Here is a 72,089-nt window from a genome sequence, read left to right on the forward strand (position 1 = left end):
GACACCTTTTTCTTCTGTTTTATGATCCTATCTAGAATACCACGTTGTACTTTCTTTTCATATTTCCTTAGTCATGTTTGATCTCCAAGGCATTCTTAGATTTTCTATATTGCTCATGACATTGATAGCTTTTTTAGGGGGTTGGGTGGGGTGGTGGAGTTGAGGTAGCATCCAGCCGTGCTCAGGGCTTCCTCCTGATTCTGTGCTCAGAGATCACTTCTGTCAGAGCTTGGGGGTGGGTACGGTGTATCTGGGATGGAATTTGTGTAGGTATAGTATAAGGCAAGTGCCTGACCTTCTTAATATCTCTCTGGCCCCAACATTGATAGTTTTGAAGAGCATGATCAGAGAGTTTGCAGAACATCCCATAATCCAGGGATAGTTTGCAGAACATGCCCCGTGTCTTATGAGACTTGGGTTACAGACAGAAAGAATTTCACAGGGCAAAATCTCTTTTTCTAGTTATAGTAGAGGGGTTCAGCATTCCACATGACAAATGATAGTGACTTTAGTCATTTGGTTAAGGTGGCATTTTCCAGACTTCACTTTCAATTAACTGGTGTTTCCCTGGTATACTTTACTTTTGGGGAGTGAGTTAATATGTTAGTCCAGAATCGAAAAGGAGGGGAGTAAGTTGTAACTTCTGAAGGGAAGAATGTGTGTGTGTATATATATATGTATATATATGCATTTTATATATAATAGTATGTATATACTAGTAAATGTCAAATATATATACATATATATTATTTGTTGTTTTTTTTAATTGATGGGGGAAGTAAAAGAGATGGGCAGGGGATAACATGGCCAAGAGGCACAGGCCTCAGGCACACTGGTGGTTGAAGAGGTGTGGTATATCTATAGAGTTGAATCACAGAAACACCAAAACTGAAAACACAAGATTTCAACTATAACAACCAAACTTAAAAGTGTTCCTATCAGGGTGGCAGGCTGGTGGTTCAGAGAGAAATTGGGGAGATTGGTGAAGGGAAGTCCATACTGGTGTGGGATTGGTGTTGGAAATCTGTATGTCTGAAACTCAATTATTGAATTTATTTTGGTTTTATTTGAGGGGGGGAGGTTTTGCCACACTTAAGAGTGTGAAGGGCTTACCCCCCTGGCTCTGTGTTTAAGGATCACTCCTGGTGGGGCTTTAGGGGACCACATGGGATGCCAGGACCAAACCTGGATTGGCTGAGTGCAAAGTAAGTGCCCTACCTACATTACTATCACTCTGGCCCCTCAATAATTGAATAACTTTGTAAATCAAACACTGCAATATAATTTTTAAATCAATTATTTAATTAATTAATTATAGTTTGTGGTGCTGGGATCAAATCCAGGTATAGGATCTCATACTAGGCAAGGGCTATGCTGCAGGGTCACGTTCCCAGACCTAGCTACATTAAACTATTTAAGGAAGATTTGTCTAAGAGAAGAGATAGTTATGACCCTTTCCTCTCTGCCCCAATGAGATCCCAAGTCACTGACTCCTGATCAAGCTGCCTAACGGCCATGATCCCAGAGATTCAGAAGCAAATCTTGGAACCCAGTGGCTTTTGGCAAAAATGCGTCACGCCTCCACAGTAGGTCACTGGCCCCAGGCTATACCAAGGGGAAAGGGTGTTGTCTCTCCATCTGCTCCCCCTTGGTGGCTCGGTGGCTGCCATCCTCCAGAGGCCATTGGAATTCAGGTTTGGGTCCTCAGTGACGAGACATGTGGGGCCTCACGGGATGAGGATGAAACTGGCCCTTTCCTCCCCTCCCCAACGAGACCCAGGGTCGCCGCCTATGATCAGCCTCTCTGGCTCCTGAACAAGCTGCTTAACAGCCATGATCCCAAAGACTCAGGAACAAATCTTGGAACCCAGCAGGTTTAGCAGAAATTCCTCCAGATTTAATTGTTAAAATTTTGCAAATCCAAAATCGTGCGGCCACTACTGTGGCCACACACCATCATATGTTATTCATAATCAACAATAGAAAACAAATTGTCTACGGTTACCTTTTTGGCAGATCTGAGTGTTGGGGTAAAATCCCAAATAATAATAGTGGTTCTGGGGTCAAAATATTGAATGTAATCAAAGTAGAGAGAAAGTAATGTGGAAATCATCTGCCCCACAGGCAGGGGGAGGGTGTGGGGTGTGGGGTATACCGGGGTTTTTGGTGGTAGAAAATGGGCACTGGTGAAGGGACAGGTGTTTTGTCATTGTGTGACCGAGACTTAAACCCGAAATATTTGTAACTGCTCTCACGGTGATTCAATAAATAAATTTATAAAAAGGAAAAAAAAATAAGGTGGAGTTCATGCCCAATTCAATCAGCTTAATCAATGGCTGAATAAACAGGAATACTCCTACATTAAAAAAAATAGCTATGAGAGGTTGGAGGAAGTGGGAGTGGAAAAAAGAAGGTATAATAATACTCCATTATACAATTTATGTAGATAATTAAAATTTCTTACTGAACTGCAAAATGAAGGCTTGGGTTAGGAAGAGTTACTTCACCTTAATTGTAAGGATGGGCATTAAAGAGTGGAAGAAGAGTAAACGTTAGAGGAAAAATGAAAGATAATTGATTTTTATCTGTGTGAACACTTTTTTAAAGGTATCAACCACGAAGTGGAGCTAGGAAAGAAGGGGTTGCCATATACCAGTGATATCTTACTTTTCTCTTTGGACATTTTGTTTTAGAAGTATGATTCTCAATTTCAGTCATTGGTTCTAGTCATAAGAATACAACCTTCTAAGAACAGCAGGTCGGGCACTGGGGTTGAACTCCCGCTCCCCATATGGTTCTCCGAGCTTGCCAGCACAGAACAAGGAAGGAGCCTGAGCACTGTTGACTGTGGCCCCAAACAAACAAAAATAACGACAAAAGAATACAACTTCCAAAATTCCCAACAGAACTCAATTCATTAAACTTTAATCAACAAGTTTGTAACACAATCCAAAGTAATTAATCATAGATTATATATTTTTAACATTTTAATGGAATATTTCTATGGATTGAAATGGATCCCAGATGAAAAATCTGTTTCGAATGACACATGTCACTAACATGATAATAATTTCCTTGCTAGTAAATGTCAAATCTAAGTAGATAATATTTCTCTGTTCAGTCTGTACTGAAAATTTAATAAATCTTGTTTTGGCACTTGCAGGGGGCCTTGCAATTGTCCTTGGTGATGTCAGGTTTACAACCCACTGAAGCCACCAAACTTTTACAGTGAGAATATATATCTTGATACATGCAGCTGTTGGTTGGAATAAAAAAAAAAGAAATCCGTCATCTCATTCTCATTTATGTGGCACAGCAATAAGCACAAACAAACTCAATGTGAATGGGTAGGAAGGAACTGACCAAACTAGTCGACACATTTTCACTCAGGATGGCTTTTTCTTGAGGGACACATTGCTTCTTTTCATCAAACTCACCGATTTTCTATTACTTGCTTTTCTAAATCGATCACTTAACTCTTTCAGAAAATAGAATTATATGTATTTAAATTAATTTCTTTAAAATGTCCAAAATGGTGGAGGGCGGGGTGGGTGGTCGGAGGCTGGACACGCGCCGTGGACTCAGTAGCGGGGACGAAATAGTTGTCTAATCGGTGTCAGTCGCTTGGTGGCGGCAGGCATGTTCACCACGTAGCGGACGGGATGGCGGACGATGGTGTTCCCCCCAGTGGCTTGTGGGCCCCTCAAGTTTCTGCCTGAACTGAACTGTGTGTTGTAGACAGGTTCTTGTGGATTTCGAAGAAAATCTAAGGAAAAGAATATTTGAAGTCCATTTCTAAGAAATAAAAAAAGCAATGACGTAATGCCTAGAATTGAAGACAGTTAAACTGGAAATATTGCTGAATTCAGAAAATAAGAAATGAGGGGCAGAGAACAAAAAGCACTCATCTTACAAACACTTTGAAATTTTTAAGGAATGTAATGTCAGCTGCTAAAACCACCTTTGTCACCATAAAGGATGAAGTACTTCAGATTTAAAAGGTCAGTTTACCTACCAGTATTCGAACCCAGGACTTGGCTTTCTCCGTGCAAGCACCCCAGGCATCCTCTAGGACCCTGGGACAAAAGCAGCCCTGAGCCTCTTCCTCTTCGTCCCCAACACTGTGCCAGTCTTCTTCCCCTCCCAGCTAGTATCCACCCCACACACCAGGTTCCCATGGGGGAGTGGCTTATTCCGGCCAGCTGCTGCTCACCATGGCCGCAGGTAATTTTCTCATACCAAGAAATCTATTGTAACATCTCAGTTCCCATACCAACACACCAACATGAAGAAACAACGCAAATCCTCACCATGTGGAAATGATAGAAACAGTCCAGAAGCCTCAGTAGGTACTACTCACCTAAGGAACCTCTCTGAGAAAGAATTCAGACATGAAGTAATGAAGATGTTCAATGAACTCAATGAATCGGTGAGACACATGTCCAGTAAATTGAAGGAGGATTTGAAAGAAATAATGGATCCCACAATCGAGAAAATACAGGAAGAAATGAGAGCAGAAATTGGAAAGATACACACAGAAATGTCACAGATAAAAGATTCCGTAGATGGAATAAAAAACTCAGTCTGTGCCCTCAACAGTAGAATGACTGCAGCTGAAGACAGAATCAGTGAGCTGGAAGATCAGCTGCACCAAGCCAACAGGCAACAACAAACAATGGCAAGGGACCTCAAAATAGTGCTACAGGGAATCAAAGTCCTAGGAGATAATTTCAAGAGGAACAACATTAGAATCATTGGAGTACCAGAAGCTCAGGGAAACAATCCCAATGAAAAAGCCACGGTTAAACAAATCATTGCTGAAAAATTCCCAGAGCTGGACAATGCAGCCATTCAGATTCAAGGAGCCCAAAGGGTGCAAGCTAAAAGAGACCCTAACAAAAATACTCCAAGACATATCATAGTTAGGATGATGGATGCCGCCTACAGAGACACAATACTGCAAGCAGCAAGGTCAAAGAAGGAAGTCACATACAAAGGAGCACCCCTTAGATTCACAGCAGACCTATCAGAGGAAACCCTCCAAGCCCGAAGGCAATGGTGGGATATAGTGAAAAAGCTCACTGAAATGAATGCTTCACCAATAATTCTCTAACTGGCTAAACTCTCACTCAATCTCAAAGAAACGGTACACTATTTTCTAGATAAACAGCAGTTCAGGAATTTCATAGACTCAAAACCAAACCTAAAAGAAGGGCTAAAGGGGCTAGAATAAGATAAGACAAACCCTACAAGCACAACAGACTCTTACAGAAAGATGACACAAAACCCCATAATAATAATCTCTCTCAATGTCAATGGTCTAAATTCACCAATTAAGAGACACAGAGTGGCAAAATGAATTCAGAGACAGAACCCAACGTTCTGCTGCCTACAAGAAACTCATCTCAACAGTCAGAGCAAACACAGACTCAAAGTAAAAGGATGGAAAACTATTCTGCAAGCAAACAGTTCCCTCAAAAAAGCTGGGGTGGCCATACTAGTAGCTGACAACATAGATTTCAGGTTGAAAAATATTAGAAGGAACATTGAAGGCCATTTTTTATTTATCAAAGTGTAAGAACAACAGGAAGAAATCACACTCTTAATTGTATATGCACCTAATGAGGGAACAGCTAAATATTTAAAACAACTGATAACAGATTTTAAGAAGGACATTGCTAGCAATACAACAGTAGCCAGAGACTTCAACATCACCTTATCACCTCTGGATAGATCAATAAGAACAAAACTCAGCAAGGAACTGAGGCTTTGAAAGAAGAAATAAAATATAAAGGACTTATAGATCTATACAGGGCTTTACACCCCCAAAAGAAAGAATAAACATTCTTCTCCAATGCACATGGAACATTTTCCAAAATAGACCATGTGCTAGGACACAATACATATATTTTCAAAGATGTCACGCCACTGGCCAAGCAAGTGAAAACAGAGACAGACAAATGAGACTATCCTAAACTAAGAACCTTCTGCACCTCAAAAGAGACAGTGAAAAAAAATACAAAGGCAGTCTACAGAATGGGAAAGTATATTCACAAATACCCATGCGACAAGGGGTTGATATCAAGGATATAAAAAGCACTGATTAAACTCCACAAGAAGAAAACATCCAATCCCAACAAAAATTGGGGTGACGAAATGAACAGAAACTTTCTCAATGAAGAAATCTGAATGACTAAAAAGCATATGAGAAAATGCTCTACATCATTAATCATCAGGGAGATGCAGATCAAAACAACAATGAGATATTTAACACCACAGAGACTAGCCCATATCCAAAAGAACAAAAGCAACCAGTGTTGGCACGGATGTGACGAGAAAGGGACCCTCCCTCACTGCTGGTGGGAATGCCGACTGGTTCAGCCCTTTTGGAAAACAGTACGGATGATTCTCCAAAAACTAGAAATTGAGCTCCCATTTGACCCAGCAATACCACTCCTGGGAATATATCCAGAGAGGCAAAAAAGTATAGTCGAAGTGACATCTTCACTTGTTTGTTCATTGCAGCACTCTTTACAATAACCAGAATCAGGAAAAAACCTGAATGCCTGAGAACAGATGATTGGTTAAAGAAACTTTGGTACATCTACACAATGGAGTACTATGTAGCTGTTAGAAAGGATGAAGTCATGCAATTTACATACAAGTGGTACTACATGGAAAGTATCATGCTAAGCGAAATGAGTCAGAAAGAGAGGAACAGACCTAGAAACATTCATCTGGGGAACATGAAGTAACAAATTCGGAGACTAACACTCAAGAATAGCCAAAATAAGTACCAGGTGGTTCACTCCATGGCTTGGAGGCCAGCCTCACATGCTAGGGGAAAAGGCAGCTCAGATAGAGAAGAGAGACCAAATAAAGGGTGTTGGGAGAATCCTCCAAGGATGGGAGATGCATGCTGAAAGTAGACTACAGACCAAACATGATTGCCACTCAATGCCCCTTTTGCAAATCACAACACCCAAAAGGAGAGAGAGAACAGAGGGGAATGCCCTGCCACAGAGACAGGGTGGGATGGGTGGATGGGGGGTGGGAGGGATACTGGGATCAGTGGCGGTAGAGAAGGGGCACTGGTGGAGGGATGGGTACTCGATCATTGTATAACTTTAACCCAAGCACAAAAATTTGTAAGTCTACGACTGGCCGACCCGAGCTCTATTCCTTCGCCCCTCTCGGAGAGCCCGGCAAGCTACCGAGAGTATCTCGCCCTCACGGCAGAGCCTGGCAAGCTCCCCGTGACGTATTCGATATGCCAAACACAGTAACAACAAAGTCTCCAATGGAGACGTTACTGGGCCCGCTCGAGCAAATCGATGATCAACGGGAGGGCCTGGAGGGCCTTTACTTACTTTACTTTACAACTGTACCTCATGGTGTTTCACTAATAAAAATTAAAAAAAAAAGAAAAAACAAAACAAAACAAATAAAAATAAATAAAATATCCAAAATGACAGACACTGGCAACCATGTGGTTGTTAAAATTTAAACTTCTTAAAATGAAATCAAATTTAAAATGCAGGGACTAAGTTATTTCAATTGCATTCCAAGTGCTCTAAAGCTAACGTGTTTAGGCGTTACTTTTCAGAGCACTGTAGTCAACATTTCCATCATTGTAAAAAGTGATATTGGACACTTTTCCTAGACTCTAATGTAACTAGTCTTACTTTCATGAATAAGATATCATATAGAAGACACTGATGTGAATATATAAATATGCAAAAATCACCATGACTCTTGACCATTTCCTTGTGAATATCTAGCATTGGACATAAATCCACCAAATTTTAAATTAAATTTATTATTCTGGGTTGGAGAGAAGACTGAAATTATTCAGGGCTCTAGAGCATATGTCTTGAATGTGTCAGGAATTTAGTGAGAACCTGGAAGTGCCCTTGAGCACCACTGCTTATTAGAGAAGACCACCAGTAGTGCTTGAGCACTGCTCCTGGTTCTGTTCACAGTGCTCTGGGGTTTCAAGGTGATGCTCAGAGGATCATGAGGTGCCAGAAATTGGACCTGGGTCTCCCACAAGCAAAGTATACTCTAGCCCTTCGAACTATTTCTCTGGCCTTATCTGGTCTTATCATTGCAAAGCATATCTATATTCTAAAAAATATAAAGGTCTCACTTAAACATACAACAAAGACATTGCCTAAGAGGTTATGTTCCGATTTCATAATTCTTGAAATATTATGTCTTTAAATTTTTTTTATATTAACAAATGAGTTCCAACTTACTGCATAGACCATTGTCACAATCATTAGGGCAGGCAGCACAACGTGGTCCCCTGAGGTAAGGAACATTGATTTTGTCCTTAATATTACCCCTGAAATTTAAAATAAAAAAGGAAACATTTTTAATCATAATGTTTTTACACAATCAAAAATGGATGAAGTTATTTTAAGACTATCATTCGTCCCACACACTTTCTTGAATAAATGTTTTAAGTTGTACAACTGAAAGATTAACATTCTCCCCAAGTGTACTTAAATAACATACAAAGTCAGAGAATAATTCACGTATTCACTCATTTTGTGGGTTCTGATTTAAAGTCTAAAATTTCCCGAATGTATTTCACTATGGCAACGGTCTTCATTTTCCAAGTAGACTTGGTCAGTTTGCTAAGGTGGCACATCCCTGATGCTGATTATGGGCAAAGCATATCCCAATAAGAGTCAGGAGACGTTCCTGAGAATAAAACAAGTGTAGTATGGAAAATATTTTGTGAATTAGTAAATTATAACTTCAAATGTAGAATGTATTAACTTCTATACTTTATTCCAGGGAAAGTAAATTATAGGTAGATTTTTGACTTCCAGATGGAGACAGTGGATTTCAATAGTGTTTGTGTCTGGGAGAGGCAAATATACGTAGGAAAATTTTTTCATGTCTCAGGTGGTGTGTGTATGGGGTTTCTATGTTTACCCAATCTAGGAATATCAGTTAGAAAAAACATTCTGTTAAGACTAATCTCCAGATTAGTTTCACAGAGAAACTTGCCTGCACCTCCTAGATCCTTTCTGTCACTGTTTCCTAATATGCACTGTAGCTCTGTCCTCCCATTGTTCATCGATTTGCTCAAGCGGGCATCAGTAACCTCTCCAATGTGAGACTTGTTACTGTTTTTGGCATGTCGAATACGCCACAGCGCTTTTTCTTGCATGCATCTAACCCGGGTTTAGTCACGGGCATCCCATATAGTCCTGTTAGCACCATCAGGAGTGATCCCTGTGTACAGAGCCTCCTGGCAGAGGGAGGCAAACTCTGGGCACAACCTGGTGTGTCCCCAAAGGAAAAACAAAAAATTCAAATATTAGGGAGCAGAGGACCTTGACAATTTGGTGGTTGGCATGGTGCTGGAACATTGTATATCTGAATATTATTAACAGTAGAGTAGATGACTGTTCCAAATAAGAATTTAAAATTCAAAGGAAGAGGAACATTTGGTCAGTGGGGCTAGGGTTACTACACCTACAAGGCAAGCATTGTGAAAGGCAAGAACCTCACCTGTCTTACTATGTCTCAAGACCAAGAAAAACATTGTGAATCTATCTTCAATATCCATGGTGTGTGTGTGTGTGTGTGTGTGTGTGTGTACACATAAGTGTAACTCAAACATATTCTTTTAGGAAGGGGAGTGTTTCTTATTATAAATTAGGATTCAGTTGGATAATTTCTATATAGAGTATGTGCCTGCCCATGTGATAAATTATGAGAAAAAATGCTTATAATAATATTTCCTGTTTCTGACAAATCGAAAGGTATCTTGATTGGCAAAAGTTTGAAATCTGAGATTTAATCATTTAGTGGTGTTAAGAGGGCATTTTTAGATAAACAGGAGCAGAAACATTTGAAGTAGAAAGGGCTGTAATCATTTAAATGTCATTTCCCATTTGCTCTCTCACTTAGCCTAATCATAAAAACTCACTTTTCAGTGTAAGGTCAAAGTTCCCACCAACAATTCCAGACCTAGGGAAACACACCACATATACCGATTGGATATTGGGAAACCTTGAGTTTTGGGAAAGGCAACGTAAAGGAAAAGCAAATTGTTTTAAATATGAGGTGAAGAAAAGAAGGATCAGAATATTGTATTCGAAATGAAGAAGTGATATTCTTCCTGAGTAGTTGGCCTCAGTTTTGGAAGATATTCAAAGACTTCCATAATTTACTAAATATCACTTTAAAATAATTTTGCTTTGAGATTGCTCCAGGCAGTGCTCAGGGTTATTTTTGATTTTGTTCTCAGGGATCACTCCTGGCAGGGACCAGCGAACCATGTGTGGTGTCAGCGATCAAATCCTCGTTACGGCATGCAAGATGTCATAATGTTTCTCTGCATTATCTATGGAGTTAATCAATATAATTTTATCTGGTTTATCTACTGATATCATAAAAATTGTAAATTGCTAGTAGATTACTGACATAAAACTCCTCAGTATACTTACCCAGGACAGTATTGGCAAACGTAGTAATATTTTTGGTATGCATCTGGACAGTAGGAAACTGCACATCCAACCAGTGAAGATGAGAACCAAACAACCTGCATATCCATAAGAGGAGAGATGAATATTCATAACAAATAAAAAAGTATTAAAAAGTTAGAAAATACACACATCATAAAGAACGACACTAATACATTTTGTTTCTTTATGCTCATGGATGCATTTAGTTTATTATTTAATAAATATCATATGAGAAGTCGTAGATGTCCATTTCAAGCAATAAGTAAAAAATGGTAAAAGTGATCCATTACCTAGTAAATAATATTATTGTAAAATCAAGTCTTTAAAAAAATATTGCCTTTCTATGTACATTATTTAGATTGTAAGAAAAATAGAGCATGTTTCTCTAGCAAGAGTCTGTAGGATTTTGAGAACGAAAACTCTTCTCCCACATTCAACATTGGAAACAGTTTGGAAAAAAAAAATTTCAGGATATTTATAGAGGGTGGTTTAATTTTTTTCCTTACCTGTGTGTAATGTTCAATAATTGCTCCTTTAGTCTTTGCCCCTACACCATATATAAAATTTGAGGACTCATTAAACCAAGCTTGGATTCCACTTGACCATGTAGCTGCATGACTGGACATAAAGAGATTCTCCCCACAAGTACTTGTATCTAAGAGGGAAAAAGATCACCAATGAGGAAAATAATAAAATATTTGTTAACCTTGGTCTGCATATATCTATGTGTCTATATTTCTAGTTCAACATCTATCAACTTTATATCTGTATCTCGGAGACCTTGTTTTACAATGTTCTTATTTTCTCTAACCTTTAAATTTTTTTAAAGAAAAAAATTATATAATTTATATAATTATACAAATACAGACATACATTGTTATTATAAATTGTTATATATTTATACTATATTTGTTCACACTAAGTGAATTCTTTGATAGCTATAAATCAAATAGAAGACTGATCATCTCAACACAAAAGATCTGAAAAAAAGGAAAATTTCAAGTAGTGAGTTGATTTTGCTTTATTATCAACTAACCCTGACTTGACTATTGATCCAGTAAACTCCTTCTTTACAATGTATCCCTATTTTGCTATTTTGTATTATAAACTTGCTAATAGCAGAGACCGCTTCTTGCTACTTATATATGAATAAATATATAGAAGTGATATTTTGCATGAAATTTGAAAGAAAAAAAGCTTGCGTTTAGATGAAAGATCCCTGAGAATAAAATAAGAAACCAGGAGGAGCAATATTGTCAGAGTTTATGGGTCTCGCCTTAATCAGAAAATCGTAACAAATGGGCCAAATTCTCTTCAAAGAATTAGTAAAAGGAGAGAAAGAGAAGAAGCAAAAACAAAACAAACCAAAACCAAAACAAAACAAAAAACAGAGCAGTGAAAAAACAGAACTGGGAAAGAACAAAAAGAAAGGATGTGAAAGGCCCAAAAGAATAAAAAAGTGAAAGAAATTAAGTCATAGGTATGAAAGAGCAGGAACATATCAAAATAGTTTTAAGGCTTAAAGTTTCTATGTAGATGTTAGATAGAAGATCAGCAGTTATGCACTGAGACGCTGATACCTGAGTGTACCAGGACCATTATACTACTCTGGAACAACATGGTCTTCAGAGCACCAATGGGTGTAAACCTGGTGCAGTGCAGAGGGTGCCACGGTGCCCCCCGCACTACGGGCCTGAATAGCACAGCACTGCTAGCCCATGCATTGAACCTTCTAGCCAAGTGGACTGTGGACGGTTGGTCGTAACTCTGGCCCACTGAGTACTACTTGGCAATTCCCTACCCCTTGCGAAAACTAAACATTTATATTTATGTAGTTTTACTTACTACATGCTACTTAGAAAAAGGTATCCTTTTAAAAAATTATTCTTACCTGACTTCTTCAAGAGGAAGAAAGAAATTAAGATTTTATCATTGAGCAGGAAAATTTGAAAATATGCACCAGGATTTAGACTGTCAGAAATAGTGATAGTGTCAGTGTCCTCCTACCAATGTCTTGAAGTCCTCTTTCACCCCCAACCCTTTTGGCAGATAAATTCTCAAGGTCTATTATCATTGGCCATTTGTTATCTCCTTACTACGTGTCTTTATACTCTACACATGAGTGTATTTATTGATTTCCCTCTCACGGCCTTCACTAAGTATGCTGCCCATGCAGTTGGGGATTGCATGGTTTCATCTTTTTTACAGTTAAGCACTATTCCACTGTGTGTATACCATAGTGTCTTCATCTATGGAATAGATGGTAATATTAATACTATATGTGGGTGGTGGCAGGAAGATGCAGGAGATATTTGCAGTGGAAAATACTCACTGGTAGAAAGATGGGTGTTGGAACATTATATAACTGAAACTCAATCACAAAAGCTTTGTAACTACATCTCACGGTGATTCAATTTAAAAAAATACCATTTGTTTTAGTTTTCTACTGAGTATAGGAATCTCTCTTCAGAGCTTATATTAACAAAAAACAGGAAAAATCAACGACAGTCTGCCTTTAAAACATTATTTAGTACTTTTAAATTGGGCTTGTCTATGTCTATGAATTTTTTAATAATTTAGTTATCTAATAATTAACATCATGATATTTTATCTTGTCATTTTGTCTTCCTTGATGGAGAGGATGGATACATTTTGACTTCTGAGTTTGGAGTCAAATTTTGTATCGTATTCATTTTAGGCACCTATAACAGACTAAATGAAATTAAAATTAAAGAGAAAAGAGCAATAGTCAAGTTAATACTGGGCATTTTTAAGTAAAATAAGGAAGTTTGACAAGAATTCAACAAACTTTAAAACACTAAAGAGTTTTCAGACTAGTTTTCAAACACTAGTTTCCAAAACACAAATAAGATATGTGACATTAAGAGGATTAAGAGTCAGAAAATCTAATTATACATTTGATACATAAGACTTCAGTATTGATTATTTTACTCCTGAGAGCCAATTTTGTATTCTTAACACTAGAAGAAGAGGGGTGGGTGCAACGGGACAAGGTGGGGCTCTTTCTTGCATGTGGCTGAACCAGGTCCAATCCCTAGCACTGGATATAGTTCACAGAGCTCTGCCAGAACCAATCCCTGAGTGCAGAGACAGCAGTCAATCCTGAGCATCACTGGTGTGGCTCAAAAAATAACAAAGACAGAACAAATGAGAGAGAGAGAGAGAGAGAGAGAGAGAGAGAGAGAGAGAGAGGATGATGATGAGATGATACAGGGATCTGCTTCACTCGTGAGTTTCTTAGGAGGCAGAACTGTGTGTAAAACCCAACCTGTGTAAGGTGATGCTTCTGAATCCTTTCTCACTAGATATTTTAACTTGAAAGAGTAATATTCCAATCAAAAGTTATTTATAATAGTTTCTTAATGCAACTTCAAAAAATTCCTTTCTTATGTTACTTGTTCATTTATTCCCTGAATGTTTATTCATGTACATACTGAGTTTTCGATATTCGCTTGTACTATGTGACAGAGTGCATTTATCTGCCCATATTTGGGCATTAGTTGCTGCTTCTTCACTCCATTTCTAAAAGGGACAAGGAAAAAAAAGACATGAATTTAATGAATCATAAACAAAGAAGCACAGATTTTAATGTGAACAGTTATGATTAATGTCATTAAGAATTTCAATACATGCATCTACTAATTATTTGGACAAAAATATGTAATAAGATAATATATTTTTTAAGCAATTATAAACATGCTAGAATGTTAATGGACTCTTTAGGACCATGCAGAGATCTTAAATTCTTTTGGTAATACTAGTAAAAAATGTGTTCGGAACTGGAGGTTCTTCGTCCTCTTAGCTATTTCTTCGACGCTCTTGAAGGCAATCCAAGCTGCTATCTTCTTCCTGTACAACTCAGGTGCCAGGTCATTCATTATGTTGACTTCTCGACCTAGGAACACATAACTGTTGCATTTGGAGATGTTCATTCTGTTGAGAGCGAATGGAACGTCAGGAATGAGGTCATTTCTCATATAGTTGTCTTCATGAGATTCAGCTGTAGTCCAACCTTTCCACAATCATGGTCGAAGTTGGCCAGTATTTGTGCCGCTTGGCTAATGTTTGGTGTTATTAGAATGATGTCATCAGCAAAGTGAAGGTGGTTTAGTTGCCAACTGCCTAGCTTCACCCCAATTCCTTCCCATTCCAGTTGCCGCATGATGTTCTTGAGGGTGGCACTGAAGAGTTTCAGTGAAATGGTATCACCCTGCCGAACCCCTCTCTTGATATTAATGATCACTTCCTTGTAGAATGGTGAGATCCTGGTAGTGAATCCGTAATACAGCTCATGGAGGATCCTGATGTATTGACTTTGAATGCCCTGTTTGGCTAGGGTTTCGATGATGGCTTCAGTCTCAACAGAATCAAAGGCCTTCTTTAAATCAAAGAACATTAGACAGAGTGGCATCTTGAACTCCCGAGAAACCTCAATGAGCTTGGTTATTATGTGGATATGGTCGATGTTGCTGAATCCTTTGTGGAACCCGGCTTATTCACATGGTTTTCCTTCATCTAGTGTTCTGCCAGTCTTATTCAGGATGACTCGAGTGAACAGCTTGTAGTCGACAGACAATAAGCAGATCAGGTGATAGTTGCTAATGTTGTGGATGTCTCCCTTCATGTACAGTAGTCCAGTCCTGCTGGTTTTCCATTGGGATGGAATTTTGCATTCAGACAGGTAGCATGTGAAGAGCCGAGCCAGTGTATTGATGAGTACTGATGGCAGGTTCTTCAGTGTTCAGGTCTGACCTTGTCTGGACCAGGTGCTGTTCACTTCTTTATCAACGAAATGGTGTGCGGCATTTCAGAAGGGAGAATGTTGGGAACAACATATTCATCCTGCGGACTTTGGTATGTGGGCAGGTGGACGTGGCTATTGAAGAGATCTGAGTAGAAGTCATGAATAATCTCCATTTCCCTTCTGGAAGATGTGATAGCTCCATCAGGAAGTTGGAGGGCAGTCATCTTGATCTTGTAGTTGGCAAAATACAGGTGGGTGTTCTGAATGCTTTTCCCGGCTTCTGCCACATCTGCCACCACTGCTACTCTTCTCTCTTTGAGGTCTTCCTTGATCGCTTCTCTGTACGGCTTTGCGAGCTCGGACATTCTCTTGTGGTTGCCTGAGGCTTGCACCAAGCCACATTGGCAAATGAGCTGAAGAGTTTTGAAGACAGGCATCTTTTTGTGGCTATCACTGTCTTGGTGTTCTTCACACAATCATGGAGGTACTGAACCAGTGAATCGTATTTCTTGTCAATGTTATCAATGACCGCATCTTCCCATGTTGCCTCAATAGTGCTAAGGAGCTCCCAGTTGGAGGTCGTCCTGGGAGTTCTCTTCTTAAACTTTGCAGCCCTTTCTCCCCACTCCATGAAGTAAAATTTTGCACAAAGGAGACTGTGGTCTGATGCCATTTGGAATTTTGGGACAACAGTGACATTGGTCAGAGAAAACCATCAATTGAATATGATGTGGTCAATTTCATTGTGGAACCGTCCACTCGGAGACTCCCATGTCCAGCATTTAGATTCAACCTCCCAAAGAGGAATTGAAAGAACTATGCTTGTAGTATCACACTTCACTCAAGTGAGAGAAAGAATCAGGAGTTCCGACCTCCGTGGACACTCAAGAATCAGGGACGCTGTCTCGTTTGCCAAGGTGTCAAAAATCAGATGGACTGGACATGTAATTAGATTTGGAGATGACTGCTGAATTAGAGCCATTACCGACTGGATTCCATGGGACATCAAGAGATCACATGGCCGCCCACCTATGAGATGGTCAGACTTCTTCCTCAAGACCCTGATGGATCAATTTGAGGTTCTTCGTGTTCCTAGAACAAGTAGACGCCACTGGGCTACACTAGCACGCAGCAGGGGCAAATGGAGACATTACTGGTACTCGCTCAAGCATATTGATGAGTAAAGAGTAAAGGGATGTCAAGTGATCAAGTGATCAAGTAAATATTGATAAACGGGAAGATTTTGAGATAATATTTCTTATTTTAGTCACCAGACATACTTCATTACCAGTTCACTTGTATTCATACTGAGTATCTTTAAGAACAAGTGATCTTTGTTTTGGGAGCAAAAAAGTAAGCATGTTGTAAGTAATACCATACAGTTTTTTCTATAGGTTCTTCATGATATTAGATTAGAAGCGATAGAGATAGTCATCAGAAAAGCAATGGCTTCTTGTTTGATGCTTGAAAGTTTTAATTCTTCCTATTTAATTCTTCCAAGAGTCTTGTGAATAAGACTAACTCTTCAATCATTATTAAGTGAAATTAAGTAGTTTACCTTGTCTTAAGGAAATTGAGCATTGAGCCTTCACTTGACTGGCATTTCCAAGGTCATGGTAAGGTACCTTAGATTGTGTTTGGATGTATGTATTTGATAAAATTTGCAAATGTAAGACAATTTGGGGGAGTGTTACTCTATTCCTTTACAAAAGTTTTCTTTAAGCTTTAAGTAGATAAAACTTGGATTTTTTTCTTTCTAGCAACAAAAATCATAGGAAAGTCTAGGGTACAAAGTTGAGTCCAGTGGGAGTAGATGTTGATAGCAGGGATGATGTTAATGATATTGTAGATATGGCAGCACAGAAAGCGTCTGGAAAAAGTAGTCTACGTTCTTGGGAATTTATTACAAAATTGTTTTATATCAAAACAAATAGAAAAGGCCCAGTGAAATGTTGTCAGAAATCAATTAATCCAGGTCAGGAAGCATATGCTTAATTCAAAACAAGGGTCTTAAATCAGGGTTCCTTGAGGGTCTTCAGAAGAACCATGGATATTCTGAAATTGTATGCCTCTGTTTTCTGGGAAGAGAAATTCTATCCACAAATATATAAAATTCTGAAAAATTGATATGAAGAGAATCAATTCTGGCAGATTATTCTCCTTTTGTCTCATACCTTTTATAGGTTATTCAATTATTGTGAACGGATATTTAGGTTTTCTGACTGGCTCAATATAAAAACACAACCCAAGTAGCAAGATAGAGTCAGAAATTTGTGAGCCACGATGGTTCCATGAGACACAGTTACCAGCTACCTGCTCTTATCCAGGCTGTTCCATACCACCCACCTCCCTCCTCTTATCCATGCTCATCAATAGCAGTCTTCCATTACTTCCTCTTACCATTTTTAGCATGTTGCTGGCAGTTGGAGAGACTGATCTTCTAAGCGCATTGTGTTTGTCTATAATCTCATTTTGGATGTTTGGTAGACAGGTTGACAATGAATCAAAAGACTCTTCCTAAAGAGATGTAAAATTAGATTAAAGAAACATTTCTAAAAATCATATGCATGACTAATTCATTAAAAAAACATAAAATGAATACTTTTATAAGGCATTCGGTTTTACTCAATACGAGTTAGGCATTATCAATGAATCTGTTCCAAAATAATGGTAATAGAAAAGTTGCAGTACGGTGTTTTGACAGTGGGAAGAAATTTATGATTTGACAAATTAGAAACTAATCTGAGACAAATGCCAATTTCTATGTTCAAGGGAACATTTAATGTGATTTAAAAAACCCCACAAAATGAACAAAGCAATATTAAGACATTCATTCTCAAGCAGGGGACATTAAGTTTAGAGGTCAAGATTCAACGTAGAGTTGAAGACCTGACATGGAGTCTGTATTACGGGGAGAATGGTTAGTCCACTATAGTATGTGATTCTACCTATTGTGGGTAGATTTTTATAAAAGTTCTCTAAAGACAGTTATTCCAGTACCTCCAAGGCAATTGGATGTTGCTAAGTCATCAAATTAATGGCTACTGTTGACTTCTTTTAGTTAGTGTCATAAATATAACCAATAACACATTAAATCAACTCTGATATCTTTGGTTTATCTTTGATGGTCTGTGGGGAAAGAAGGAAGACAGTTGTAGGCCAGGAGGTGTATGAGTTATTTACTTAAGAACTAAGAAATTTGATGGACTAAAATTTACACAAGAGTATGAAGCTGTATATGGGCATGATAAGACTTCAAAGTAGAAGGCAAAATAGACAATATCCCTTGTCGATTTTCTCCTGATATCTTGAAAATGGCTATAATCTCCTCTCCTAATATAGTTGTCTTAAAATTCTTTATGTATTTAAACATACGTTTGACTACATTTTATTGACACTATATATTAGTGCTTTGATTTTTCCTTCCTGTTTGCATATTCTTAAAGACAGGAATACTGCTAATTGGAATTGGATTCAAAATGAGTTCATTAAAAAAAAAAACCAAAATGAGCTCATGTCCAGTCAATGTTTCAAAATTGGAAAGAAGGTATATGTCAAATTTTAGCTGTGGCCAGTTTCTGCATTATATTAAAGCATGAAATAGCATCCCTAGGTATTTCCTGTTGATCCTCAAAAACAAGTTTAAAAGGGTTTCATTTCAGTGCATATCAAAATTTGGTCCCTGCAAAAGGGGAGTAATAGTCTTTATCTTACCCATCTTGTTTTGCAGACCAAGATTTACTGAAGACAATGTCTTTTTTTTTTTTAAAAAAAAAAAACGGCTTTTCTAAAATATTTTATTGGCAATAGGAAAAGTGAGACGACTTGTGAGAATAAAGTGGATCAAATATGGATTCCAATTACCCTTTCATATGTCTACATTTCTGGGTTCAAGACATGATACAATACAGCAGGTACTATGTTGCCTTGTATACAGTTGACCAGGATTCTTTCCTGGCACCCTATATGGCCTCCTGAACACTGCCAGGAGCAAGCCTTGACCACTTCTGGGGGAAATCCCAAAATAAAACAAAATATTGAAATAACTTGTTTATATTGCATAGATAAAATGCCATAAATTATTATAATACCACATGACTATAAAAATGATAAGTGAGATGTGCTAGATAAAATAAAGGGGGGGATTAATTATTTTTGACTGAGTTCAGAAAATGCTTCAGAAAAAAAATGGTCTGAATAGCATTTTGAAAGTTTCTAAATAAATATCAGGATATGGACTAGAGCGGCAATAGAGGATTGAAAACTGCCAGGAGAAGAAATCTGAAGGAAAGAATGAAAATGTGAAAATTGCATAGGAACCTGGTGTGCAATTGAGAATTCTGGAACCTTCTCAGAATGCGGGGCAGGCAGCCGCCCCCAGAAGTGCTGGCAGCTACAGCCACACCCCACAACTGCCACTACGTTGACTCAGCCGTGGTGACTCACCCACTGACCCTGCTCTTTACATTCACTACCCAAATCTTGGAAGAAATGCAATCCAAGTCATTGAACTTCATGGACACAGCTGTTCCTCAGCTGAAAACTCTGGGGCACCCTCAGGAGGGGGCGGACCAAGTTCCTGCCCTACGAAAGCCCTGGCAGCTGCACCCATACGCCACTGCTGCCACCATACCAAGGATCTCTAGCCTAACTCCATGTCTTCACTTAAGAATCTCTATAGATTCATCCTCATTCGACAGATCTTGAAGTTTCTGGACCACACAGCTGCATACGGTACTGAAATTCCAGTCGATATATACCCCCTTAGGTGAGAAAGTCATGTAGAAGCCAATTGAACTCAACAAACAGAAGCAATAACACGAAAGGCTCAAACCGGAATGAATAGCTTAAGAAATCCTCAAAGATTTAACAACCCATGGTGAGACATAATAGTTTTCACAAATTTTCCTTTACTAAAGGATGTCTGATGATTCCTTAAACAATTTGGTCCTAACAAGTAATATAAAACAAATCAGTGTATTCCTGCTGAGGGGGCAGGCTTGGGGGATAGTTGGGAAAATGGGTCCAACGGTAGAGGAAACGTCACTCAGGTGGTGGAACTACTGTTGGACAATCAAAAGACCACAGCAACGGTATTATGAACAACTTTGTAAACCGTGATGTTTAAACAGTGGGAAAAAAATGGCATAGGAGTTGAACGAAGCTAAAGGTGACAAACTGTATCTGATTGAGAATTGGATTATGGTATAATGACTGCACTTCTGAGTGTCAAATGAGGTTAACTGTGTATCTAATTCTCTGGTCTGGTTTGTGTGTCCAAAGTTAAAGGTGGTGTGGAAGCATGTAGCAGTGATCAAAGTGCCTCATTTTCAGAGGTTTCCTCATCACGAGATAGAGCTATCCCCCAATCATTGAATAGAATGGTCGTTTCTGTTTGGGGATCTTTAACATTTAACTAAGTTAAACGTTAAAACATCTAACAAAATTAAAGCAAGTATTAGGAATCATTAGAACACCTTATGCATACCAACTTAACCACAAAAAAAGGACTATGAAATGGAAAATATTTTGCTAAATATCTTAGGTGCATTTTATGCTATTTACTGCCAGGTGGATGGAACCGGAAGGTACCATGCTGAGTGAAGTCAGTCAGGAGAGGTCAGATACAGAAAGAGCTCTCTCCTAGGCGGGATATAGAGAAAAATTGTGGGCATAACAAAGGGTGAAATACAATAGAAGCTAATAGATGATCTACAGAACTGGGCTAACCAAGGGCAGCGTTTTGGAAGGAAGGGAGACGACCCTGAGACAACTGTGAATGGTAGTTGGGACTCTGGTGGGGGGTGTGGTGTTGAACATTGCATGAAATCCGACCATTGACAGTGTCACAAATTGGAGGTTTCAACTATAAATAAAATATTTTTAAAATTTCAAAATAAAATATAGACGTTTCGAAGTCAGGGAAATGGCTTAAAGGAATGAGAGCCCATATTGGGCAACTGGCCCTGTTGAGTATGTGACTATCCTCCACTATTGAAATGGAGGAGTTTCTTCAGTGTTTAAATCCATCAGTGAAGGGGGCCAGAATGAGAGTACAGTGGCTGGGGTGCTTTCCTTGCACGCAGATGGCCCAGGTTCAATCCCCGCCACCCCATGGTCTTCCACGCCCCCCCCCCCCCAGGAGTTATTCCTCAATGCAAATCCAGGACCATCTCACGAGCACTGCTGGATGTGGTCCCCCAAACAAAATAGATAATAAATAAATATCTTGGAGAACATGTCTAGCAATTTTTTAAAAATCCATAAACTAAATTTTATTAAAATATCAGATGTAATTTTAGTCTTTTGGTTGCACTAGAAAAAAGAAGAAAATAAATATGTTGAATTGATATGTGTAAAATATTTTAACTATATTTAAAATATAGTTCAGCAAGAAATGAATGTCAAAATCATTAACAGGTTAGTTTGACCCTTTACTTCACTATGCTTTGACATCTGTTATAGTGGTAGGCAAATCTCAATTTAAAACGACCTTACTTCCAGTGTTCAATGTCCTCATGGACCTAAGGGTTGCTATTGTGCTCAGCATAGACTTAGATGTAATTATGTTCAAATGTTGAGTAACTTCTAAATATTTTGAGATATACTAGCTACCTTACACTTTTGCTTATTTTAGAAAATTTATCTATTAACTTGCTTCTCCCGAGGGATGCCTAATTATTTTGCAAAGGTTTTTAACTTGACCATACCTTTCCATGTGCAGGAAATAAAGGAAACAACACAGCCGTGAAGCACAGTAACACTGGGAACGATGCCATGCTGGAAAAAAAAATGGAATCATGGATAGTCTTGGAATGTTTAGTGTATGAATTGTAAGAGTTTCAAAGAAAAACAAAGCAATATAATGATCTTGGTTATGTATTGTAAGTGAAACTTTATCACATAGTGCCTGTTGAATTATTAGTGCTTAGTTTCCTAAATGAGACGTTAATGTACATAACAAAGAATAATCAGAAATATTTTGAAACTCTTGAAATACATCTATAGATGCTGTAGATATGCTGAAACTCTTGAAATTCACCCATAGAAGCTGAAGATACGCTGTCCAATCCCACATTAGGCCCATGCTGTTACCTAGGAAGCTACTTTCTTTAGTTCCTAGAAAAAGCCTCTTTATATTTGAGTATTAGTAGAAGCTTTTACAATTTCTTGCCATTCTTCCTATTAATGTGCTAATAATGCATCAGTCTTTTTAAAATTTCCTGAAGACCTTCTTAATATTTTATAAATATCCCCATCAATATTCTTCCTAATTACCTATCAGCATGTGCCGAAATAAACTCTTATGAAAATGCCTATAATTCAAAAAATTCTGATTAATTTATACATAAGCTAGTATTATTTTACTATCCCAAAACTTAAGTATTTTCATAGTGGTCATTAAGATACATTTCAAACTATGCTGATAATTTTTTTCTTATTGAATCACCATGAGATACACAGTTACAAAACTGTTCATGGTTGGGTTACAGTCATAAAATGTCCCAACACCCACCCCTCCACCAGTGGACATTTCCCACCACCAATATCCCCGGTTTCCCTCCCATCACCCCACCACCTCCTACCCACCACCTCCTATACCTCCTAGCTTGACTCTACAACAGGCATTCTCTCTCTCTCTCTCTCTCTCTCTCTCTCTCTCTCTCTCTCTCTCTCTCTCTCCCCTCCTTTTGGGCATTATAGTTTGCAATAAAGGTACTGAGAGGTTATCCTGTTTGTTCTTTTACCTACTTGCAGCACACAATTCTTTTTTTTTTTATTAGTGAAACACCATGAGGTACAGTTGTACACTTACAGTCTCTCCTGCTTGGGTTTCAGGTATACAATGATCAAGTACCCGTCCCTCCACCAGCGCCCATTCTCCACCACCAATGATCCTAGTAGCCCTCCCACGCAGCACCCAACTCTTATCCAGAGTGATCATTTCCAACTATCATCGTCATAGCTGTTCCTTTTCTATCCCTCAGCACTTGAGTCTGGCTTCTAACTGTGGACCGATGCTCCTGGCCCTCGTTTCCACTATGCTTGGATATTCATCTCATACCATTTTTCTTTATGTCCCACAAATAAGTGTGATCAAAATACTCTCGGTAGAAGGAGAAATCAAGAGAAATCAAGAAGGGAATAAACAGCATCAAGCTATGGTAAACCCTTGGCCCTTAGATTGCAAATTTAGATTGGAGGGTGGGAAGAAAGAAAAGGTAGACGTAAAGGGAGACAGGATCAGTGGTCGAGGATCTTGGGCATTTTGTGTGTTGTGAGGTGCAGCAATTGTGTACATTAAAACCATTAACTTTAATAATATTGGAGTCATGTTACCTAAACTATAATAGAATGACACACATGTATGTAACAGTATAGGTACTGGCACAATTGTATAGTAATACATCATAATGTATCATAATATATCCAATACATTCAATATTTTCATACTTTAAATCGAATCTGCTTTGTTCAGATCACGCTTTTAGCATTTGTGAAACAGAACGACATAACATGGTGCAAAGTGTGTAGAACTTCTACATTTTAATATATAAGAAATCTATAAAGATACATAAATTATAATCTATACTGATACTCAACTGTAAACCTTTCCAATATATATAACCTTTCCAATAATAAATTAATAAATGACTTCCCTTTTAACTGAATTTACTAGGCAATATCGTTGGGAGTCTTAGCCGATGCTGATTTAAAGATTACTTGAGTGTTTTAACACTCTTCCTCATAAATGTTTTCTGCTTATGAAAAAAAATGTTAAGCTTGTTTCAATGGTCCCAACTGACCTTACAAGGAATCTTCGTAGAATTGCTCTAGGGCTTGAGACCTGTAAGAAGGAAACTTTCCTTTGATCACTCTTCCAAAGAGAATGTGTTCTGCAGACTTTCCCAGCCTTTGTTTTAGTTTGCTGGAGAGCCAAGCTGTATCTCAGAGGATAGTATATACCCTCTCTAAGTTTTCTAAATGACATTTATCCACTGTAGAAAAACAGTACTAACGTTTTTGAAAGCTTCCCTTTAGGATGTAAATAACCAGCTATATGCTGGCATTGGATAGTTTTGTTATCTATTTGTATGTTTATGCAGGGTCACTTCTAATATACTAAAATATATTAAGTTCTGTGTGGAAACCACTTCCTTATTCAAATATACATATAAAACATATAAGGTGGTTACATTTAAATTACTTATACAAGTATAGCTGCCTAACTAGCTTGGCCTTTCCCTATGCTTATATTAATGTTTAAACTAAGGCATTCATACATGTTAATATAAATACAAAACTATCACACCTATAAACATAGTATTTACTTTTACATTTGAAGAAATCCTACTATCATGATTTACAAATGTCATAGTATTTGTATTACTTTTTTTGCTTATTTTAGAATGAAAGTTTGACAAATTATTTAAATGTTATAAGTCTGATAAAAGTGCTTTTGGAAAAATAGTTATATTTTACTCACTTCTCATAAACATTAGCACTGTAACACTGTCCTCCCGTTGTTCATAGATTTGCTCCAGCGGGCACTAGTAACGTCTCAACAAATTGTGAGACTTGTTGTTACTGTTTTTGGCATATCGAGTACGTCACGGGGAGCTTGCCAGGCTTTGCCGTGACGGCGAGATACTCTCGGTTGCTTGCCGGGCAACCTCTATGCATAATTATTTTAAATTCTGTGCATCATATTACAACAAATTAAGATAATGACTCTAGAAAGACTATCAACATAGTTTTGAAAATCTTACATTTCTTTACTCTATATCATCTTATCCCCAATAAAGCATAAGTATATTGACACACAAACATATTTGCCTTAAATTTTGATGCCTTCCCGTGTCTCTTGGAAGCAAAAATGAAGTACCTGCTTTAGCAGTTTCAGCAGTAGTGAGAAGAAATTGGAGAGAGGTTAGAAAGATGAGTGTGCACTGAGAAGTGCATTCATCCTCTCAGAGGGGTGAGAGAGATATATATGCACTGCCACTGTTTCCTGTTTTGGCAAGTTCTGGTTGCGCAAGAAAACCCAGGCCAATAAGGGTGAAACAGGATTTGTCATACGGATGGAGTCCAATTTCATTGCTGTCTGTTTAACTGCGCTTTTGTCATTGTTTTAAGATTATCCACATGGCTTTTCAAAAGGAATTACCTTTCCCAATTTCCTTATTATTTTCTGACACTCATCTGCTACAATTTATCCCATTTGCCAATAATTTGACAAATTAGTCTGATTACAATATGAGTGGTTTCAAGTTTATTTCTCCAAGGGTGAAGTTAAGCTTTTTATTTTTGTGAACTAAAAGATTTTTTTTTTAACTCGAAAGATTTCAATGTTTTCTTAGATGGCACTTCGAAATGTGTTGAATCTTATTGTTTGGGAAAATAATTTCATCTTTTATTTGTAAACGTAAAAGCACAGTGCCTTTCAGAAAAAAATAGTAAAAGATCCACTCACATCTCACTATTTCTAAACTCTTGTTTCTTCTGACATTAATTTTTATCTTTTACTTGTATGTAATTTAATTTATTTTCATTGCATACTTAGTTATTGTTATCTGGCACTACATAAGAATCTGTAAAGATAAAAAGTAGTAGCTACACTGATACTGAATAGTAGTTTATTTTTCTTTCACAAGGATGAATTACTTCTCTTCCTAAACAATATCACTGGAAAGCCTTAGTCAATTCTGATTTAAACGCCATTTGAAAGTTTTAGCAATCAAAGAACATGAAGACTTATATAAATATTCAAGACTTGTTTCCCTATCTCAATAATGAAAGAAATTGGATTAATGAATACATGCATATCAATATTAGTAAATTTATTAATTACTAATTTTTTTCTTTTGGGGTCACACCCTGCAATACACAGGGGTTACTCCTGGCTCTGCACTCAGGAATTATCCCTGGTGATGCTTGGGGGATCATATGGGATGCTGGGGATTGAACCCAGGTCGGTCGCGTACAAGGCAAGTACCCTACCTGCTGTGCTATTGCTCCAGCACCTAATTACTAATTTTAAATGTGATGAACTAAACACCAAATTTTTATAAACTATGATTATGGAAACAAGTATATAGTGCTAAGAACTGAACCAGAGTTTGCCATTTAAAAAGAAAACAATTACTCTGGCCCCAACAAATACTATTTTTCTAATTAGTTAAAAATAGCACATACCTTAAACCGGTAGACATTTTAGGACGCTTTTGTTAGCATATGATCTGCATAGTGGAATATAGAATTAAAAAATATTTATTAATTTTCATGTTAATGGTAAACTCATTGAGTGGTGTGGTAAAAATATACCAATGTCTGACAAAGAAGTATTTGGTTATAACAATAAGTTCAATACATGTTATTTTTAAAGTATTTATAAGAGCATTTAGAATTTAGAATGAATTTTACCACTAAATGTAAAAAAAATTATTATGTGGTTGCCATGTACCTAGTTAATCCATAAAGTGTACTTTACTGAACTTTAACATAAAAATGTGAAGTCTCAATTATCTGAATCAGCCACACAGACAGAATAACCTTCGAATTACTATCAATGGGAGATTGTGTCTTAGTGTGACCATATCTAGAAGCACCCTTAACTTCTCTACTTAATGCTGTTGGATATTTCTAGGAGCTTCAAGCGTAAGGTTTGATGGACATGGGCTAAATCCTGTATCATTTTGTGTTGGGAAATTATTTTTTTTATTTACAGTTTTTACATGTATAAGTGAAAATAACATTATTTCATTTAATTGTGATAAAATGAGGTATATGGAAGTTGCTTGCCATGTAGTAAAAATTTAAAACTTATTAACTTCCTCTAATTTCATGTGCTCCCAACATTTATGTCTCGACAGACCAACATTAATACTTGTAAGCTCTCAGGATCCATGAAAATTTTGCCAAAAAAAAAATTGACTTACAAAAGTATAGGTATTTGTATTAGAAAATACCATAAGAAAAGGTAGAAATTGTATCGGAATAAGTAGTGTCAAATGAAAATATATTTTGATGTATAAAATATGCAATTGGTTTATTTTATCTTTATATTAATAATTATGATGCTTTTTTGCCCATGAGTTACAATACTTTGCTTATCTAATATTAGCAATACTATTATTACGTTAAACTAAGAGAAAAATTTATGAAAACTTTGGATCACAAAATGTACCTATTGTACTGATAGGTCCTCTTTTTCCTTCCAATTGTTTGTTTCTAAGTGTCTTTGCTTCCTCATATCCCAAGATGTTTTTCTCTTACTTTATTTCATTCATCCTGGACATTGTTGGTTCTTAATGACTGTTCCCTCCAAATGTTATTAGTTTATATCATCCAGCTTATCCTTCTTTGTACATTGAAATGTTTCTGCTTTTAGATATGATAGGGAAAAAATCAATATATTATTTTTAACACAAGACATTTTATTGAGATTGAGATCAACTAGACAAAATTGCTTTTATCCACCAAAAAAATGCTACAATATTTTGCTATTTTTTTTTTGACAAACCACATATTTTTTGGTAAGTTTTCCTGGTTTTACTTATAAGTCTTGAGATAGACTTAATTATGGAGACAGTAGGAAAGGAAGACAAAAGACAAATCAGCTGGAACTGGAGAGATAATGCAGAGGTTTAAGTACTTGCTTTAGTAGCTGACCACAGTTACATCCCCAGCACCAGGACTGGATGATCATCCCCTCCCCTGCCACCAGGACTGATTCCTAAGTACACAGACAGGAGTAATCCCTGAGCACCACTGGGTACAGCCCAGAAACAAACAAACAAACAAACAAATAAAAAGGCAAGTTAATTGCCAGTATCCTTTGCCTCTGGTCTCATTTTCACCTTGTTTCTTTAAGTTCCTAAGAATGAAATCTGCACTGAAATTCCTGACAAGTTTGCATATTTCCTTCAGTCTTTTACAGAGTTTGTGGGGAGTTTCTCTGAAGTAACGCTTAGGAGACCTGGAGACACTCCTGGAGATATTGGGCACACCAAGCTGGATACCTTAGTCCATGTCAGGCAGTGCTAGCTGCTTGAGTCCAAAGACGGTTTTTTCAAATCCTAAGATAGAGTAGTTGAAAGTTATTCATAAGCTTCATCATAACATTTAAAATATACTTTCCTATCACACCACCTTAAATATTTTTCTTCAGAGAATTGATTATTCAACACTCAAAAACCTTCTCTATAGATAATAAATGCTACGCCTAAAATGAAGTTAAAAAACATATTTAAAGTGTTGCTAGCAGAGATCATTCAAATGTATAATGTGGTAATTCCAGTGTTATCTCTTGGAAGAACAGTTGAATTCCCAATGCAAGAAACTTTCAGCTATTTATAGGTCATAGGCTTATAAATCATAATATTTGGTGATTTACAAATCGCCTTATTTACACTTGAAAATGTTTTAGTAAGATACCCTGCAGATTTCTGTTTCATATATCAAATATAAGAGAAAACTTGTTCTCAAAATCAGTTATTTTCAATGGTTTCTGAATGGAAGAGGCAGGAAGCTTATTTAACTTAATAAATACACTTATTAAAGCTTATTTAACTTGGTTGTGTCGAGTTTGATGTTTATGTCCACCATTAAAATAAGGGCTAGGGACATACTTAGGGTTAAGACACTTGTTTTGCATGCTGCCAGACCTGGTTTGATTCCCAATAGCACATATGATTCCAAAAGCACAGCCTGGAGTAACCTTTGAACACAGAACCAGTCATAAGAGCTGAACACACCTCAAGTATGTCTCCCAACAAAAAAAAAAAACAAACAAAAATCAGAAAACTAGGCAAAAAATAAGGCCAGATCACGTTTTTTATTAAGATTTATGTTAAACAAAATTGCATTACTTGATCTTTGGTCTAAGTGTTCATTTGGTATGAGTTTTTTTGTTTTCACCCATTTTTATAGTGTCCATTTTCAAAATTTGTCACAGAAAGAATCAATAAGAGCTTCAACAATGTATGCATATATATTAGTGAAACGCTTCATATTTGGCTAATGGTGGACTTCATAAATGGTGAATGAATCTTACTCTATTTTTCCTCTTGATTTTCCGACAACTCAGCTTGCTGAGTGTTTGTCAGGATTCAATACTTCGCTTTTGTACCATGTCAGCAAGTTGCTCCTTCAAGGTGTTAAATTTGAGCTTTCCCATAGCAAAAGGTACCAGAGACAAGCTCGTGAGAGTGTCGATATACTTTCTCAGACTACATTTTCCAGTTTGTACAAAACTGCATTACTATTGAAACACGTTCTTTATGGAACTCTTCAGGATTGCTTTGCAGGTTACTTTGTAGAATTTTCCAGGGAATTTTATTTGAACATCGAGTTTGATAACTAGATTTGTAGCTTCCTCAAGCCCAAATTCATGATAGGGCTGAAAAGACGGTATAATGGCAAGGCTCTGCCTTGCGTGCAGTTTACTGGTGACTGGTCCCTTTTACCACAAATGGTCCTGAAGCACCATCACAAGTGATCTCTGAGTGCAAAGTCAGGAGTAAGCTCAGCCCCACCAGGTGTGTCTCCCAACAAAAATAAACCTAAACACAAAAGACATGAAATTTGAGATAAAACTCAGCATTTTCCATCACTTCATTTAGAGAACATGGCATTACTTCTGTTTTTTTCCTTCTGTTTTGGTTCTTACTCAATATTCTCCCTTGTCCACATTAATTTTTTTTTATTTCAGTGTCTTGGTTATATCTTCAATTTCTAGAAATTTGTCTTCTGAATGTGGGTTTAAAGTATGGGTAAGGTCAAATATTGTTGATACTGTATTAACTGGAAAACTATTTAATAAGGACTAGTTCCATTTACTTACTTATTTAGAATGTATCACCGTGAGGTATAGTTACAGATTTACAAACTTTCGTGCTTATGTTTCAGTCATACAATGTTCGAGTACCCATCCCTCCACCAGTGCCCATTCTTCACCATCAGAGTTCCCAGTATTCCTCCCACCACCCCCATCCCATCCTCACCACGCCCCCATCCCCATCTCTGTGGCAGGCACATTCCCTTTTTCTCTCTCTCTGCTTTTGGGTTTTGTGGTTTGGAATACAGTATTAAGTGGCCATCATATTGGGTCTCTAGTCTACTTTCAGCACACATCTCCCATCCCAAGCGAGGTCTCCAAGCATCCTTTACTTGGTGTTCCCTTCTCTATCTGAGCTGCCTTTCCCCCCAGTATGTGAGGCCAGCTTCCAAGCCCTGGAGCAATTTTCCTGGTTAAAGACTAGTTCTCTAGGTCATGAAGGTCTCAAAGTGTTTGACTCATAACAGAGACATGTTGTATTTGGCTGTTCAGAAGTTTTATTCTTTTATGTCTGCTTTTTTGCAATGCTCACCCCTCTGGCATCTGACTGAACATGGGAGTGAGGGAGATCTGAGGAAAGCCAGGTTTTACTGTTGGCTCGCTTTTTCCATATGCAGTTAGGGGTCTTACTGAAATTCAGAATCTTAGCCTGTGTTCACATCACCCTCTCTTCCAAGACTGTTGAAGACAGCCAGTCCACTGCTCTGGGTTCTGGAATCAAAGCAGGCAGGCATGACCCAGTCAGTGTGCTTGGGAATTAGTATAATTTGATCAGTGCAGTAGGCGATCAAGGACCAATTTTATTAGAAACCTTTAGTAAGATAACCCATCCTTTCTGATCCTCTGTATCTCCAAGAAACTGAAAATCATGAACTTAGGTGCGTTGTAGAATTAGAATTAATTTAGCATAACTGATACATTCATAAATAAGTTGGTTCATTGAAGTACTTTAAATACAGTTTTATAGAAGTAATTTCAAGGAAAAGTATGTTATTTGCCAATTTATATGTTATTCTAGGATTCTTTTCTTTCTACTGTAAATTTGCCAACCGTTCCACTTTTTGAATTCAACACTAGGATTACAGTTATCAGTTAACATATTCATATATTATAATTGCTACTGTGATGATAATTATCACCTCTACCACTTTATCTAAATATATTTTCTATTTGTGTTGAAATCATTAAGTTCCAGTCTCTTGCAATGATTGCAACGAAGTATTGTTATCTATAATTACTGTTGTGTGTCGTTGGTCTCTAGGCCTTTTCATTTTTCATTGTAAATTGTACCATTAAATGGCTTCAGCTCACCCACTCACACAGACATATTCCCCCATCTCCTGTAAAGAAAGGGAAATCTTCGAGATTAATTTTTGTAGACTCTACTTATATGTGATTTCATACAGTGCTTGTTCTACTCTGTATGACTCATCTGACTCAGCATAATGACCTCCAGGTAAACCCTATTTGTCACGAATGTCAGATATCCTAAACTAAGACTGAATGATATCCTGTTGTGAATATGTACCACAACTTAAGTTCCTTCTTAGCACTCATGCACCTTATTATGTTAGGGGAAAACTAAATTGTAAATTATCAATCACTGCCTTCAGTGTATGAGTCACTTGCATATATTGTACATGTGTACATCTGCATGTTTTAGGTTAGCTTCTCCAGAACTTGAAACTGAGATACAAATTACTAGCCTAAAATTTACTGGGGATATGTTCTTTAGGTAAAATCTTGCAGTGAAGGACTGGGAAGAACAGAGCTCCTGAGTACTAAATAAAATCTTGCCTGATCTACAGAGACAGAGTTACAGTCAGTTTTTTACGACTTATGAATCATTTCATTAACATTGATGATATGATGATGCTCTTTTCATAAAGTGGCTCCCGATGCCCAAACACAAAACTACAATGAAAATGAAAAAACTGGTGCAAGAGAGTACTAATATTTAATGCATCGATTAATTTTTAGCAAATGTCCTACCAACTGTATTCTCTCCAGCACCACAATATAGACTTTTAAAGACCATTTAAATCTAACAGAAAAAAAAAGCCAAGGAGGCAAATGATACTGATTCTGTTTTGGTAAATCATGTAGAGACAATGTAGAGTTTTGAAGCAAATAAGTATCTTAAACTCTTAAAAGCAAAGACACAAGAGTCAGAAGTCTGGCAGGACTCAGTAGCCAACTTGTAAGGAGGTTCCTTTTAGTTGGTTGGTTTCAATGTAGGGTGTGGTCAGACAGAGAAATACAACTTATGGCAGCAAAGTTGAACATGCATTTTGTTTAAGAAAATGTGTTTTCCATTTTTAAAATATCAATACATGAGAAAGGGAATAGTTTATGGGGGGGGGGGGGGGATGAGGAAAATGTGCCATGAATGCAAAATGGGAAGATTTGCACTTGTTAAATTTACTGAATCTCCTATCAGATCTAACTAAAAATTAAAATCATGAAAAATTATAGTCTAACTATAGGAGGTCTTTAAACACTTTAGTCTAAGTATGTAGGCTTCAAAGTAAGTAGTAAGAAGTAAGATTCAAATTATTTTTTCATTAAAAAATAGTAAGTACTCTAAAACTGGTGGGAAGAATTGTTCTATCATACTGCTATCTACTTATTCTTCCTTTTAAAGACATTATTATTTGGATAGTTGAATTTGATGTATTGTTGGGAATTTAAGATTATATGTTCAAAGAGGGAGGATAAAACTAAAGTGTGAGTGAATGGTTAGAGTGATTTTGTTCTTGTGACTTACATGTAGTATCAGTAACAGGAAATTTAATAGTGATGATATGGATATTCAGGATATCAGTTGGTAGATATCAGTTGAATTATTTGTAAACTTGAAAAAATTATTTTATCAAGCATAGCCTATTGACATAAGAAAAAGTTATCACAAGATACCTTGTGTGCTATAATTTTGATGTTATGAGAATTGTGCCTGTAATTTAAATATTTTATATTTACCCATCTGATTTTCGACACCTTGGCAAATGAGACAGCGTCCCTGATCCTTGATCGTCGACGGATGTCAGAACTCCGGATTCGTTCTCTCATTTGAGTGAAACGTGATATTCCAAGCATAGCTCTTTCTATTCTTCTTTGGGAGACCTGAATGGCGTTCTCATCTTGTTTGCGTAGGGCCCAGGTCTCTGAGGCATATGTTAATGCAGGAAGAACAGTGGAATCAAAGAGATGTGCCCGGAGCCGGAGGTTCTTCGTCCTCTTAGCTATTTCTTCGACGTTCTTGAAGGCGTTCCAAGCCGCTCTCTTCCTCCTGCGCAGCTCGGGTGCCAGGTCATTTGTCATGTTGACCTCTCGACCTAGGTACACATAGCTGTTGCATTCGGAGATGGTCGTTCCATTGAGAGCGAATGGGGCGTCAGGAACAAGGCTATTTCTCATAAACATTGTCTTCGTAAGATTCAGCTGTAGTCCTACCTTTCCACACTCACGGTCAAAGTCGGCCAGCATTTGTGCCGCTTGGCTGATGTTTGGTGTTATTAAAACAATGTCATCAGCAAAGCGGAGGTGGTGTAGTTGCCGACCATCTATCTTCACTCCCATTCCTTCCCATTCCAGTCGTCGCATGATGTTCTCGAGGGTGGCACTGAAGAGTTTTGGTGAAATGGTATCACCCTGCCGCACCCCTCTCTTGACATCAACGATCACTTCTTTGTAGAATGGTGAGATCCTGGTAGTGAATCCGCAATACAGCTCACGGAGGATCCTGATGTATTGGGCTTGTATGCCCTGATTGGCTAGGGCTTCAATGACCGCTTCCGTCTCAACAGAATCAAAGGCCTTCTTTAAATCAATGAACGTTAAGCAGAGCGGCATCTTGAACTCCCGAGAAACCTCAATGAGTTTGGTTATCGTGTGGATATGGTCGATGGTGCTGAATCCTTTGCGGAACCCTGCTTGCTCACATGGTTGTCCTTCATCTAGTGTTCTGCCAATCCTATTCAGGATGACTCGAGTGAACAACTTGTAGATGACAGACAATAGGCAGATCGGGCGATAGTTGCCAATGTCATGGATGTCTCCCTTCTTGAACAGTAGTACGGTCCTGCTGGTTTTCCATTGAGATGGAACCTTGCATTCAGACAGGTAGCGAGTGAAGAGCCGAGCCAGTGTATTGATGAGTACTGACGGCAGGTTCTTCAGGTGTTCAGGTCTGACCTTGTCTGGGCCGGGTGCTGTTTGCTTCTTTACTGACGAAATGGCGTGTCGGATTTCGGAAGGGAGAACGTTGGGAACGACATACCCATCCTGTGGAATTTGGTATGTCGGCAAGTGGACATGGCTATCGAAGAGATTTGAGTAGAAGTCATGGATAATCTTCTCCATTGCCGTTCTGGAGGATGTGATGGATCCATCAGGACATCGGAGGGCAGTCATCTTGGTCTTATAGTTGGCGAAGGACAGGCGGGCGTTACGAATACTTTTCCCGGCTTCTGCCGCATCTACCAGTACTTCTGCTCTTCTCTCTTTGAGGTCTTCCTTGATCGCATCTCTGCACTGCTTTGCAAGCTCGGACGTTAGCTTGCGGTTGCCTGAGGCATGCGCCAAACCACGCTGGCGAATTAGCTCAAGAGTTTTCGAAGATAGGCGACTTTTTGTGGCTATCTCTCTCTTGGCGTTCCTCGCACATTCATGGAGGTGCTGAACCAGTCGATCGTATTCCTCGTCAATGTTGTCAACAATGGCATCTTCCCATGTTGCCGCAATAGTACCAAAGAGTTCCCAGTTGGTGGTCGTTCTGGGAGTTCTCTTTTTGAACTTTGCAGCCCTTTCTCCCCGCTCTGTGAAGTAGAATTTTGCACAAAGGAGACGGTGGTCCAATCCCATTCGAAATTTTGGGACAACAGCGACATCAGTCAGGCAAAACCGTCGATTGAATATGATGTGGTCTATTTCGTTGTGGAATCGTCCACCGGGAGACTCCCATGTCCATCGTTTAGATTCTGCCTTCTGGAACTGTGAGTTACCATGAATGGTCTTGGTCGACATGATGAACTCAGACAGTCTCTCACCCTGTTCGTTCCATTCTAGGCCATGGGTTCCGATGTGAAGTTCTTCAGCTGATCTTCTCGGTCCTATCTTGGCATTAAAATCACCCACAATGATCTTGTAGAAGGTGTGGTCTTCTTTATAGAATTTCTCTAGCTCCATGTAGAACTTCTCGATTTCTCTTTCATCATAATGAGATGTTGGTGCGTAGACAACGAAGATAGAAACTGCAGGCAGTGAGCCACATCTATTCAAATGTAAACGTCCGATTCGGGTTGTTAGGCATTCGAATGAATCAATGCTCTTGGCCAAGTTTGTGTTGATAAGGACACCGACGCCTCCAACACCTCTTTTATCGCATGTTCCGAGGAACAATTCTTCTCCAGTGTCGAAAACGGCATGGTGAGATTCGTGTCTTCTTGTCTCGGTCAGACCAATGATGTCATACTTGATCATTCGCGCTTGTACCATCAGGTCCTCGATGGATGCATCTGATGCTAGCGTACGTGCATTGAAAGTACAGACGATCATTTTTGTCTTCCTTCGTTGTGGCAGCCTAGGTCGGCCTTGAGATTTTGTCGGCCTCTCCTTTCTCATCCTTCTCAGTGCTGCCATGTCGGTGAAGCCTTCAGGGTCAGGTGAATGAGACCAGTTGTAGTTACTGGTTTTGGCATATCGAATACACAGCGGATAGCTTGCCAGGCTCTTCCGTGCGGGCGGAATACTCTCGGTAGCTTGCCAGTCTTTCCGAGAGGTATAGAGGCTTTTGGGGTGACCTCTAATCACCCTTGTAGGTGTTACCATATTTGAACCCTATCAAATATGGTACGACAATTCCAGAAGACGGGTATTTAGTGTCTTATGATGTGTCGCGCGGCCGCAAGCGGCCGCGCGGTTCCGGAAAGCGTCCTGGAGATTTAAAGACGACCGTTGGACTAGAGCTGTTACTGATTGGATTCCACGGGATGTCAAGAGACCGCGTGGCCGCCCACCTACCAGATGGTCAGACTTCTTTGTCACGGTCATGAACGATCGGTTTGAGGCCCTCCATGTTCCCGGAGCGAAGAGATGCCATTGGGCTACACTAGCACGCGACAGGGACAAATGGAGACGTTACTGGCGCCCGCTCGAGCAAATCGACGACTAACGGGAAGTTAAGTGATTAAGTGATTAAGTGATATTTACCCAGATATGTCACTTCATATATCTTGTATTTTAATTACTATTTCTTCTAACAATGCATATCAAATGAGAACAGCTATTGTATTGAAAATGTTAAGCACTTTCTTAGGCTTTTACTTATTATTGCAAAATAATTTCATCATTTGAACTGTACTGTTCTTAGGTATTAGGTGTGGCATTAACTGAATGGGGATAATAAAATTTGGGGGGAGGGGATAGTTAGTCGTACTAACAAAAGGTGAATTTTTAAATTGAGAACAATTGTGAAAGGATGAATTATTTCTTCATGCTTAGATGAAGTTAAGATATATTTCAGCCAAGATTTATCTCAGCCAAGAATAGTATGTTTAAAAGGACATTCAATTCTTTCTCTCCATGACTTGTTTAGTCTTGAGCCACAAATCATGGTTCACCTCCTCGTTTCCCAACTCATTTCTCTCACTTCACCGCCCTAAAGTTTTCATCCTGAAGTTTGATTGGCAATAGTCTAGAACGTGTAGTGTTAAACCAGAACATTGATTATGTATATGAATATAATCACATACAAGTTACTAGATGTATGGTGTGTAAATACCAACTCTATGTATGAAAACAAACACCGTATATATTACTGGAATATTTATTTGAATTTTAAAATTATTTTTTCTATTCATATATAGTCATCATGTTATCAAGGCAGACCTCGGTATATATCCAGTCAAATGTTGTTAATAATTTTCTGGTCTTTAAGTTTGTAGAATTTTCCTTGAAGATATCTAGGAAAACAATCCTAAACTTGCACAAATAAAGATAAATTTCAAATAGAAATCAGGCAATCTATTTCTAGTGGAGTGACACAAGATGTTGATGAAAACAGAGATCCTGAATATCAGTTTTATTTGTGTACAGAAGGATAAAGATAGAGAAGGGGAAGAGAAATGTGGGAAGCCAAGAGCCCTCTCATAGACCCTGGCCATGGTTCCCATGTTAAGAACTGCTTGGGACAGACATTAGTGACAGTCTCCCAGGACTTCCTGATCTCAGTGGATACCTGATCTATAGCCACACATCAGGCTGACCGCTTATCTGGTCTTATCTATAGTAACCTCCAGGATGCATCTACTCCCTAAGACCCTTTGATATACAAATGTAAAGCTCAGGATGCACCTACTGCCTTTGATGTGCAAATGTCTACCTTGAATGTTAGGTAAAGCTCTTGTTGCTGACCTTACCATATATGGTTATATTGCCTCTGCTCCTGACTGAGCTGCCCAGACCCTATATAAACAGCCTGTATCCCTCAATAAAGCCTGTCCCTTTTTCTCTCTTTTTCTATTTCTAAACTGTACTCTGTCTCTTGTGTCTCGTGTTCATTCGGTTGGTCCCTCCTTGCACCATCGGATCAATCCTCGGGCCACCTCCGCGGCCGGCCGGAGAGTGGTTACCGGGGGCCCCCTGCAGAGAAAATAGCTTATCTTTGATCCTATTTATGCTAGCATATGTGAACTGCCTCTTACTGAGTGCATAATTTCATTGAAAAACATTCAAGCGTCACAATAATTTCAGTTTTATAGACTTTCACAGCTGTATAGTCTCAATTCCACGTTCACTTCATAGGTGATGAGATTGCAAGGGTATTCAAAAAATCTAGTGGACTCAAGCATCAGCTAGAGTGTCTCAAGCATCAGCTCATGGAAGTTTAAAATTCCTTGTTTGGTATTTCCTTAACAGAGGAAAAAAATTGCTCATTATCGTATGGGAAGTGATTATGTAATGTGGATGGCAACGATTATTTGAGGGGTGACTGGGTCAATTTGGGGGATTTAAATCCATCTGTCTTTTATTTTTACTAGTAATTTATCTATGAACAGTACAAGTCAACTAATTTCATGGGTTGTTGGAATAAATAAAATATTTGAATGCAAATATTGTATTTTTTAAATTTTTTTAATTAATTTTTTAAATTTTAGTGAATCACCATAAGATAGAGTTACAGACTTTCAAATTTTTGTGATTACTTTCCAAACAATGCAAACATTGTATTTTCTGTTTTATAAAAATGTGACTTTATGGACTATAAGGATTGTCTAGGATATAAAGAGCTTAACTTCCATGCAATTGTGGTGGCTATAACCAGATTTAGCTCCATCACCACACAGAGTCCCTGAGCACCAACAGGAGCAGCTCCTGAGCACAGGGCCAGGTGTGGCCCTTCAGCACCACCAGTGTAATCAATAAAGAAATCATTTAAAAAAAATATTTCAAATAAGAAATTAATATGTCGATATGTAATAAAGAAATTATTCAGTAGGATAAAATTTATAATTTTTTTTCTTAAATAAAGAAAAGCCATATGAAAGGCAAACTCCACAGAGCAGTATTTTGTCTAGGGGTAATTTTCTTTGTCTATAATAAAATGATGTGGAATTCTGGCATGGATACTTTTCTATTTCTGTTACTTCTAGCTGAAAGACTGTGTTTTTGATTATAGTATTCACCCTATAATTATTTTTCCATTGCATTTTTGTCTTCTTTACATTCCTCTTTCCTAAATATGAGTCGTAATGCAAAAATGGTCACCCTATTAGTATGAGTTTTAAATTCATTAAAGAAAAAAATGAATGAATTTGTGCCATAATAGTATGGATATTAAAGGTAAAGGTAAAAGGTAAAGGCCCTCCCGTTGATCGTCGATTTGCTCGAGCGGGCCCAGTAACGTCTCCATTGGAGACTTTGTTGTTATTGTGTCTGGCATATCGAATACGTCACGGGGAGCTTGCCGGGCTCTCCGAGAGGGGCGGAGGAATCGAACTCGGGTCGGCCATGTTGGCCGCTTGTAAGGCGAATGCCCTACCCGCTGTCTATGGATATTAACAAGAAAATATATGCTGAAGATCCTTGAATGACAAAGGTGTTGGCGGTGCCAACTTAACCACAGTAGAAAATTTGTGTATGAGTTTGGACTCCCTCAAGTATCGCTGTCACTGTCACTGTCCTCCCGTTGTTCATCGATTGGCTTGAGCAGGCCCAGTAACATAAGGCTTGTTGTTACTGTGTTTGGCATATGGAATACATCGAGGGGAGCTTGCCAGGCTTTGCCCTGCGGGCGAGATACTGTCAGTAGCTTGCAGTGTTCTTCGAGAGAGGTGGAGGAATCAAAGGTGGAGGAATCGAACTTGGGTCTATCAGGTCAGCCACGTGCAAGGCAAATGCCCTACCCACTGTGCTATCGCTCCAGCCCCCCTCAAGCACTGTCCTTCCATTGTTCATCAATTTGCTAGAGCGGACCCAGTAATGTCTCCATCCTGAGACTTGTTACTGTGTTTGGCGTATCAAATACGTCATGGGGAGCTTGCCAGACTTTGCCGTGCAGCTGAGTTATTCTCGGTAGCTTGCCGGGCTCTCCGAGAGGGGCGGAGGTATTGAATCCAGGTTGGCCGCACCAGCCTTGTGCAAGGCAAATGCCCCACTGCTGTGTTATCATTCCAGCCGAGGTATAATTACTATTAATAACATAACACTGACAAAAACACACTAATAAAACAAACACTTAGCACATATGTAATTCTTAAAATAAAAAAATATTTTAGTTTAAATTTTGAATTCAAAAAAATTTTGGACACCATGATTTAGAATACTGTTAAAGGTAGAATTTCGTGTTAAAACATTCTAGTACCACAGTTAACCTTTGAGCTGTTTCTCTGCCCACCACATATTTTATATACCGCATTCTTACAGCACAAAAGATAAAGAAAACCAAATGTTACAAGAAAATCATAAAAAGGAGAAATAAACTTTAGATGATGGTGCTCTTTAATGATATCACAAATGCATACCTGTGTTCAAATTACTGTTACAATGTTAACTGTAATGAAATGAAATCACAGAGGTCTTATATTTTGGTATAAAGTAGGGGAAAAGAACACCAGTTGGCAAACTGTTGCCGTTCTTATCCTTACGAATGTTCTTTTCTGCAGAACAACCTTAGACGACACCCTCACAGCTATCATGGACATTTCCAAGGTCCAGCAAAGAACAAGGTAAAGCCTGGTGTAACAGTGTCTTTAAAATATTCAAGAAGTCTGAGGGGGCTGGAGCAATAGCACAGCGGGTAGGGCGTTTGCCTTGCATGCAGCTGATCCAGGTTCGATTCCCAGCATCCCATATGGTCCCCCAAGCACTGCCAGAAGTAATTCCTGAGTGTATGAGCCAGGAGGAACCCCTGGGCAATGCTGGGCGTGACCCAAGAAGCAAAAAGAAAAAAAAATAGGGGCGGGGGGTGGGGGTTTATTGGGGTTCTTCGTGGTGAAAAGTAAGTATTGGTCAAGGAAATGTGTTTGATATTTGCATGACCGAGACCTAAACCTGAAAGCTTTGTAACTTTTCCCACAGTGATTCAATAAATAAATAAATTATAAAAAAAATTCAAGAAGTCTGAAACAATTTTAATAGGTCAGTGACTATATTATACTGATTATGAACTTTTTTCAATATTCATTCTGATAATCAATAATCTCCTTTTGTGGATATAAGAATCTACATGATATGCTGCATTTTGTAACTTAGTCAACTTCCTCTCAATGTTTCAGTAATCTAAAAATCTTTTGTTGTTGAGTTTTGCTGAATTGCAAAACATTTTTACACACTGGGGAAGGGTTAGGGAGGGAATAAAGATGGAACTAGAAGTAACATAGAAACTTTTTGGCTGTACTTGGCACTTCCAGAGTGGCGAATTGTGGTAATTATACATCAAAAGTATGAGTGTTAAAAAAAGCACACTTTTTCCCATGTCTTCATGCTTTTGCATTTGATCTCCACACCACTCTTTCCCTCTTCCTCCTACATTTTTTTCTTACTGTACGTATTTAAGCTTAATTAATATATATTTTAAAATGATCTTTCTTAGCATCTTTTGCAGAATTGAATGCTTTTACTATGCTGACATTTATTTTGGTGCACACCTCTTACTTAGTAATTGTAAAATGTGGTATTTTATATACGTTTATTTCCTTTGAAACTCAAAATTATTGACTCCTGGGTTTTTGTTTGTTTGTTTGGTGTTTTTTTTTTTGGTTTTTTAAAAAAATTTTATTAGTGAAACACCATGAGGTAGATAGACTCCTGGGTTTTTAGACATATTTAACCCCAGTTCTTACACTTTTCCTCATGTAGTATATATATATATCTGGATAGGTTGGCATACTACCGATAAAAAACAAATAATGAATAAAGAATGCTTATCTACAAGAGTTTATAAATTTTTAAAAAGTTGTTGAAATTAAAGCAGAATTGATAAGCACAGTGCATTCTGAGTTGAATCTGAAGGGAATAATGGACATGGAACAATGGAAACGAATGTGAATCACATGCCCAGTGTGTGTAGTAACTAACGCAAAGCAGAGAAGAAATGTGCTCAAGGCTGAATGGAGTCAGTAACGTTGCTTTTGTAAATGAGGAGATAGATGGGAGATGATTATTTCAATACATCACACGTCAGTCTGATGAGTTTAGAGCTGCACAACTGGAACCAGTAAATCCAAAGCTTTATCTTCTCACACTCTCCTTGGGTTCGTAACAATCGACCGTCTGTTCTTCCCTGGGACTCCGTTCCAACTCCGTACAATGTCAACGTCTGTGTCCTCGAAAGATGCAAATCCATGTTAAGCACTAAATAATCTTCCTGTATGTGTAGCTTCCCTGGGCTCCTCATGTTCTTTTTCTCAAAGGTCAACTAATGGCTGCTTGGGCCTTTTGGCTTATTGTCTCTTAAGCATGTGGCTCTTTGTCAAAAGTTAATCGCGTTTAAATTAAGACACAGGGAAGAAAGAAATCTATTTAGTGACTTATCTGGATGTTCCTACACTCAGCATGAGTTCCTTTTTTGTGTTTAATAATTGATTGATGTCCAAAGTCAACCACGACTCAATAGAAATCTATGCTTGTGGCTGCAAACCTTTCCTTGCACTTCACTCAAGAAAACACCTCATTTTCTAATTATATGAAACTTGATTAATTGCATTTGTTGATTATTATTTTACATATTTGTTATTATTTTATAATTTACATTTTATATTTTGAAACATTGAGGAGGCATTTTTTAAAAATTTTTTATTAGTGAAACACCATGAGGTACAGTTGTAGACTTACAAATTTTTGTCCTTGGGTTTCAGTTATACAATGATCAAGTACCCATCCCTCCACCAGTGCCCATCCTCCACCACCACGGGTCCCAGTATCCCTCCAAGCCCCCCATCTCCCCTATCCCACCTTGCCTCTGTGGCAGGGCATTCCCTTTTGTTCTCTCTCTCCTTTTGGGTGCTGTGGTCTGCAAAAGAGGCATTGAGTGGCAATAATGTTCAGTCCATAGTCTACTTTCAGCATGCATCTCCCCTCCTGGAAGAATCCTCCCAACACCCTTTATTTGGTCCTCCCTTCTCTATCTGAGCTGCTTTTTCCTCTTGCATGTGCGGCTGGCCTCTAACCCATGGACTGAACCTCCTGTTACTTATCTCGGCTATTGTTGGGTGTTATACTCCTATTTTGTTACTTTATGTTACCCAGATGAATGCAATGTTTCTATGTCTGTCCCTCTCTTTCTGACTCATTTCACTTAGCATGATACTTTCCATGTAGTACCACTTGTATGTAAATTTCATGACTTCATCTTTTCTAACGGCTACATAGTATTCCATTGTGTAGATGTACCAAAGTTTCTTTAACCAGTCATCTGTTCTCAGGCACTCAGATTTTTTGTAAAGAATGCTGCAATGAACAAACAAGTGCAGATGTCACTTCGACTATACCTTTTTGCCTCTTTGGGATATATTCCCAGGAGTGTATTGCTGGGTCAAATGGGAGCTCAATTTCTAAGTTTTTGAGAATCGTCCATACTGTTTTCCAAAAGGGCTGATCCAGTCGGCATTCCCACCAGCGGTGGAGGAGGGTCCCTTTCTCGCCACATCTGCGCCAACACCGGTTGCTTTTGTTCTTTTGGATGTGGGTCAGTCTCTGTGGTGTGAAATGATATCTCATTTTGGTTTTGATCTGCATCTCCCTGATGATTAATAATGTGGAGCATTTTCTCATGTGCCTTTTAGCCATTCGGATTTCTTCTTTGAGAAAGTTTCTGTTCATTTTGTTTCCCCATTTTTTGATGGGGTTGGATATTTTTTTTCTTTTTTATTTATTTATTGAATCACTGTGGGAAAGGTTACAAAGCTTTCAGGTTTAAGTCTCATTCATACAATGATCAAACACCTTTCTCTTCACCAGTACTTATTTTTCAGCACCAAGAACCCCAATATACCCCACTCTCACCCCTCCCAATGCCTGTGAGGCAGATGATTCCTACTTAACTCTCTATCTACTTTGATTACATTCATTATTTCTACCAAAGATGCACCATTACTGTTTAGAGTTTACACCCAACAATCAGAACTGCTGAAAAGGCATTGTGAAAAAATTTGTTTTCTATAACTGGTTATGAGAACCACAGGATGTTGCACGGCCACAATAGTGGCCGCGTGATTTTAGTTTTTTGATATTTTACTAGGGAAGTCTGGAGAGATTTCTGCCAAGAGCCAGATAATTACGAGATTGGTTTCTGTGGCTCTGGAGCCATGGTCGTGCCAAAGAGCCGCTCATGGGGGGCAACTTGTGCCCTTGGTAGGGCGTGAAGGGGTACAATATTCGAGCACCAGTCCCTTCACCAGTGCTCACTTCCCTCCACCAATATCCCAAGCTTCCCTCCCAACTCCCAGCCTGTCTCTCTTTTTCTCTTGTTCCCTTAAAGGTACTTTGTTTTATAATGGCATTACTGAGAAGGCATCATGCATATCACTTAAAGAGTATTTTTCCTTGAGCACTGCCAGGTGTGGCCCAAAAATTAAAAAAATAAATAAATAAAATTTGATATATTTTATCATTTTCAGGAAATATGTGCATGAGTTGAGAGAACTGGAAGTGTATATTAAGCATCACATTTTATAGTTTCAATATTTTTATCTTCATGTCAGTGTCTTTTCTTCTAGTATGTTTTTCATCTGGGATCCTTATGGTCCCCTGTGGCCCAAAGGGGGCATGGTGAAAATTATGTAAATAGGAGGACATGGCATGAGAGAAGGGGACCAAAGGAAGAAAACAGGTTCTGAAGGGGTTCCCAGTTAGAAAAAAGTTGAGAAATACTGTTCTACAACATATTGAAACATCCTGACTTAAATGTGAAATTTGTGAGTACAGATGTTATAAGTGAAATATCAACTTCACTAGTTGAATATTTTCATTACTGAAGAAATAAAAAGTGTGCAATTCTTTGGGCTGGCTCCAGCTTACCCTCTTCCTAGTTACAACACCATTAACTGACCTTTGTTTTTCTATATATAGGAATAATTATGGTACATATTTCATAAGTGACTTTGAGAATTAGGGTAGTTGATATGTAGCTTTAGGGGCAGGAGAATAATTAAAAATTGGATCATATGCTTTGTAAACAGTATCCCTGGGTTCAGTTCTTCCCAGCATGAACATTTTTCCAGGAACCTAGCTGGGAGCTACTCTTGATCACTTCTGGGAATGATTTCCTCCCTGCAAAAAACTTTAGAACATTGTTCATCACAGAGAATGATTAACACACAAACATCTATAAGGGTTGAGTATGTCTAAGCTAGCATCATTGATTCCATCTTATTCCAGACAGAAGAGAGAGACTTGGGAGGCGTAGCAATAGTACAGAAGGTAGGGCACCTCTCTTGCATGCAGCTGGCCTGGGTTTGATCCCTGGCATCCCATATGGTTCCCCAAGCACCATCAGGGGAAATTCCTGAGCAGAGATATGAGTAAGCCTCAAGCACCACCAGGCGTGGCACAAAAAAGAAGAAAAAGAAGGTGAAGGAGATGAAGGAGAAGGAAGAGGAAGAGGTGGAGGAAAAGGTAAAGGAGGAAGTAGAGGAGAAGGAGGAGAAAAAGAAGTCATTTAATGGTATCGTTAAACATAACTAATATTTTTATAAAAAAGATTGATATTAATTAAATCAAGTATACCAGAGAAAGAAAGAAAAAGTTTTTTCATAATGAGTTATATATATATGTATATATATACATATATATATAAAGAGAGAGAGATACAGAAATTATAGCACATGATTATGTAAAATGAACTAATCATGAGTAGGGAATTTGCCTCTCATAGGCTGACCTGGTTTTGATCCCTGGTACCTTGGATGGTTCTTTGAGTGACTCCTGAGCATAGAGTCAGGAGAACGAACCAGCCAGGAGAGAGAACTAAACTGGTTAGTCCTCCTGGCTCTATGCTCAGAAGTCACCCAAGGAACCATCCAGGGATCAAAACCAGGTCAGCCTATGAGAGGCAAATTCCCTCCTCATTGTACTATCGCTCAGGTCCCTTAAGGATATTTATAGATAAAATGAGGATGTCATAGTGATTCTGGTCAATACAAGAAAATGAAAGAGCCTAGGTAAGAATGAATAGAAGAGGAAAAGTAGGAACAACATATTAAAAGATCAATATATTTCATATAATAAGAGAAAGAGAGAACTTGATTAAAAAACTTTGGTCCTTCTTGGAGGCTTTACTGCATGATATCCACAAATAATTTCTTTGAGAAATGAGAAAACACTATTTTCTCATTTCTGTGATAGTCCGGATTGGTATGAGAACAGACACGGGAAAACATTAAGGAGCGTGATTATAATTGCACTTCAACTGGGGAATTCTGTGTGGGCAAGGAGAGTTCTCCATTGCTCTCAACTGCCTCGTGTATAAGATGTGCTTCTACCACATTGGACAGGTCTATGTAGAAAGCCAAGCATTCACCAGGCTTTGGCTGCATCTGGACTGCTGAGATCAGGAATAAAGCTTTTTAGCTTCATGTGCTGGAGGAAGCATATACCACGGAACAATGGCTACTGAGGATATATAAAGTAAAGGACCTGAATGATCAAGGCATTAAGGACATAAACATTACGTCCAGCTCTGATATGGTTTTCATTGAGCATTTTAGGACATTTAGGACACTGAAGGTGTTCTCTAAACATGGAATTCCCAGGAACAGCATAATGGGCTTGGAAGTGTCTGAAAATTTTGCTCTGGGCATTGTGGGCTGGACCAAATGAAATGAAGTGTTACGGATTTCAGGGTTTGGAGGAGGTAGTAGTGGTGAGAATTGTGCATTGTGTTAAAAAATTTCAAGCCATTTCCCATGTTGTGCCTGAAGTGTCATCTGCAGAATTATGCAGACAGGGTGCTCAAACACTAAGACCCGTTTCTTTTCTTTAAGCTGCTGCTCTCCAACTTTCTAAATATAAAGTGGAATTGGCAAAAGTATCCCAGTAATATTCTCTTACAAGGCCAGCATAGGTCAAGCACACTTGCAGCCCCGGGTCTTTAAAATCACACTGGAAACCATCCTTGTTTTCTTCTATAAATTTTTTCACTGATTAAGAATGAAAACTTGTGCTTTAAAATGCTGTTAATAGTAGTTAATACTATTAATAGTGGTTAGTACTGTTAATATTGGCTTCTCATGTCCATAATTCCAATTCCTCACCCATCACCTGTTCTACCCACCCACCATCCTCCAAGAATCCAAACGCCCCTTCCTTCAACCCTCCCCCTAACTTAATTGCGTGGACCAGTTCTCCGTTATGTTGCTTTTGACCCTTCGCTGCTACCTTGCTATGTGTCTTGAAGTCATGCATATGGGGAGGTCATTCTGTATCTATCGCTTTCCTTCTGCTAACTTCACTCAGTGTAATAGCCTGTAGTTTCATCCATATCGCTGCAGTTGCATGATTTTGTTCTTTCTTACAGCCAAAAAGTATTCAGTTCTGTATATTTACCACAACTTCTTGGTACATTCTGTCCTACCATTCATCGATTTGCTCGAGTGGGCACCAGTAACGTCTCCTAACAAATTATGAGACTTGATGTTACTGTTTTGGCATATCAAATACACCACAGGGAGCTTGCCAGGCTCTGCCATGTGGACAAGATACTCTCGGTAGCTTGCTGGGCTCTCGGAGAGGGGCGGAGGAATCGAACCCAGATCGGCCACATGCAAGGCAAACGCCCTACCCACTGTGCTATCGCTCCAATCCATTATGCACAGTAACACAAAAAGTACTTTCTTAAAGTTAAACATTCTGGGGCCGGAGTAATAGCCCAGCAGGTAGGGGGTTTGCCTTGCACGTGGCACATGGCCAACCCGGGTTTGATTCCCAGCATCCCATATGGTCCCCTAAGGACCGCTAGGCGTAATTCCTGAGTGTAGAGCCAGGAGTAACCCCTGTGCATCGCCAAGTGTGACCCAAAAAGAAAAAAAAATCGAACATCCTGAATTCTGACTACAGGCAGAAATCTCTCTATAGGGTACCTGCAGAAAGCCGCTGTTTACCAAGTTAAGCCTCTAGGATCAGCTAGTATCACAGTTACTTTCTAACTCTGCAATGGCCAAAACGATAGTACAGTGGGAAGGATGTTGGCCCTGCACACAGCCAACCGAGTTTCAATCCCCAGCACTCCCTACTGTCCCCTGAGCACTGCCAGGAATGATCCATGAGCAGAGCACTGCCAGGTGTGGCCCCAAAAGAAAAAATCAAAAACCAAACCAAACAAAAAGAACCTAACTGCTTAGAGAGAAGGGTAAGGACTAGAGAGCCCATGCACTGATTACCTGGGATGAACAGATAATCATCACCACAGGTTTCTGTATCTCAAAGACAGAGCCCTTAGGGAGTCGGCTGTCTCTCTCAGGGACACCGGAAGGACCAGAGGCCAAGCACTCGGGCCAGTTCTCGAGCTGCTGTCAATGCAATCCCATATTACCCGAACACACTGGCTTACATCCATTGGCAGAGAAACCAAATTCCTGAAGAGATGACGTGGATTATAAATTCAGCTAGAAAAATAATTAACTTCGGAGGGTCTTCAGGAACTGTGCGATACGCCGCTTATAATAAAATCGAATAAGTTGGAAAGGTTCCTAACTTGAGAAAGATTGCTTTTGTTGCACACTAAAGAATTTGGGAGGTGGTGTTTCAAAGGAAAGGTAACAGGTCGCAAAATTATTAAATATTTCTCCATTTTAAGGCTGTCCCTATGTGGATACTAGATTCTGAGATTCAGTAAAGTAATGCTCAGCTAAATAGTCTATCAACCCATTGGTATTTTGCTTTTACATCCTGGGCTTCCTTTATCACTATTTAATTCATATAATATTTCTAGTGCACAGCATTCACTGTATATTTGAAAAAGAATATGAAATATCTTATAATCAGAAATGTTTTGTAAGATTCATTTTTGTCCAAGTTAAGATAGTTTAAGAATTAGTGATAGGGACTCCGGGCCAGGCTGTTTTCACTCAGGGCACCCCAAAGAGGGTCTGTCAAGAGCCCTCCCCAAACTCAAGGGACACAGCCTCAGCAGCCGACCTCCACTACCCAACCGCTGGCACACTCCAGGCCGCTTTCTGGACACTCAGGCCAAGCCTCACGCAGGATTGAAGTCCAATGAATCATATAAGAAATAATATTTGTTCTGATTACCATAATTAGAGGGCTGAGACGACAGCACAGTAGGTTTGCCTTGCACGTGGCCGACCCAGTTTGATTCTTCTGTCCCTCTTGGAGAGCTTAGCAACCTACTGAGAGTATCCTGCTCACAGAGCAGAGCCTGGCAAGCTCACGGTGGCTTATTCGATATGACAAAAATAGTAACAACAAGCCTCAAGATGGAGACGTTACTGGTGTCCACTCGAGCAAATCGATGAAGAAGGAGAGGACACTTCTACAGTGCTACAGTGATAGGGCATGAAAAAGAGAGTAAATATGTTTGCCTGGCAGATAAATTATCTTCATTCTGATACTCTATTTATTGCACAAGTGAAATTTCTAGTCATGGAGAAATTAAAAAGTAGTTTGGGAAGAGCGCTGGAGCAATAGTCCAGTGGGTAAGACATTTGCCTTGCATGTGGCCAACCCCAGTTTGATCCCCTGCATGACAAATGGTCTCTTGAGCTTGCCAGGAGTGATTCCTGAGCACAGAATGAGGGATAAACCCTGACCACAGTCAAATGGGACCCAAACTCCAAACTAAATAAAGAGTAGTTCATATATGTCAATCTAAATAACTGGATAGATAGTTGCCTTTCTTATTTTCCCTTTACAGCAAATATGCCTTAATCTCCCCAATATTGCAGATGTCCTTCAACTTGGAAGTACTGTAATTCTTTGGAGTATAATGATCTCTAATTGTAGGATAACACTGTTTTGTCCTTCCTGCATAGCCTCAGTTGAGGTTTATTGGTTTGCCCATCACAGTGTTCCCATTCCTCTGTGTTTATTTGTAACTTCTTTCTTTGTGCTCTGTTGACTTGTAAATATTGTTTTTCCCTACTCCCTAAGTCCTTTGCATAGTTTATTCAGAGCAATGTCCTTTTCGTATGGACTCAAGAAGACAGTATGCTTTTGTTATGTGACTCTCAGTGATATTTTCCTCCTGGGCATCTGTTCTCTCACCTAAGCCTCAGCTCCCCTTTCTACCTGGCACCCCCAAAAGCAGGGTCCCAACAAGGGACTGGAGGGAACCAGGGCAAGAGGTAAGCTATGTGCTACCCTGGCATCGAGATGGGCCCGGCCAAATCGCCATAATGCTTAACTCTAAGTTAAGAGCTTGGTCATGGGCAAATGCGATCATGATTCAAAAAATAATAATTAGATTTGGACCCTGCCAGGGTTAGGAATGATTAATCTGGCCTGAGTGCTGTAGTCTGAGTCTGAGGCAAGATGTTCCCAGGAGAACTGCCCTACAAGCCTCAATGTTATCTCTTACTGTGTCCATACAAAAATAACTACTATTGAGATGTTGATAGAGTTATTGGACTGAGGAAAGGAGAAAAACACCTTAGGAGGGATTTTGCTGCTATTTAAACACCTTAACTGCCATGATCCAGAGACTCACATATGAATCTCAGAACTGTGCAGCTCTCTCTGGGGATGGCTCTGGACCCCAATTATTTAATTTTTTACCATCAGAGAAGCACATGGTTGATATACAATTTCTTTTTGCTTTTTTTGTTGACTCACTATGAGATAGACCCTTACTATCTTATACTATTTATAACAAGAAATACAGAATAAATCATCTAGCATCTGCCCGTGGGTCAGGCTTGTGTGGTGGCGGCAAATTTCAAAGTAATGGTGGTGGGAAAGTATAATGGTGGTGGGGTTGGTGTTGTAATATTGAATGTAATCAATTCATGTGAACAACTGTGTGACAATAATTTTTTTTTTTAAAAAGAGTAAGTGCTTTCACTTCATGGTTAGTCAAATCATCCAAATTTCTTGGATAGTTTAAATGTTCTTTTCTTGATACCTTTGTATATCAAATGATTTGGGCTTATTTTCTCACCTTGTCTTTTCCATGTGGGGAAAGAATCAGCTAATTATCTTGGAGCAAAAATTCTAATTTTATTTCAACAGATTTTGTGATGTTGGTGATTCAGTTTCTAAATATCACCTTAAAATTTGAAATGTTTTTATATTTACATTCAAGCCCGTATTAGCCCTATTTCCTATTAAGAAAAGCTTAATTGAGGTTGGGGGGTGGTGGGGGTGGGGTGTGGTATGCTGGAGCAGTAGTACAGCAGGTAGGGCTCTTACTTTGATGATCTGGTTTTGATCCCATATCCTTTTTTTCCCTTTTTTTGGTTTTTAAATGTTTTAATTATTTTAAGGACAATCTTTTACAGTAAAATGAATAATGAAAAAAATCAAGTAGAATCGAGATAAAAAGACAGAAATCCAAGGTAGGAAACAAGGACCTTGCTGTGCTATTGCTCCAGCCCAATACACACAAAAATAAAGGAGGAAGAAAGAAAGATGGAAGGAAAGAAAGAAATAAGGAAGGTAGGAAGAAAGAAAGATGGAAGGAAAGAAGGAAGGCAGGAAGGGAGGAAGAAAGAAAGATGGAAGGAAAGAAGGAAGGAAGGAAGGAAGGAAGGAAGGAAGGAAGGAAGAGAGGGAGGGAGGTAGGGAAGGAGGGAGAAAGCAAGGAAGAGAAATAAAGACAGAGAGAAAGAGGGAGAGAGAGAGACAGAGAGAGAGAGAGAGAGAGAGAGAGAGAGAGAGAGAGAGAGAGAGAGAAACAGAGACAGAGACAGAGACAGAGTCAACCAAAATTAAAAATTCCCAGGTACCAAAATACTATAAATCTATCCTTGTCTTGTGCATATTTGGCTAAGAGTAAATGCATATTTAGACTGAGTTTGCAGTGTAATGAATTTCAATATATTGTGGATGAAGTAATCTGACCAGATGATAAATGTTTAAATATTTTACCAATTCTATACCTACTGCCAAAGAATGCATTGCTCTTGTAGGAGTTTCTTATTAGAGTAATAAAACTTTTAAAAGTTTTGAAAGAAATGATGAATTTTAGGTTGAAAAGTAAACGTAGAAGACATCTTAGTTTTATCAGCTCACCTACATACTATTCTTAGAATAAAAATAAAACACATAAAGAATTTTGTGGACACTTTAATTTATTGGTTTTTCAGCTTTATATTTTGCGTTATTTCAACCAGAGAGAGATAAAAATTCTATATATTTATTTTTGATTAAGGTTAACATATGGATGCATAATTTTATACTTAAATTTTTTTTGTACGTTTATAATTACAAGTAAAACACTAAGCCTTGTAGAAAGAGTGTAGATTAAAAAACTTGGGCTCACATTTATTTTCCTTATTTATGTGTTCATATAACAAATATGTTAACCTAAGGAGACTTAAAATTATGGGATTCTTTTTAATCAGGATACATATTTTTGATAGATGAAGAAAGACCCCATCCTCAAAAATTACTCAATTTTAGGAAATTAGGAATTTTTTTCAAGAATAAAAAGCAATCTTTTAAATGCAAGCAAAAGAAGACATATTTTAAAATTAAAGCAGAGTATTAAAAATTCAAAATATATATGTCAAAGAATAGAGTTCTTAAAATTTTCCCTCAGGATCTCTGAAATATATTCTTAGTCATGTTCTCATTTCTTGATCTCATAAAGAATTCCGTGGTACCTAGTAATCGTAAAAGCCCCAACCGCATGGAGACTCCATTACTCAGCTTTGACTATGATGCACATGGTCTCTCTTGGTTAAGGGTTTTCATTTGTAAGATGTTATGATGCTATCTTGTAGCTTTACTCTAAATAACAAATGACACGCCATTAGTCAAGTACTTACTCCAGAGGTTGAAGTAAGGGCTCAACAAATACAATCTGCTGTTAACCCAGGTGCAAGGGAGTAGCAGTTCTAATTGGTCCTCTAAAGAAATGAATCGCTTCATGGAGACTTGTGGAGTTTCTGTAATGAGTTAGACCATTTTATGTGCTGCATATTCCAAAATGAATAAGACACAGTTCTCCTATGAGGACTTGAGAACAATCCAGTGACCAAGAGAGTACGTAGACTGCAAGATAGCACCACAGTAGCTCTTACTTGAACCAATTTGCTCTTGCTTTCCCCGAGTCTACAAAATAATTAAATTTTGCTGATCCTTTGACAGCACAGGAAGAACAAAGACTATGTATGTATGTCGAAATGTCAGTGGTGACAAGTTGACCTGTTTCATCACTAGTGAACAATGTGAAATAAAGTTTTTTATATCAAGCAGGCATGAAAGACGAAGAAAACTCCTGGAACTCAAAGAAAATGTGGTTCAATGTATTTCATTGAACCATATCTAACTCAGACATTATTAAGAATGCTGCAAGACTGAAGGTGAACAAGGGTTTGGTACGTTTTATGGATCTTGCCTGAAGTTAATACATGGTTTTCTGTAAACATTCCTTTTCAAGGGAAATTTAACTCAAAGTTAACCCTTTGAGTGCTTGTACAGACAGACCATCCTCACACTATTAATAAGTGTTGTATGTATTTACTGGCCACACCTGATGGTTTTCAGGGATGACTCTCAGTCAGGTGCTCAGAATTGCTCCCAGATGTATTTAGGAGTCAGATCTGGGCCTGCTTCTTGTACGCTAAATATGCGCTCAACCCATTGAGTTCTCTCCCCGGCCAAAGGACTTAAATGCTTAGAACCTCTCTTCAATTCTATGATGAGCACCTTAGAAATATATTCTTCCAAGCTCTTTGAGTATACATAAACACTGAAATCAGCACATCTTAATATCATTTGCAATTTTCAGGCAAGAAAAATATATGTATCCATCCTTCGTAACGTGTAGAATATTTATATATTTTTGGTAATTTGCAATAACGCCCTCTTATAGATAATGTAGAAATTCAACTATGTATCTCTAATACTTTGTTATCCTATATCTTTTATTTGCTGCTAACTTTTATTTCCGTTCTGTGGTATATGTAGATGTAATATTTCGTTTCCTTTTTCAGGAAAAAGAAATTTCCTGATTATGAAAATGAATTTCCTATTATGTAGAAATTGTTGCATTTCTGTTCTCATTGTGAAGTTACTATTTTGTCACTTATAGTTGAATGTTGTGTATACTTATACTTTCAATTTATAAAGCACACTACCATCAAATACTTCAATGAGAAAGAGAGAGAGAGAGAGAGAGAGAGAGAGAGAGAGAGAGAGAAAGAGAGAGAGAGAGAGAATAGTCTTTTATTTTGAGAAGCTGGGGGACATGGATTATAAACAACAACAAAAATCCTACATATTGGAAAAAAAGAGTTTTTAATTAAAAAAAAAGATACCTCAGTAGTATCGTTCATTCCTCTAGATATGTGTGCACAGAATGTAGGGGTAATACTGAAATAAGACTTATTATGGGAAAGATTATATTCGGTTTTTCAGAAAAAGGAGGCCAGAAAGTAAAATGATGTCTTAGCTAAACAAGATAGTAAAATGATAGTAAACTCTTGAGAGAGCTCCTTTATTTATTTTTTTTCTTTTTGGGTCACACCTGCGATGCACAGGGGTTACTTCTGGCTCTGCACTCAGGCATTACCCGTAGCGGTTCTCAGGGGACCATATGGGGTGCTGGAAATGGAACCCAGGTCGGCAGTGTGCAAGGCAAACGTCCTACTTGCTGTGCTATTGCTCCAGCCCAGAGAGAGCCCCTTTAAACAAAAGGGCTGGATTCCAATACCAGAATTTGTAACCTGTAAATTTTGTGTATGACTCAGTAATTTACATCTTAAAACAAATTTATGTCATTACTGCTCCGGACTTAAATAAAACACACTGAAAAATCTAGTCCTGTATCTCTAATCTTAAGGCCTCCACGTGTGTGTGTGTGTGTGTGTGTGTGTGTGTGTGTGTGTGCATGTGTGTGTGTGTGTTATAGGAAAGATTATATTCAGCAGAAGTAGCAATGAAAATATCTCCTGCAACCAGTGAAACCTCAAAGACTTCCTGATGCACAGGACATGGTGGTCTAGTCATTCATGGCTATTAGATGACTCAGTGAAAATATGGCAGTCCTAAATTTTATGACACCAATTCTCTTCATGCTCATTTCTCAGTCTCAAAATCCCCCCACCCCCCGATTTTAGATATCATTGACTTACAATATTTTTAGGGGCACAGTTTTACACTTTTTCAAAATGTAGGTTACTTCACCACACTTACCATCAAATACTTAAATCCTTCACCACAGACCATCAGACATCCTCCATCTCTTACTCTCCTTTTCTCCTCACCCCCTTGCTAACTTCAGTGAGATGTTCATCATCTCAAGTTGTTTGCCCATTCTGTGGGCTGTCTTTCTATCTTAGTCGCCGTTTCTTTTGAGGTCTTCATCTGATAAGGGTTAATATTACAATTATATAAGGCACTGGTAGAACTTTTCTAGGAAAAAATAACCAACCCCATCAAAAATTGGGAGAGGGAATAAACAGAACTTTCCTCAAAGAAGAAATACAAATGGCCAAAAGGCACATGCTCGACATCACTAATTACCAGGGGGATGCAAATCAAAACAACTATGAGATGTCATCTCATACCACAGAGATTGGCACACATCAAAAAGAATAAGAACAACCAGTGCTGTTATGGATGCAGGGAGAAAGGAACTCTCCTTCACTGTTGGTGGAAATGCTTACTGGTCAGCCTTTTTGGGAAACAATATGGGCATTCCTCAAAAAACTAGAAATTGAGCTTCCATATGACTCACAAGTACCACTTCTGGGAATATGCCCCAGGAGTCCAAAAATCACACAATAGAAATGCCATCCGCACTTCTATGTTCATTGCAACACTGTTCACATAGCCAAAATCTGGAATCAACCTGAGTTTCTGAGAATAGGCATGTCTGGATAAAGAAACTATAGTCTATATATCTACACAATGGAGTACTATGCAGCCATCAGGAAAACAAAGTCATGGAATTTGCTTATAAAATGATGGGCATTGAGAGTATTATGCTGAGTGAAATGAATCCAAAAGAGAGAGCTAGGCATAGAATGATTTCACTCATCTGTGAGATATAAAAAAAAGTATGAGACTAATACCCACAGACAGTAAAAACAAGGGCCATGGGGACTGGTTCATGGATAAATTAGATTTTGTAAATGGTGGTAAATACGGTTCACATTGCACTATTCAGTTTTCTCAACAACAGTTGTTGAAGAGAATTTCTTGCTTTACTTCATATATACATTTGTCATGGATAAACTGATCATATACCTGAGGATTTATCTCAGGACTCTGAATTCTGTTTCATCAGTCTCCACTTGTATTTTTCAATTATCACACACTTTTGACTTATATGACTTTTTAGTACAACTAAAAGTTGTTCAATTAAAAGTCAGGAAATGCAAAACCTCTCATTCTTTCTGTTTTCCCTGTCTTTCAGAGTATCTTGCTATTTTGGGGATTTTATCATTCCATACAAATTTTAGTAGCTTGATCCAATTCTATAAAGAATTCCATTAAAATTTAAATTAGAATTGCCTTGAAATTGTATATGCTTTGTTCAGGAAAGTCATCTGATAAATGCTGATTCTTCCAGTTTCTAACAGGCAATATTTTTCCATATCTTGGTTGCTCTTCAATTTCTTTCAGCAGTGACTTATAGTTTCTACTGCATAAGTCCTTTACTTTCTTTGATTATTTCAAGGCATTTAATGCTTCTGTACACTATTTTAAAGCATTGTCTATTTTATTTCTTTTTCTTCCAATTAAGATTTTAATACAGAAATGACAAAAGACATTTCTGTTAATTTTGTGCCTTCTACCTTTATTTATTTATTTTTGTGTGTATGTTTTTTTGTCACACTCAGTGATATAGAAGGGTTACTCCTGGCTCTGCGCTCAGAAACTCTCTTGGCGGTGCTCAGGGGACCATACGGGATGCTGGGAATCGAACCAGGGTTGGTCATGTGCAAGGCAAATGGCCTACCCACTGTGCTATCTCTACAGCCCCCGATTTATTGTTTCTAAGAGTTTTGTGGTGAAGCCTTTAGGTTTTTCTAAGTATACTGTGTATGGTATCATGTCATCTGTTGTGTATTCACCAAACAAATAAGAATCCCACGGCTCTCTCTAGCCGCCTGCATTCAGTGGTCTTGGGGCTGATGCAATGGCAGACGAAGGAGGAAATGAGGGTCAGGTTGGTTGGTATCAATTGGAGTTTATTCCAATCTCGTCTCCATTCTCCTTGGACTCTCCTTCCCTGAAGCTCTTTTCCTTCTCCTGGATTCCCCTCGATCCTCCCTGATTCCCTGGTTCTCCATGATTCCTCTTCCCTGGATCCTGCGCCTATATTCTTCTCCTCTACTACATTCTTCCCCTACATTCTTCTCCTCTGTCCCCGCTTGCTAGTCCTTCTGCCCTCTGACTTGCTCTCCTGACCTTTCTAGTCTCTCTCACCCCCCCAAACCTTGGTGTAGTCACCACAACCAGGTCTGGTAGCACAGTCAACATATGAAGCCAGGAGATTTGCTCAAGAACAAAATACCAGCTAGGTGAGTTTCTCCTCTCCTAACTCCAATAACCATTTAAACTTTCATCTTAATCCTACTTCTTAATATGAATCATTTTGTATGGACACAGCAAGAGATACATTAATATATGTAGGGTGGCTCTCCTGGGGATATCTCACGATATATCCTAGCTTACAGTGCTCAGACCAGATTAGTCTTTCCTAACCCTAGCAGGGTCCTAATCTGGTTGTTACTCTTTGGATCATGACAGAATTTGTCTGTGACCATGCTCTAACTTAGATAAGTATTATGACGCTTTGGCTTGGCCCATTTTGATGCCACAGATTGCCCTGGGTCCATCCAGTCCCTCGTCGGGACCCTGCTTTTGAGGTGCTAGGAAGTAAGGGCAACTGAGGCTTAAGTCAAGAAAACAGATGCCCTGGAGAGAATATTATTCGGAATCAATTAACTCCACAGTTACAAAAGCATAGCATTAACTGTCTTCCTGTGTCTAAACAGAAAGGACATTGCTCTGAAGTGACTGTGCAAAGGATATACTGAGAAGAGAAAAGCAATATTTACAAGAGTCTGATTAGGATATAAAGGTGATTGACTGGTTGGGGAAGCAGAGCACAAAGAAGAGTTTACAGATAAACAGAGAAATGGGAGTGCCTCAGGAGCACTGTGATGGGTGTAACCCAATAAATCTAAGTTCCCTGTGGCAAGGCAGAAAGGACAAACCAATGTTATTTTACAATCTTCAAATGCTAATAGACTTACTTCTATTCCAACTGGAATCTCTGATTTCTTTTTCTTGTCTGAGTGCTGTGATAAGGATTTTCAAAATTATATTTATCTATTATTTTAATAGTAGCTTCCAGTTTACATATACAAGTCTTCTACCTCTTTTGTTGGTTTAAGTCCAATGTGCTTGAATATTTTAATTGCAATAGTAAATACAATTATTGCTCTTAATTTCCATATCCTATAACTCATCGTTTGCAAAATAAAATGCAATAAATTTTTGTACGTTGATATTGCCTTCTTCTATGCACTGTAGTCATCTGTAATTTCTACGCGTGTTTGGTGGATTCTTTAGGTTATCCTGTGAATATTATGATGTCATCTACTCTTTTTTCCAAATTTAATTATTTTTATTCCCATTACTATACCAAATTATAGTGAAAGAATTGAACATTCTTCTCATGTGACTGCTACAGAAGAAAGACATTTGAGTTTTTTACCACATGGGGCATGATCTAACTAATGGTTGTATGGCCTTTATAATGTTGAGGTATTTTTTTCTTCTTTTGGGTGTGACACCAGGCGATGCTCAGGGATGATTACTGGCTCTGCACTTAGGTATTCTCCTGGCCGTGCTCGGGGAACATATGGGATGCTGGGGATCCAACCACAATCAGTTGCGTGCAAGGTTCTATTTGCTGCACTATCGCTCTGGCCCTGAGGTAATCTTTTATCTTCATTTTCTTGAGCGGTTTACAGTCATAAACATGTTGAATCTTATCAAAAGTTTTCTTTGCATTGATTGATTCATTTTTGAGTCAATATGATAATACTACTTTTATCTTTGCCTTTGTTGAAGTGGTGTAATACATAAATTGATTCGTGTGTGTTGGACTATCACTGCATCCTTGGAATAAACGCTATTAATCATGAATCGTAATACTTTTAGTATATGACTGAATTTGGCTTGCCATCTTTTTGTTGAAGTCATTTGTATCTGCATTTATCAAGGATTTTTTTTTTCTAGGAATAGGCAGAATTCTCAGAGCTTTGCCTCTAGGGAAGTTTTAGTAAAAATGGTTAAGCTCTGACATGGCATCCACTAATGTTCCTATCGGCAAGGTTTTGAGACGCTGCCAAAGCAGTGCTTGTTGGCAACTCTAATCATAGGTATATAGCAGTTGTTTTTTTTTTTTTTATTGAATCACCGTGGGAAAGGTTACAAAGCTTTCAGGTTTAGGTCTCAGTCATGCAAATATCAAACACATTTCCCTTTACCAATACTTATTTTTTACCATGAAGAACCCCAATAAAACCCCACCCCCCACCCCTCCCCGTCCCTGTGAGGCAGATGAATTCTAGTTAACACTCTATCTGCTTTGATTAGATTCATTGTTTCAATAAAAGATTCACCACTATTACTTAGAGTTTACCGCCCCCCCCAAATCAGACATGCTGACAAAGCATTGTGAAGTGATTTGCTTTCTACAGCTGGGTTCAAGAATTAAATGTTGGTTTTGGATTTCTGCTATTTTATCTATTGACCCTGGAAGTATTTCTACTGAAAGTCAGATAGTTAAGAAATTGGTTTCTGTGTTCTGGATCGTGGCCGTGCTGGAGAGCCGCTCTTGGGGGGCAACTGGTGGCCTCGGTAGGGCGTGAAGGGCAGACCGAAACGCCCCCCTTCCCATGAGGTTTTAGTTGCCCCCACACTCCCGGCTCATACCTGCTGTCCACAAGGCTCCCCTGTGGCCGCCATCTTTCTTTCCAGAGAGGAGAGGGCGAATGGGGCAGCACCCTTTCCCCTCCAGCAGACTTGATGGCCTGGATTAACGCATAGTCTGTTCACTTTTCTGCTCCAAGCTGCCGGGTTCTGCATTAAGTCCTTGTGCTTCTGGGGCTATGGCCGTGCTGGAGAGCCGCTCGTGGGGGGCGACTGGTGACCTCGGTAGGGCGTGAAGGACGGACCGGAACGCCCCCCGACCCATGAGGTTTTAGTTGCCCCCACACTCCCGGCTCATACCTGCTGTCCACAAGGCTCCCCTGTGGCCACCATCTTTCTTTCCAGAGGGAGGAGGGCGGAAGGGACCAACACCTTTTCCCCTCTGGGCAGACATGATTGCCTGGATAAATGCATAGTCCTTTCACTTTTCTGCTCCAAGCTGCTGGGTTCTGCATTAAGTCCTTGTGCTTCTGGGGCTGTGGCCATGCTGGAGAGCCGCTTGTGGGGGGCAACTGGTGACCTCGGTAGGGCGTGAAGGACGGACCGGAACGGCCCCCTTCCCGTGAGGTTTTAGTTGCCCCCACACCCCCGGCTCATACCTGCTGTCCACAAGGCTGCCATGCGGTCGCCATCCTTCTTTCCAGAGAAGAGAGGGTGAATGGGGCAACACCCTTTCCCTTCCGGCAGACTTGATGGCCTGGATTAACGCATAGTCCGTTCACTTTTCTGCTCCAAGCTGCTGGGTTATGCATTAAGTCCTTGTGCTTCTGGGGCTGTGGCCGTGTATAGCAGTTTCTTGATCTCTATTCAGATGCTAAAAGTAAGAAATGGACAATAATATTGGGGTGTTGCGTGTTTGGCACAAGCCCCAAACCTTCTGTAAGGTAAAGTTTTACGCCTTAGAATTCTATTCATCTCTTTGCAGCCTATTGCCCCATGATGAGAATATTTTTCCTTGGCAAAGGCATCTTTCAATCTTCTACCCTCCTGGCTGTTTTTGTCTCTTAGGGGAAAAATCACTGGGTTCGTTCAGGTTACAGTTCTATGGCATTTCAGTACAATCTATGGATTTCAGTACAAACTTTCTGTGATGTCAGAGGGTTGGAGCGATAGCACAGTGGGTAGGGCCTTTGCTTGCACGCAGCCAGCCTGTCTGACCCAGGTTCGATTCCTCTGCCCCTCCTCTGCCCCTCTCAAAGAGCCCGGCAAGCTGCCGAGAGTATCTTGCCCACACGGCAAAGCCTACCCGTGATGTATTCAATATGCCAAATATAGTAACCAGTGTCACAATGGAGACGTTACTGGGCTCACTCGAGCAAATCAATGAACAATGGGAGGACAGTGACAGTGATGTCAGAGGAGATAATTATAGGTTCTCCCTAGTTGTCTGTCTTGGCCCCGAACTCCAATTCACGTAGAATATTTGACAAATATTTCCAATAAATTCCTTATGTATTTATTTTTAGACACATGAAAACTATTGAAAAAATAAAAAATTATTTAGAGAAATAATAACTCATATGTGGATAATTGAAAAAGGGCATGTTTTCTCTCTCTTTCTCTCTGTCTCTCTCTCTGTTTTTCTGTCTCTCTCTCTCTCTCTCTCTCTCTCTCTTGTTTTGTTTTGTTTTGTCACACCTGGCAGTGCTCAGGACTTACTCCTGGTTCTGAACTCAGGAATTACTCCAGAGAACATGTTGTGCTATCTCCCATTTTAATCTTTTGTTAAGGAATGACAAGGCTGTATTTTAGAACATTCTGAAAAGTAAGATTGCTTTCTTTTCAGTCTTGTGTGGAATATGAACACATAAAGCAAAGGAACACATAAAACCACATCAAAGTCATGCTCTATCAAGCAGTTGAGTAAGCAAATGCCTACCTATACAAGGCTCTGAGTTTTATCCCAGGCACCTCTAGGAATGACCTTAGGCTCCCAAATACCCTAAGAGGTGACGAATCCTAGTGTACTGGCAGATCCTTATATATCCTGAGAACTAAGGTTGACGGAGCAGGGGAGAGGTGGGAAAAAGAGTACAGGTGTTCATAGATGTAGTAAAAGGATACTGATATTTGGGTGGTGGTAACACGTGTTTGAAAATATATTAACCTGTACTCCTAAAAATACATGCAGTATTATAAATCAGCATTACTTCTATAAAATACCTTACACGAGCCATTGGCAAATAATTGAAATAGTTAACTGTGATTCTACTAAAATAAAATCTAGTAAGTTCTCCCCAAAGTCTTATCATTTTTATTCTCTCCGATGTCATATGCTATCAGCACATTATTTCATATGCCAAATAGTATACCTAGTTCATTTAAGTTACACTTAAGCACTTTCCATGAGGACATTTGCTTATTTTGTCTTGCTAGGCATTAGCACTAGCTGTAATTAAGAGAGTTACTCAGACGTTTGAAGTTGTATGCTTAATGTGTGGAGGAACAAAACAATTTACCCTCAAAAAAAAAAAAGGTTATTATTTGTAGGATACATTTGATGTGAATATATACTTTCTTTCTGAAGAAATTTTCTATTGTTTATTTGTTATTGAATATATGGCTCATTTGTATTAATAGCAAGACATCAAAAGGGGCTCCCTTTAATTTTAAATTTCGTTTTAGCCCTTGAATTCAACTTCTTCATTTTCCTGAGGTGGTTACATTCACAGAGATAGCATGTAATTGACTCAGGTTTCATTGTGGTACCCATGTCTCAAATCATTAGTATAAATCATTAGAACTTCATGTATGGCATTGAAGGAAAAAATGGAAATTGGAATTAAAATTTAGTTACAAGATTTATAAATGTATAAATTAAGAAGTATCCTTTAGTCTTTAGAAATTTAAATATCAGAATAATGTGAGAGGCAAAATTTATTTTGTTATGAGCTTGACTTTCATATAATTGATCTTGTGGGCAACGAATCAAAAGCAGTTCTCAATCTACCTATTTGTGCTTCACTCTGGTTCACAGAAACATGGAGAAAACGCAATAAAGTCATTTTCATTATGGATTCAAACTACTAAGCATTCCACGATACTGGCTTCTATTTCAAAGGCGAGGGTATCAAAAAATGATAAAACTTTAAAAGTGTCTACTTAGCAAGATATTATTATTGAAATAAAAGACACCTTATTTAGTGGGATGAAATATTCACACAACATAATCTAATAAAAGTTCTAATATATGACATATAAAGAACCAAGATATGAAAAGCAACTCAATAACAACAAGAAAACAAACCATCCCATCAAAAAATGGGGACAAGAGCTGAAAAATACAAAATTCACCCAAAACAAAACCTCAAGTCTTTCCCACCAAAGAAGACATACCTATGGCTACAGAAGTATGAAAAAAATACTCATTATTACCACTTGTTATCTGGGAAATGCAAATCTCAATCATAAAATGGCATCTCATCCCTTTGAAAATGATTTGTGTTCAAACAGCCAGAAGGAACAAGAAACAAGTGTCAGTGTGGGAACCTTTCATAGATTGCTGATGGGAATGCCAATTATTCCACTCTATATAGAAAACAGTATCAAAAATATTTCTCAAAATACAAAAACCAGATCTACTATCTGATCCAGCAGCTCCCTCGGGGCTCCAACGAGCACAATGAAAACACTAATTTGAAAAGATATGTGCAAATCTGTGTTTTGTGGAGCTCTGTTTATAATAGTCAAGTCCTGGAAACAACACAAGTGCCCATTTGAAAGGTATGGATAATAAAGACGCAGTGCAGACACACAAGAAAATGATACTCAGCAATAAGAAAAGAGGAAATCTTGTCCCTTGCTATAGCATGAAGGAACTGAAGGGAAGTGGTACAAATAGAATTTAATCAGAGGAGAGAGACAGATACTGAATGATGCTGCACATATCTTGGATGGATCCAAAGAAAGGTATGAAGCAAATCCAAATAGCAACTGGACTCTGAATATAGGAATGAGGTTAGTAAGACGTTAAGAGAGAGGGAGATTTTGAGTGCGTTACCTACTGCACTACCCATTCCGCCGAAAACATACGCATTTCTTTCTTTTATTTAGTTTTCTTTTTTGTGGGGAGCCACACCCAGTGGTTCACTTGGGGTCACTCCTGGCGGGGCTCAGGAGATGGTACGCAGTGCTGGAGATCTAACCAGGTTGTGCCGAATGCCAGGCAAACACTCTGCCCACTGGACTGAGGCCAGCACCGTGCCTGCTGTCCTTCCTTGCTGGCCCCAAACTACCGTATTTATGTTGGAACCTAACCTGATCTTGGGTTGTTTCCAGATCTTGGCTATCGTGCTCACCTGCCGCGAGCCTACCTGTGCATATATCCTCATAGATTAATGTCAAGTGCTCTTGGTATAGATGTCTGAGAATGGGGTCGTGATATCATAGGAAAGGCCTGTTCTTAATTTTTAAAGAAGTCTCCATTTTTTTTAAGACCTGAAGAAGGAAACATTTCCACCAAAAGTGAATGAGGGTCTGGAAGTATCATTCTGGCACAGTTAGTCAGAGGGATGGCCACAGAGAGTGACATGCAGGATATCAAGAAATGATATCAACTGAACTGAGAAATGCCCAAAGGCAATGGAACCAAAGGACGTGAGAACTGGTCATTAGTAGGAAGCTCATCCCTGGAGAGTGGGGTGGGGGTGGGAGGTATGAGAAGGAGGGTAACACTATGATAATGGTGGTCACTCTGGGGGAGGTGGGGGTTCTTGAAGGGGGTGAAGCATCATGCATGAGTCTCAGTTACAGAACTGCAGAGCACAGCGCCTAAAGGGGCAAAAAGAGCAAAGGAGCCTAGCACGGTGTAAGTAAGCTCCACACCTTGAACCTAACACCGAAGGAACTCCAACTGTCTTTTTTCAGTACTCCAATTTTCCCATTTTTTCCTAATAGATTATGGTTAAGTTCTTTGAGTGCACACTTACGCTACTGTAAAATTTCAGTTGTAATCATTTACCATAGACTGTATAAATAGGTGAGCTGGAGCGATAGCACAGCAGTAGGGTGTTTGCCTTGCGCGCAGCCAGCCCGGCCGAGCCGGGTTCGATTCCTCTGCCTCCCTTGAAGAGCCCCGCAAGCTACAGAGAGTATCTCACCCTCAGGGCCAAGCCTGGCAAGCTCCCCGTGATGTATTCAATGTGCCAAACACAGTAAAAACAAGTCTCAAAATGGAGACGTTACTGGGCCTTCTCGAGCAAATCGATGAACAACGGGAGGACAGTGCTACAGTATAAATAGGTGAGTATTATATAGTTGTGTGTGTACCTACATATATCCAAACACTTGCTAAATTGGCCCTGAATTTTGTCCCTCCCTCAATCCTCTAATCTACATCAATAATTCTTTCGTGTCAACTTTGTCTTTTAGCTACTCATTCTAACACTCTCTGATATTGTATACTATCAATTTAGAATGCCTACTATTTTTATATCTTTCTAAGCTTACTTATAAACTCAAACTACTATCCTAACTCATTTAAATTCTTATGTATTATTTTCCCATGAAGTGTAGTTGTTACTTAAAATTCTTTTTCTTCGATTCAATCATACATAAAAGTTCATGTTTTTATAGACATACCAGTGCATCAAGTCTTTTTTCCAGTTTTCTCTATGTAGATAAATTTATCTTTTATTCCTCTTCTTGTTCTCTCTTCCCTCTAATGTCCTCACCACGACATAAAAATACCATTGATTGGGCCAGTAGGTTGGGCATTTGCCTTGCATGTGGCTGACCTGCATTTAATCCCTGGCACTCCATATTGACCCCAAGCCCTGAAGGAGTGAACCCTGAAGACAGAGCTAGGAGTATGCCTGAGTCCCACTGGGTGTGACCCAACAGCAAACAAAAAATCAAAGATTTATTATTTTGTCTAGAACTATTTATCATATCATCATTTCTTTATTTATTTAGGTACCATGATTTACAAAGCTACAAAAATTAATTTTAGGCATATGATGTTCCAACTCCAATTCCACCACCAGTGTCAGGATAACGGCACCAATGTCCCCACCAATGTTCCCTCCCACCCCATCCCTAGTCCACCTTCTTAGCTGATACATTTTGAGTTTTCATTACTGTAATTTGGGTTCTATGCTTATAATAGTGTTGGCTCTGGTGGCTGTCATGCGTACAGACACTTCAACTCCGTGCTACAAACAAGTCCGAGGTCCCTGACCATTGCCCCCGTGTTATCTCCAGATTTCCTCTTGTTATTTCACTCCTCCATGTTTCCTTCTCCCTTGACATATTCATTTCTCCAACTTAGGACAGAGGGTTATGCACCTTGATACCTTTCACTCCCTTGTCTAGTTTTGCTATATAGTACAAACAAATGAGAAATCTGAGTATTTAAGATTTTAACTTTTTCTTTTGACTTACTCAACATAATATCCTTCAGTGTCAGACAAGGTGCAGTAAATTGCATGGTTTCTCCACTTCATTATATTTTCAACTATTGTTGGCGATTTGAGTTGTTTCTGCATCCTGTTCTTTTGCTGATCATTGCTATAAACAATAGACACATGTCTCTTCTAATGAATGTCTTCATATTTTGAGGGGTAGACAGTAAGAAGTGGAATAGGTAGGTCCTATGGGAGTTCTATTCGTTCTATTCTTTTTTTTTCTAGTTTACTTCTGGTGGAAATGGTGTTTGTTTCAGTCCCTATGGATAATACTATTCTTTAAAAAGTTAACGTTTGCATAAAGGAAACTGAAAAAACACAAGAAACAAAGAACTAAATTATACATAATTGAAAGCAGTATATCTGACATGCCTTCAAGGTCCTATTTATATTGAACATAACTTAGTATCCATTATATTATGAAGATTGTATGATTCTGTGCTGTACTTTGTTTCATTTTAGCGCAGCACCTGGTAGTGCTCTGAGCTAACTCATTGCTCTGTGCTCAGGGATCACTTTTGGTGGTGCTCAGAGGATCATATGAAGTGCTAGGGACTTAAACAAGGTTATCCATGTGCAAAGCAAAGGCTTTACCCTCCCTGTACTATCTCTCTGGTCTCTGTATTGTGAACTCTTACACAGTATAAATATTAACCATCTCAAAATCCCAAAGCTGTAGGAGCATTTTGATAATCATGAATATACTTCGTCAACGTAATCTGAAAGAAAAAAAAATATAACTCAGCCTTTCTTAGCAACAAAAATTTCTAAAGGGATAAATATGGCAATAGACCCTAGATAAAGATGTTGGCATGGTTACAACAAAAATATTTTTTCTCATTAATGTTCAGTTGTGAGACAAAACAGCAGAGTACACAATACACAATGCTTCTAAAATTATTAATTACTCAGCCTACACTATTAAAATACTAACAAGGAGGTGAAGCAATTATTTAAATACTTATTCAAAATAAATATGTTCGTGGATGTTCAAAGTGTGCAACTTGCTAAAAGTAGAGAAATGCAGTTCTAAAATTTGGGTTGATTCCTAAGGATATATTTGAGAATGGGAATGTTTAACTATATTCTTAGAGGAAGTTGACCATTCTCAGAGTGGAAGATTTCGGTGAAGAAATTTCAGAAAGAAGGGTCTTTGACAGGTTAGATTGTCTAGAACTTATTTTATATGTGTGTTTTAGTTAAGATATAAATGTATAAAGAACAAGTTCTAATGCTCAAAATGTATATTTTAAAAATACTAATTCCGTGGCATACTCAATATGCCAAATACCAGTAACAATGATGGGACTCATTCTCCTAAAGAGCCTTGAATATAATCTCAGGGCTAGGATGAAGGAGACGGTACTGGGGCCTGCTCGAGGCAATCGATGATTAACAGGATGATTTGTGATTTTTTTTGTGAAGTTTTTTAGATATCCTGATGTGACAATATATCCCAAAATATAGAACTAGTGAATTAATCCATTGGCAAATTATCTTTTTGTTTTAAAAGATACAATAGAAAAGAAGCATCGTGGGCATGGAATTCTTAAAGTGTCTAAGTAATCAGGACTTGTTCAGGATATCCGTGGCGTACTCAATATGCCAAATACCAGTAACAATGATAAGCTTCTCTGGTAGGAGGAAAGGAGCAATTCACCATTGAAGCCTAAAACACTTAGGGTTTAATATCCAACAAGGATGAATTCCACTTGGTCCTGGTGTATGATCTTTTTGATGAACTGTTGCATTCTATTTGCTAATATTTTGTTGAGAATCTTTGCACCTATGTTCATCAGAGATATCGGCCTGTCATTTCCTTTTTTTTTTTTTTGGTGGTGTCTGTTTGCTTTTGGTATTAGGGTGATATGTGCCTCATAGAAACTGTTTGGAAAGTTTCTGTTCCTTCAGTTTCCTGGAAAAGCTTGAAAAGGACGGGCAATAGGTCCTCTTTAAAAGTTTGGAAGATGGGCACTGGTGGAGGGATGGGTGTTTGATCATTGTATAATTGAAACCCAAGCACAAAAATGTGTCAGTCTGCAACTGTACTTCATGATGTCTCACTATTAACAATTTTTTTAAATACAAAAAATGAAAAAAATAATAAAAGTTTGGAAGAATTCTCTACTGAAGCCATTTGGGCCTGGGCTTTTGTTTTTGGGAAGGCTTTCAGTTACTGTTTCAATTTCCTTGATGGTGATAGGTCTATCCAGCATTCCACATCTTCTTGGCTCAGCCTTGGGAGGTTATAGGAATCCAGGAATTTATCCATTTCTTCTAGGTTCTCTTATTTTGTAGCATACAGAGTTTCAAAGTCATCTCTGATGATCTTTTGAATTTCTTAGGTTTCTGTTGTGATGTCCCCCTTTTCATTTCTGATTTCGTTTATTAGAGTTCTCTCTCTTTCCTTGAGAGTCTTGCTAGTGGTTTATCAATCTTGTTTATTTTGTCAAAGAACCAGCTCTTGGTTTCACTGATCTTTTGGAATGTTTTTTTTTTGTTTCCATGTCGTTAATTTCTGCTCTAATTTTATTATTTCCTTCCCCCTACCTGGGTTGGGCTCCTTTTGTTGTTCCTTTTCTAAAATCTTGAGCTTTTATGTGGGCCCTTTTTTCCCTTCCTGAGAATTGCTTGCAGAGCTATAAATTTTCCTCGTAACACTGCTTTAAATGCATCCCACAAGTTCTGGTAGCTCTTGTCTTCTTTCTCTTTTGTTTTCTGGTATGTTTTGATATCCTCCTTGATTTCCTCCCTGACCCACTCACTATTCAACATTGAGTTGTTTAATTTCCAGGTGTTTGTTTGATTCTCAGTTTCTGTGTGTGATTAACTTTTCTCTTCAGGACATTGTGGTCTGAAAAGACAGTTGATACAATTTCTGTCTTCCTGATTCTGTGAAGGTATGTTTTGTGGCCCAGCACATGGTGTATCTTGGAAAATGTTCCACGTGCATTGGAAAATAATGTGTATTCCAATGGGGGGGGGGGGGGGATGAAAAATCCTGTATCACCTATTAGCCCTCTCTCTTCCATTTCTTCTCTCAAAGCCAGTACTTCCTTCCTGAGTTTTAGTCTTTTTGATCTATGAAGAGGTGATAAGGTAGTGCTGAAGTCTCCGACTACTATTGTGTTGCTACCAATGTCCACCTTAAAGTCTAGTAGCAGCTGTTTTAAGTATTTTTCTGGCCCCTCATTGGGAGCATATATGTTTAGGAGTGTGATTTCTTCCTGCTGTACATATCCCTTGATTATTACAAACTGGCCCTCGCTGTCCCCTCTAATCTTTTTCAGCCTGAAATCTATGTTGTCGGAATCTATTATGGCCACCCAAACTTTTTTGAGGGAGTTGTTTGCTTGAAGGATTGTTTTCCATCCTTTGACTTGAGTTTGTGTTTGCTCTGACTGTGCAGATGTATTTCTTGTAAGCAACAGAATGTTGGGTTCACATTTTAAATCCATTTTTCTGCTCTGTCTCTCTTAATTGGTGCATTTAGACCACTGACATTGAGAGAGATTATTGTCATGGGGTTTTGTGTCATCTATCTGTAAAGGTTTGTTGTGCTTGTCTTAGCTTGTGTTAGTCCTTTTAGGACTGGTTTTGAGACTATAATTGCCTAAGCTATTGTTTATCCATGAAATAGTGTATCGTCCTTCAAGTTTGAGTGAGAGTTTAGCCGGATAAAGTATTCTTGGTGAGGCATTCATTTCATTGAGTTTTTCTTCACTGTATCCCACCTTTGTCTTCAAGCTCAGATGGTTTCTTCTGATAAGCCTGATGAAAATATTTGTGGTGCTCTTTTGTATGTTATTTGCTTCTTTGACCTTGTTGCTTGCGGTATTATGCCTCTATCTGTGGTATCTGTCATTGTGATTATGACATGTCTTGGAGTCTTTTTATAAGAGTCTCTTTTAGCTGGTACCGTTTAGGCTTCTTGGATCTGGATGCCTGCATTCTCCAGCTCTGGGAACTTTTCACCATTGATATCTTTAACTGTTGCTACTTCATTAGGGTTGCCTTCCTGTCCTTCTGGTACTCTGATGATTCTTATGTTGCTCCTCTTGAATCCATCCCATAGGTCTCTTATTCACTTGATCACTGCTTTAAGGTCTTTTCCCATTATACCTTGTTTCCTGTATGCTTTCTGCAGCTCATCTTCAAACTCACTGATTCTGCCTTCGGCTGTTGTCATTCTACTGTTGAGGGAGTCCACTGAGTTCTTAATTTTATCTACCGAATCCTTTATTAGTGACACTTCTGTTTGTAGCATTTCTTATTCTTGCTCTCATTTCTTTCTGTATTTTGTTTGATGTCTGTTCCACGTTACCTTCATGTCTTCCTTTAATTTATTAGATGTCTGTTCCACATTCTTTGAGCTCACTGAACATCCTTAACATTTCATCTCTGAATTTTTGCTGGAGAGATTATATTTGTGGGAATTTCCTGTTGAGGCTTCAGGGTTCTTTTCTTCATCCACTCCTTGTGGTGGGGATTTGTGCTGTTTCTTCATGTTGCTGTGGTAGTATAGAGGTGGGTCTCTCCCGTTTACTATCAGTGACCCCTTCTCACTGCGAGGGAAGATTCTAGACAGGGTCAGGTGATGGTGGTCTCTCCTTTTCCTTCTTTAAGAATACTATCTCTGGGGGACTGGAGCAATAGAACAGGGGGGCTGGAGTGATCGCACAGTGGGTAGGGCATTTTCCTTGCATGCTGCCGGCCCGGGTTCAATTCCCATCATCCCAGATGGTCCCCTGAGCACTGTCAGGAGTAATTCCTGAGTGCAGAGCCAGGAGCAACTCCTGAGCATCGCTGAGTGACCCCCCCCCCCCAAAACAAAGAATACTACCTCTTTGGTGCTCTTTGGCCTTATGTGGGGCCACTAGTGCAGCTTCATTCATGTCTTCATCCAGTTATTTTGGTGAGTTTGGGGAGTATTTTGATTGGAATAGGCTAGTGGACTATTGACCTAATGTGTTTGGGATACCCAGGGTGTCCTGTTCAGAATTACCTAATGGACGGTGGGCTGTGAATCCAAAGTGCTGGGAAAGGGGAAAATAACTCAGCTGCATGAGTGGCCGCAGCCCTGGAGAAGCCGCTTCGGTGCCTGTGCAGGGCTTGGCATTCACTTCTGATGTACTTCTAAGGCTTGCAAAGCTCCCCCTTGGCCAGGTGCTCCAAGGGCACCTTGGGCTGGCCAGGAAGGGGGCTTTTCAGGGTCCCACGTCGCCTCGCAAGCCATGCCCACTGCACTACTGTACCTGTGTGTGTGGGGGGGGGGAGGCCGTTTTGCATGTTAAGTCTATGACTTTGGAGAACCATAGCAGTAGAAATACAAAACTGCCTTTAGAAATAAATTCAAGTTTCAGGTGTATTAAGATGACATTTTTTACACTGTTTACAATTGTCCAGGATGTTGAATATAAGTGCTGATATGGGGTTATGAGAGAAAGACAATTACAGCTGGGCCAGTTATTCTGCACTTTTCACTTTTAATTTTAGCAGCTTTATTAAGGCACCAGTCCTATGTCTACATAATTAGAAGAAATGCTTTCTAATAAGTATATGCATGTTTTGCATTTCTGAGGATTACATATTTTTAAATTTTATTTTTATTGTCTTTTAGGAAATTTAGTCCTAATGCTGTTAATGTTTACGGATTTGATATGTAAAGTTAGTGCACCTTCACCATGACCAGTGCCCAAGATCTTCACCACTGCCCTGGTCACATCTAATCCACCTCTCCCTCCCCCTCCCATAAATCCCCTGCATCTGAAGATCATCTTGCTCCATTTTCTTTTAACAAAAAGTGATTTTTGTGTATTTTCCCCATGGCTAAATTATTTGTATATGGATGTATGTGTTTATATCATTATCGCAAAAATGCAGTTCTATTTTTAATTTATATATTCTAGTTATTAAACAGTATCTGCAGAAAAATCACTTCTTTTTTCTTGTTTTCTTTTTTCCCCTTGAATCACCATGAGAGAGACCACCACAAAACTATTCATGATTGGGTTTCAGTC

The 72,089-nt window shown here is 38.8% G+C and overlaps 1 protein-coding gene across 1 annotated transcript; it reads right to left on the reverse strand.

Moving 5' to 3' along the window:
* Positions 1-3,135: 3,135 nt before the first annotated feature.
* Positions 3,136-41,936, reverse strand: LOC130038826 (cysteine-rich secretory protein 2-like). The gene is made up of 7 exons (XM_056130636.1): positions 41,763-41,936; positions 17,653-17,769; positions 13,943-14,030; positions 10,994-11,142; positions 10,470-10,564; positions 8,260-8,347; positions 3,136-3,264 (listed from the first exon to the last, which is right to left on the reverse strand). The coding sequence occupies exons 1-7, from the start codon at positions 41,934-41,936 to the stop codon at positions 3,136-3,138; spliced, it is 840 nt and encodes a 279-aa protein (XP_055986611.1).
* Between the last annotated feature and the right edge of the window lie 30,153 nt (positions 41,937-72,089).

The sequence above is a fragment of the Sorex fumeus genome, unplaced genomic scaffold (assembly GCF_029834395.1).
Source record: "Sorex fumeus unplaced genomic scaffold, SorFum_2.1 ptg000080l, whole genome shotgun sequence".
Lineage (NCBI taxonomy): Eukaryota > Metazoa > Chordata > Mammalia > Eulipotyphla > Soricidae > Sorex > Sorex fumeus.

What these genes read in the sequence shown, in the direction of transcription:
- LOC130038826 (XM_056130636.1), bottom strand. Translation starts at nt 41,936, where the DNA reads ATGGATTTGCATCTTTCGAGGACACAGACGTTGACATTGTACGGAGTT. An exon ending in AAGCGAATATCGAAAACTCA is followed by an intron (nt 11,143 to 13,942) that starts GTATGTACATGA and finishes TTTCCCTCTTAG; the next exon opens with ATACAAGTACTTGTGGGGAG. An exon ending in ATTGTGACAATGGTCTATGC is followed by an intron (nt 3,265 to 8,259) that starts AGTAAGTTGGAA and finishes TTTTTTATTCCA; the next exon opens with ACCAACAGCTGCATGTATCA.